This window comes from Oncorhynchus gorbuscha, linkage group LG08 (assembly GCF_021184085.1).
Source record: "Oncorhynchus gorbuscha isolate QuinsamMale2020 ecotype Even-year linkage group LG08, OgorEven_v1.0, whole genome shotgun sequence".
Lineage (NCBI taxonomy): Eukaryota > Metazoa > Chordata > Actinopteri > Salmoniformes > Salmonidae > Oncorhynchus > Oncorhynchus gorbuscha.
In genome coordinates, this window is record NC_060180.1 from 37,619,495 (window position 1) to 37,680,442 (window position 60,948).

A 60,948-nucleotide genomic window follows, 5' to 3' on the forward strand; every position below is an offset into this window, starting at 1 on the left:
GTGTATGTACTGGCATGTGCAGTATGCGTAACTGATAGATTCTCAAAACACACACTAACTACATGTTTATGTTTTAAATGTATGTAGATTGTAAAGTATTTTTTCTGTAATATACTTTTCATTAATTGTGAGCAGCACATTTACTACTGCACTCAATCTGAACCCCAGAATAAGGACAGCATTACACAGGTGCACCCATCATCTCACACCTGTCTGAGTTATTTTTACAGTAACCCTCATTTTAAATTGCCACACGTAGCAAGCGAAGTGTGTGTGTTGTCCAAACTACATGGTAGTAGGTGAGTCAGACAGACAATATAATTGTCATCAGTGGTGTCGCCTCATTCAGGACAGGTGGGGCAGAGTTACCCTGTTTTTTGTTGTTTTTTTGCATGTTATTTTGGCATGTGAATTTGGCCAAATTCAGGTGTTTCAGCCGAGTTCAGTGCTTTCTGCGATTGTGGAGCAGCCAGCAGAGAATACGGAGCGCAGGGGCTGGTCATTTTCTCTAGTTGCGCCGTGATTGGCTCAGTGTTCTGTCACTCATGGGGACACTATGTCACTGCAAAATCTACGGGTAGAGCTCGTAAATTCAAACCCCTTAGGTGCTGCCACAGACTTAAATAAGGAGTGCCCATCCAAGAAGGCTCAAGGTTACTGGTCACCATAGCATCTCCCACCTGTAGCACACGCTCCAGCAGGTATATCTCTCTAGTCACCCCCAAAACCAATTCTTTCTTTGGCTGCCTCTCCTTCCAGTTCTCTACTGCCAATGACTGGAACGAACTAGAAAAAATCTCTGAAACTGGAAACACTTATCTCCCTCACTAGCTTTAAGCACCAACTGTCAGAGCATCTTACAGATTACTGCACCTGTACATAGCCCACCTATAATTTAGCCCAAACAACTACCTCTTTCCCAACTGTATTTAATTAATTAATTAATTTTGCTCCTTTGCACCCCATTATTTTTATTTCTACTTTGCACATTCTTCCGTTGCAAAACTACCATTCCAGTGTTTTACTTGCTATATTGTATTTACTTTGCCACCATGGCCTTTTTTGCCTTTACCTCCCTTCTCACCTCATTTGCTCACATTGTATATAGACTTGTTTATACTGTATTATTGACTGTATGTTTGTTTTACTCCATGTGTAACTCTGTGTCGTTGTATGTGTCGAACTGCTTTGCTTTATCTTGGAGAACTTGTTCTCAACCTGCCTACCTGGTTAAATAAAGGTGAAATAAAAAATAAATAAATACAAATTGACCACAAATAATGTTATATCTACCGTAGCTTTGATTGGACTGATCATGTCAACATCATACTTTCGAAATCTTAGCTAGCAGTCATCATCATGCGTCAAATTTGCAATCTACTGGCAAATCCTTTTCAATCCTTGTCATATGAAGAGAAATTATCGGTGCTCATCGGCCATTGGATATGTTGGAAATCGCAAATTCAACAATGAGTGCTAAGGCGCAACTGTCTTACCCAACCCCTCTACCATTCCCTGTAAGAAGTTTAATTTAATTTGAAACAAAACTAAATTCTCCAACACTATTTAGTGATCCAGTTTTTGCTCAGCTGTTCCTTTACTGCAAACTACCTCCCATCTAAGAAGGTAGAACTACTTCCTTATTGTCACATCCTGATGGGTTTCAACTGTCTTTGTGCTTGTCTCCACCCCCCTCCAAGTGTCGCCCATCTTCTTCATTATCCCCTGAGCATTTAAACCTGTGTTCTCTGTTTGGCTTTTGCCAGTTTGTCTTGTCTTGTAAGGTCTTACCAGCATGTGGTCCCATTTTCCTGTTTCTCAAGTGTTTGTCTCCTAGTTATCCCGGTTTTGACCACTCTGCCTGTCCTGACCCCGAGCCTGCCTGACTCTGACCTGATTTCGAACCTCTGCCTGTCCTCGACCTGTCCTTTGTTATAGTAAATGATTGAGTATTGTACAATCTGCCTCTTGTGTCTGCATCTGGGTCATATACTGAGTCGTGATACCTACATAACCCCTTGAAGTTTCACTCTGACTTACATAGTTATGTGCTTACCTTACCTCCCTGGGTCTATCAATACTAGTCGCGCAATCTCCTCTCTCTTTAGACAACATTTAGTTCTGAAGATTTGTATCCACATCCTGGCCAGAACTGCTGCATTCATGCAAGGTTCAGTGTTAGGGAAATACACTATATATACACCAAAGTATGTGGACACCCTTTCAAATGAGTGGATTCGGCTATTTCAGACAAAAACCGTTGCTGACAGGTGTATAAAATCGAGCACACAGCCATGCAATCTCTATAGACAAACATTGGCAGTAGAATGGCCTTACTGAAGAGCTCAGTGACTTTCAACATGGCACCGTCATAGGATGCCACCTTTACAACAAGTCAGTTCGTCAAATTTGTGCCCTGCTCGAGCTGCCCCGGTCAACTGTAAGTGCGGTTATTGTGTGGAAACATCTAGGAGCAATAGCGGTTCAGCTGCCCGAAGTGGTAGGCCACACAAGCTCAAAGAATGGGACCACTGAGTGCTGAAACGCTTAGAGAGTAAAAATCGTCTGCCCTCGGTTGCAACACTCATTACCGAGTTCCAAACTGCCTCTGGAAGCAACATCAGCACAATAGCTGTTTGTCAGGAAGTTTAAGATCAAAGATCTAAGATCAACATGTGCAATGCCAAGTGTCGGCTGGAGTGGTGTAAACTCGCCGCCATTGGATTCTGGAGCAGTGGAAACACGTTCTCTGGAGTAATGAATCACGCTTCACCATCCAGCAGTCCGATGGATTAATCTGGATTTGGCAGATGCCTGGAGAACGCTACCTGCCCGAATGCATAGTGTACTGTAAAGTTTAGTAGAGGAGGAATTATGGTCTGGGGCTGTTTTTCCTGGTTTGGACTAGGCCCCTTAGTTCCAGTGAAGGGAAATCTTAACGCTACAGCATAAAATGGCATTCTAGAAAATTATGTGCTTCCAACTTTGTGGCAACAGTTTGGTGAAGGCCCTTTCCTGTTTCAGCATGACAATGTCCCTGTGCACAAAGCGAGGTTCATACAGACATCGTTTGTCAGGTTCAGTATGGAAGAACTTGACTGGCTTGTCCAGAGCCCTGACGTCAAACACCTTTGGGATGAATTGGAACTGTGAGCCAGGCCTAATCACCCAACATCAGTGCCCGACCTTACTAATGTTCTTGTGGCTGAATGTAAGCAAGTTCCTGCAGCAAATGTTCCAAGATCTAGTGGAAAGCCTTCCCAGAGGAGTGGAGGCTGTTATAGCAGCAAGGGGGGGGGGGCAACTCCATATTTTTGCCCATGATTTTGGAATGAGATTTTCGACAAGCAGGTGTCCACTTACTTTTGGTCATGTAGTGTATGCCTGGGAGTCTGACATCACTCTGTCTGCTGCACTTCCTTCCTATTCATCTCTCTCAGCCAATAGGCTACCAGGTTAGATTTAGTTTTTCATATTCAATTTGTGTGTACTGTAAAACATTGACAACAATTCACTTCTGTCAGCTGAACAAAATGATAACGTGTATAATGATGCCATAAAGCAGGAGCCATAAAAGGGATGATGAGCATATGGAAATGAAAAAAACAAAAACAAAGCCTATATAATGACCGCATGCTCACCCCTACGGTTAAACATGTCACACCATGGCCACAAGGCAGAGCTAAGCTGAATGGTGAGCTTTGAAAAACAGCAGGGAGTCTCAGGCTGCAGTTGTAAAGCGCCACAAATGCCGTGATTTAGGGCAGCCGTCACGGACACACCCTCTCAATTTCAATTTCTATACAATTTAAGGGCTTTATTGGCATGGGAAACAAGCAAGTGAAATAGACAATAAACACTTAGTGAAATAAAGAAAAAAAAAATGTACAGTCAACATTACACTTACAAAAGTTCCAAAATAATAAAGACATTTCAAATGTCATATTATGTTTATATACAGTGTTGTAATGATGTGCAAATAGTTCAAGTACAAAAGGGAAAATAAAATCAACATAAATACAGGTTGTATTTACCATGGTGTTGTTATTCACTGGTTGCCATCTTCTCGTGGCAACAGGTCACACATCTTGCTGCTGTGATGGCACACTGTGGTATTTCACCCAATAGATATGGGAGTTTATCTAAATTTGGTCATAATATGGTCATACATTTCGCAGAAGGTTCGGAAGTGCAGCTCAGTTTCCACCTCATTTTGTGGGCAGTGTGCACATAGCCTGTCTTCTCTTGAGAGCCAGGTGGTCTGCTGTCGGCAGCCTTTCTCAATAGCAAGGCTATGCTCACTGAGTCTGTACATAGTCAAAGATTTCCTTCATTTTTGGTCAGTCCCAGTGGTCAGGTATTCTGCCACTGTGTACTCTTTGTTTAGGGCCAAATAGCATTCTAAGTTTGCTCCGTTCTTTTTGTAAATGATTTCCAATTTGTCAAGTACCCAGGACCAGCTTGCTTAGGGGGCTCTTCTCCAGGTTTATTTCTCTGTAGGTGATGGCTTTGTCATGGAAGGTTTGGGAATTGCTTTTAGGTGGTTGTAGAATATAATCTTTCTCTCTCTCTCTCTGAGTGTGTGTGTTTCAGCTCTCACCCGAAAACCCAAGATAGGTAATATGGTAGTTGCCTACTGGAGAGTTGCTTTCACTCGTACACTTCCTTCATAGCAGTGCAGGTGAAGGAAAGGAGATAAGGAGAGGAAGCCTCCTTAGAGTCTTGAGATGCACCCTTGCTCTCTGAGTAGGTCATGTGACTATGTGCTATGAGAGGTCAGTCCCTCTGCTTAAAGCAGACATTTTTATGGGATTAGCCGGTTTCTACACACACTGACAGCACTACACCCAACGATGGCCACACTGTGACAGACCTGGGACACAATCAGGTAAGGGGAACTATACTGTATTGTGGACCTTTGAACAATTTGAAAAAAAAACACACAAGAATGACATATCAGAATGTATATTGGAGAATTGTAAACAAGATTGGAAGAGCACATGTAGACAGGCAGGCGGGGAGGATGATGTCTTGATGCCGCCATAGCAACAGGCAGGGATTGGGATGCGCTATAGGTACAAGGTTCAGGTCAAGCAGTGTTGTAACTCCTCCGTAGCATGAGAATAAACTCAGTGATGCAGGTTATGCCAGTTAACTAGAGAAGAAGTAGTCATGTCTGACACTTAAGACAATGGGAAGATCTTGAGGTGTTCTAATAATATTGAACAATGGCCAAAAACCTTATAAACAGGCTTAATGGTTGATAAGTAGGAAGATAAATAGAGGAGTTGGCACCGGTGAAGTGGACTGACTTAGCCCTGTTCCTAAAACCTAATTCCTAGTGTTAGTTTTTACACAAGTGACTTTGACGTGAACTATGAGTAAACAGTGTCACTATCCAGTGTTGGGGAGTAGTGAACTACATGTAGTTCAACTAATAATTTAACTACATTTTGCAGTAGCTTGGTGGTAGTTGAACTAAATTCAGATTCAGGGAGTGTTTTCATTAGTTGTTTACCTTATTTTGCCATCTAGTGATGTATCTAGCTGCTGGAACAACAAGCTATGTTGGCAAAAAATAAAATATGGTTAACTAGGCAATAATTACACATGAAGTGGCTAGAAAATAAGACGTTGGGCATTAAGACTGGGAATTAAGATGATTTCAACTGCTCATTATTTGGACAAATTGACAATGATTTTGACATTATTTAGATTTTTTTGTGTGCAAAGGTGCCTTTTCCCTTTTCGTGTTCGAGGTGACAAAATCGGTTGACATGGCGTCCCTGGAGGAAGAGTTGACCTGTTCGTTGTGCCGTGACGTCTTCAGCCAGGCCCAGTCCCTCCCGTGTGGCCACAGCTTCTGCCCGGCCTGCGTACGGGACACCTGGGGGCACAGGAAGGCTGGGGTCAGGGGTCGCTTCACCTGCGCACAGTGCCAGGAGGAACAAGGGGTAGTGGCGTGTGACTGCTGCCCACCTGTGGGGGACAAGGACGAGGCGGGGACCACCGTGGCGGTGAAGACCTGCCTGCGCTGTGAGGTGTCTCTGTGTGCAGAGCACCTGCGGCCCCACCTGGAGCGGCCCGCCTTTAAGACACACCTGCTGGTGGAACCCCTGGGAGATCTGTCTCACCGCAGGTGTCCCGCCCACAAGGAGATGTTCCTCTACTACTGTGCAGACGAGCGGGTGTACATGTGTTCAGAGTGCCTATTGGAAGGTGGCCATGCACAGCACCGCATTAAAGGACTGAGGAAGGTGGAGGAGGACTTCAAGGTCAGTAAACAACCTGTTGTTCCCTACAGCTGGTGTTATAGTGTGACTATAACAGTTCTAAATCCGTGTTTCCACAGGTCCTCCTCAAGGACCTTCTCCAGAAAGCAGATGAAAAGCTGAATGACGGTGAACGGATCCTCCAAGAGTACCAGAACACTGACCTCACTATAACAGTGAGTGACCACACACACATTCTTATAGCAGGTCCATCAATTTCCTGTTCATGCTTATATTAATCGGTCCAAGCTTCTATTCGGCCTGAAAGCTGAGTCCTGTCCTAACCTTAAAAATATACAGTGATGGTTGTTGTCCCCCTGCAGGACATGTCTGTGGCAAATGACTCCCAGGTGGAACGTATGGGTGTAGATCTGCAGCTGCAGGTGGAGAGGCTAGTGCTGGCCCTGAGGGAGAGCACCTTGAGGGAGAGGCAGAAGGTCAGGGAGCGCCTGCAGAACGACTGCAGCAGGGTGAGGGTGGACCTGAGTAAGACCCAGGACATTCACCACTACCTGGCATCCTTGCTGGAGGAGACAGACCCCTTCCTGCTCATCTGGGTGAGATGTTTATTATGAACCCTTTTACCGGGTACCAAGATGACTAGAGAGAGGAGAGGGTTTGAAGGAGCCAATTGGAATCTGGGGATGATTTGGATACCATGGAAGAGAAAACAGGTTGGATATTCCGCCAGGGTAGTGGAGTTTACAGCCTACTTTTGGGGCAAGTGCCATTGTGTCATTAGTGACCACGCAAGAGTTAGGACCTCAGTTTTGCAATAAAACAATACATATCCAACTTCACAGTAACCATTTCAGGCAGTTAATGTCTGTGCGTTAGACACAACCTTTGAGTATCCTCAAACAAACGGAATTCATCAAAGCCATCCTCTCAAATAATTTGATGGCATAGGTCACTATTCTGGTAATCATTCTGAATCTGAACATTCACTTCTGTACTGTACTGCAACGTTTTAACCACCTATTTACTTACAAGACAGCATATGTTGTACACTGCATAGCGGAGGATTTCAACTAATCTGTTTACCTCCCTGTCCATCTGGGGGTGATTCACAGTGCCATTCATGCAGGATTTGTACTGTGGCAATGAAGGCTTTCTGCTTTTATTGATTAGCTGTCAATGAATGCCTCTTTTTTTAAAGATAGTACATTTAAATAACTTTATTAACAGTTTTGTGTTATTGTCTTACAACCATGAATAACGGTGAATTACTGTGCATCGGAAAGTATTCAGACCCCTTGACTTTTTCCACATTTTGTTACGTTACAGCCTTATTTTAAAATGGATTAAATTGTTTTTCCCCTTCATCAATCTACACACAATACCCCATAATGACAAGCAAAAACAGGTTTTTAGAATTTTTAGCAAATATACAAATCAGGGAAATTTTTTAAACAGAAATATAACATTTACTATTCAGACCGTTTCGTCAGAACTATGTTGAAGCACCTTTAGCAGCGATTACAGCCTTGAGTATTCTTGGGTATGAAGCTACACGTTTGGCACAACAGTATTTGGGGAGTTTCTCCCATTCTTCTCTACAGATCCTCTCAAGTTCTGTCAGGTTGGATGGGGAGCGTCACTGCACAGCTATTTTCAGGTCTCTCCAGAGATGTTCGATCAGGTTCAAGTCCGGGCTCTGGCTGGGCCACTCAAGGACATTCTGAGACTTGACCCAAAGCCACCCCTGCGTTGTCTTGGCTGTGTGCTTAGGGTCGTTGTAAACCTTCACCCCAGTCAAAAGTCCTGAGTGCTCTGGAGCAGGTTTTCATCGTGGATCTCTCCGTACTTTTCTCCATTCATATTTCCCTCGATCCTAACTAGTCTCCCAGTACCTGCCACTGAAAAACATCCCCACAGCATGATGCTGCCACCACCATGCTTCACCGTAGGGATTTTACCAGGTTTTCTCCAGACGTGACGCTTGGGATTCAGTCCAAAGAGTTCAATCTTGGTTTCATCAGACCAGAGTATCTTGTTTCTCATGGTCTGAGAGTACTTTAGATGCCTTTTGACAAACTCCAAGCGGGCTGTCATGTGCCTTTTACTGAGAAGTGGCTTCCGTCTGGCCACTACCATAAGGCCTGATAAGGCCTGATTGGTTCCTCTCTCCAGAGAGGAACCATCATGACCATTGGGTTCTTGGCCGGGTGACCTGATCTAAGAAGAGTCTTGGTGGTTCCAAACTTCTACCATTTAAGAATGAGTTCACTGTATTCTTGGGGACCTTCAAAGCTGCAGAAATGTTTTGGTACCCTTCCCCAGATCTGTGCCTTGACACAATCCTGTCTCGGAGCTCTACGGACAACTCCTTCAACCTCATGGCTTGGTTTTTTACTCTGACATGCACTGTCAACTGTGAGACCTTATATGGATAGGTGTGTGCCTTTCCAAATCATGTCCAATCAATTGAATTTACCACAGGTGGACTCCAATCAAGTTGTTGAAACATCTCGAGGATGATCAATGGAAACAGGGTGAACCTGAGCTCAATTTCAAGTCTCATAGCAAAGGGTCTGAATATTTATGTAAATAAGGTATTTCAGTTTTTAATTTTTTATAAATTGGCAGAAATGTCTAACAACCTGTTTTTGCTTTGTCATTATGGGGTATTGTCTGTAGATTCGATTTAAAAAAATATATATTTTAGAATAAGGCTGTAACGTAACAAAATGTGGAAAAAGTCAAGGGGTCTGAATACTTTCCGAATGCACTGTATAATTATTATTAGTCTTATAACAGTCCTTGGCTCCTTTTCTTTGTTCTGTCCACAGGCATTTCATTCTGATGACTCAAGGTAAATAAGGAATAGGTATTCAATAGTATGATATTGTTTGTTTCTGTTTGTGTGTGCGCGCAATTGTGTATGTACGTATGTTTGAGTATAACATGATTTGTGTCTAACCTGCTGTGCTCTATAACAGGCTGCTTGTGGACCTGAACTGCCCCTTGTTCACCCCTGACCCTGTCAACCTGGACAGGAAGTACATTGTGGAGGACATTGAGAGCAAGCACCGACAGTTCATCACCGAGACGCTGCACTGTCTCACCGAACTCAAGAGAGAGCTCTGTGAGTGCACAAGCTGAATCTTCAACGCGGAAATCTGAGATGGGATGAATTCAGGTTTATTCATTCATATTCATTCTCTGTGCTTTCTGTCTCTTTCTCTATTTCTATAGTGACAAGTCCGTTGACTCTGGACACTAACTCCGCCCATCCTCTCCTGAGCATTTCTGATGGCCTGCGTTCAGCTATGCGGGTCAAACACCGCCTTCCGTGTGCCACTCACCCCGACCGCTTCGATCACTGGGCTCAAGTCCTGACTGTCCAGACATTCTCCTCTGGAAGCCATTACTGGGAGCTGGAAGCAGAAGGCTTCTGGGACATTGCGGTGTCCTACCGGAGCATCGGGCGGAAGGGGAAGGTGGGCAATGCCTTTGGAAATAACAAGGTACATTGTCATCACTCTTCTCCCCTTGCTCTTCTTCATGTGGTATTTAATAATAGCAAGGACTGTGGTAATAAGACTAGCATGACATGTTAGTTGTTATATTTGTAATCTGATCTGGAAGTTAATCAATAACTAGCTTTCCATCCAATTGGCAACTGATTTTCATGGAAATTGTCCCATGCTGATCTGTTTCACTTGTCTTTGTGCTTGTCTCAAACCCCTCCAGGTGTCGCTCATCTTCCCCATAATCCTCAGTGTATTTATACCTGTGTTCTCTGTTTGTCTGTTGCCAGTTCGTCTTGTCAAGCTTACCAGTGTGTTTTTCTGTGCTCCTGTTTTCTTAGTCTCTGTTTTCTAGCCCTCCCGGTTCCGATCTGTTCTACCTTCCCTGACACTGAGCCCGCCTGCCTGACCATTCAGCCTGCCCTGACCTCGAGCCTGCCTGCCCCCCTGTACCCTTCAGACTCTGTCCTGGTTAATGAACGTCTGCCTGTCCTCGACCAGCCTATTTCCTCCCCCTTGTATTTTAATAACTATCAGAGACTCGAACCATCTGCCTCCTGTGTCTGCATCTGGGTCTCGCCCTTTGTCGTTATAGTACGAACTGGCCATGACTGACCCAGCAGACTCGGAGCGGCTCTGTAACGCTGTCTCCCTGCAGGGAGGCACAATTGAAAAACATGAGGAGCTACTTCAGAGCCTTATGGAAGGTCTCCATACTCTGTCGTCCATCAATCCTTAACAAGAAGGATTGATGGACATCTATGGGAGCGCAGGAAGGAGAGGTCTGTTTTCAGCCCCACTCGTTCGTCCACGGCTGCCTGCTCGCCCCCGAAGAACCCGACACCTGCATTTTCGAGAGGATCTGAAGTCACCCGAGTCCCCTCGGGATCATCGAGAATGAGCGACTCGTTTTCTACAGTGCTTAGGCAGATCTAGATTGTCGCCTCAGAAATGACTATAGAGGCTTAACTCCAACAGTTGCCTGTATTGTGGTGCTACAGGGCATTACAGTACCAATAAAAGACCAGACTCATCAGCTAGGTAAGAGTACCATGGTAGGTCATACGGGGAGGTTTCTAACTCACAGTACTCGTACTCTCTTCTGTGAGAGTACTCTCTTCTGTCCTGCTGTGGGGTGACTGGTCTAAATCTCTCCGGGTGCTCATTGACTCTGGAGCTCTGAACGCTACTCTGGTATCGGAGCTGGGTATCTCCACTCAACCCCTCTCGGTTCCCATGGACGCCAGAGCACTGGACGGAAACACCATAGGCAGGGTCACTCATAGTACGGTGCCCGTTAACCTGCGTGTGTCCATACAACTTCTTCTCATTGACTCTCTCAATGTTCCTGTTGTTTCGGGATTTTCATGGCTCCAGAGGCAGACTCTCTGGCTGCTGGGAGCATTTGTCCTTCTGTGTCCCCTGCTGGCGCAGGGTTCTTCTTTGTGGAAAAAAACCCTGCGTCCATGTATCAACTACCGGGGCCTCAATGACAGCAAGGGGAAGATTCGTTACCCTCTACCACTCCTCTCCCTGGCTTTCAAACCTCTCCAGGGGGAAACCATCTTTTCCAAGTTGGACCTTCGGAATGCCTACCACCTAGTTTGACTACGCGAAGGAGACAAGTGGAAGACGGCCCTCAACAAAGCTAGTGGACACTATGAGTACCTGGTCATGCCGTTTGGACTCACCAATGCTCCCACAGTGCTCCAGGCCCTGGTCAATGATGTGCTCCGTGACATGTTGAATAGATGTGTTTGTCTACCTCGACGACAGACTTGTTTTCCCCCGTTCTGCTCAAGAACATGTCCTCGATGTCACATAAGTCCTTCATCGCCTTCATCAAACCTCTGGCAGTCAAGATGGCGTTAGAGGAGTGGAGGCACTGGCTGGAAGGGGTAGAACACCCATTTTTGGTGTTGACCGATCATAAGAATTTAGAACCGCCAAGCGCGGTGCGGAGGGGGGGCGGCTAACCAAATGTTTGTCTCTCATTCGGCCCAAGCTCAGGTCCTGGAATGGGCTCATTCCTCCAAGCCCACCTGCCATCCCAGCTCCCATCGAACCTTGGCCTTCCTCCACCAACACTTCTGGTGGCCCACTATGGTTCCTGACGTCTCAACATTCGTAGCCGCATGCAAGGTGTGTGCTCAGAATAAGACTGAGCGGGTAGCTCTAGCTGGCCTCCTTCAGCCACTCCCTGTTCCTCATCGCCCCTGGTCCCATATATCCTTGGATTTTGTCACTGGGATTCCTCTGTCTGATGGCAAGACCAGTATCATGATAGTCGTGGATAGGTTCTCTAAAGCCGCAAATTTCATCCCTCTCCCCAAGTTATCTCCAGCCAAGTAAAAGGCCCAGCTCGTGGTGCAGCACATCTTCCGAATCCATGGACTCCCTGTTGACATTGTCTCTGATCGTGATCCTCAATTCTCATCCCGATTCTGGAAGGCGTTCTGCACCTTTATTGGGTCGTCGGCCAGCCTGTCCTGCGGGTTTCATCCCCAGTCCAATAGTCAATCGGAGCGTACCAATCAAGACCTGGAGACTGCGCTTAGGTGCCTCGTCTCAACCAACCCCACCACCTGGAGCCGGCAACTTTTATGGGTGGAGTATGCCCGGAACACTCTTCCCTACTCGGCCACTAGGCTTTCGCCCTTTGGGATATCAGGCCCCGCTCTTCCCAGAGCAAGAAGAAGAGGTCAACATACCCTCAGCCCAGATGTTCGTCCGCCGCTGTTGGCATACCTGGAAGAGAGCTCGGTCTGCTCTTCACAAGGCCACCTCCAGGTATCATCGACATGCCGACCACCACTGGACTCCGGCTCCCCGCTCTCGTCTTGGGCAGAGGGTATGGTTGTCTATGTGGGACCTGCCCCTCCAGGTGGAGTCACGTAAACTTTCCTGATGTGTTATTGGTCCTTTCCCCATCTCTAAAGTCCTTAGTCCCACTGCTGTTCGTCTTTGGTTGCCCCATACCCTCCGTATACTTCCCACTTTCATGTGTCCAGGATTAAGCTCTTGTTTCACTGTCCTTTGTCTACTGTTTCCAGGTCCACCCCTCCTCCCTGTCTCATCGACGGCCATCCGGCCTCCTTTGTCTGCATGTGGGTCTCGCCATGTGTCGTTATAGCAAATATATAAAGAAATGCATAAATAAAATATGCATTTTCCCACCAGTGGTGTGTTTCTACCAAACAGACTTGTCGGGGATAAAAATCAGTGCGTGATGATGTAGTGCACAGAAAATGTACTTTTACGTTTATGGTTTCATGTACAGATTAAAAATCTTAAATCAATCGTACTTTAAACTTGTCACAAAAACTGTTGCTTTAAATGTGCCTACTCTGGCACGTCGGCTCCCGAGTGGCGCAAAGCATTGCATCTCAGTGCTAGAGACGTCACTACAGACACCATGGTTCGAATCCAGGCTGCATCACAACTGGACGTGATTGGGAGTCCCATAGGGCGGCGCACAATTGGCCCAGCGTCGTCCGTGTTTGGCCGGTGTAGGCTGTCATTGGAAAATAAGAATTTGTTCTTGACCGACTTGCCTAGTTAAAAAACAAAACAAAAAAACTGCTTGCAGTGGTGTGCGAGTATGCTAGTTTACATCATGAGATCATTATGGATAAGAGTGAGAATATTTTTTTTGTCAAACGGCAGTCATGTATCGATCATCATGTTGCCAGAATAAGACCCTCAATATATATTGGAAAAGAGCATCAACCTCATCCCCATGCACTTTCACCACCCTGTGAAGTTCATCATAATGTATTTAATGTGTAGCCTAATAAACTGCATGGTTTCCCAAGTCATAGTGGGAGGACCACCACATGATCATAGTGTGACTCTATGTTTACTTCCAGCTGATGGTTAGGGGGAGAACCGGGATGAACTAGAAAGACCATATTTTACAACAAACAATTTATACATGTCCTCTACCATTAGCAGCTGTCATTTTATTTCTATGGTAAAAGAGTTTAAATTAAATAGACCAAGAACAGAACTACCGCAACGTTACTTTTGTACCTGCCGACTGGGCTGGAGTAACACAGCTGGTGAGAAATGCACAATAACTGTCTTCTCTTATCTGTTTCTGGTTTGTAAAGCTCGTTACTTTCAACAAATTGACTATCAGCCATCATTTCATGTTTGTGCCAATTTGAATAATTAATGCTTATAGGTTCGAAATTTATTAAAATGATTCTGCCAACATCGCAATGTTGATCAAACCACTACATTTTGCCTTACAATATTATTCGGACAAAAAAGGGATTACATAAAAGGTATATTAAATAATAATTCATCATGCTTATCACATTTCCATGGCTTGACACCTGTCTCTCCTCTAACTTTCTCCCAGGATAACACCCACGGCTAGCCAGCATGAAACTTGAAACCTATGCTGTCATTTATTAATGCTTGAATTTGATGCTTCATTAAATAGTACTCGCAAAACACCAGTCTCAACGTCAACAGTGAAGAGGCGACTCCGAGATGCTGGCCTTTTGGGCAGAGTTGCAAAGAAAAAAACATATCTCAGACTGGCCTATAAAAAGAAAAGATTCATATGGGCAAAAGAACACAGACACTGGACAGAGGAACTCTGCCTAGAAGGCCAGCATCCCGGGGTGACCTCTTCGCTGTTGACGTTGAGACTGGTGTTTTGCGGGTACTATTTAATGAAGCTGCCAGTTGAGGACTTGTGAAGCATCTGTTTCTCAAACTAGACACTCTTATGTTCTTGTCCTCTTGCTCAGTTGTGCACCGGGACCTTCCACTCCTCTTTCTATTCTGGTTAGAGCCAGTTTGCGCTGTTCTGTGAAAGGAGTAGTACACAGCGCTGTACGAGCTCTTCAGTTTCTTGCCAATTTCCAGCATGGAATAGCCTTCATTTCTCAGAACAAGAATAGACTGATCAATTTCGGAAGAAAGTCCTTTGTTTCTGGTCATTTTGAGCCTGTAATCGAACCCACAAATGCTGATGCTTCAGATATTCAACTAGTCTAAAGGGGGACAGATTTATTGCTTCTTTAATCAGAACAACAGTTTTCATCTGTGCTAACATAATTGCAAAAGGGTTTTCTAATGATCAATTAGCCTTTTAAAATTATAAATTTGGATTAGCTAACACAATTGGAACACGCCTGTGTAGATATTCCATTAAAAACTTAACCGTTTCCAGCTACAATTTCTTTTCTCTCCAAAACTCTTGAACGTGCCGTCCTTGGCCAGCTCTCCCGCTATCTCTCTCAGAATGACCTTCTTGATCCAAATCAGTCAGGTTTCAAGACTAGTCATTCAACTGAGACTGCTCTTCTCTGTATCACGGAAGCGCTCCGCACTGCTAAAGCTAACTCTCTCTCCTCTGCTCTCATCCTTCTAGACCTATCGGCTGCCTTCGATACTGTGAACCATCAGATCCTCCTCTCCACCCTCTCCGAGTTGGGCATCTCCGGCGCGGCCCACGCTTGGATTGCGTCCTACCTGACAGGTCGCTCCTACCAGGTGGCGTGGCGAGAATCTGTCTCCTCACCACGCGCTCTCACCACTGGTGTCCCCCAGGGCTCTGTTCTAGGCCCTCTCCTATTCTCACTATACACCAAGTCACTTGGCTCTGTCATAACCTCACATGGTCTCTCCTATCATTGCTATGCAGATGACACACAATTAATCTTCTCCTTTCCCCCTTCTGATGACCAGGTGACGAATCGCATCTCTGCATGTCTGGCAGACATATCAGTGTGGATGACGGAAAACCACCTCAAGCTGAACCTCGGCAAGACGGAGCTGCTCTTCCTCCCGGGGAAGGACTGCCCGTTCCATGATCTCGCCATCACGGTTGACAACTCCATTGTGTCCTCCTCCCAGAGCGCTAAGAACCTTGGCGTGATCCTGGACAACACCCTGTCATTCTCAACTAACATCAAGGCGGTGGCCCGTTCCTGTAGGTTCATGCTCTACAACATCCGCAGAGTACGACCCTGCCTCACACAGGAAGCGGCGCAGGTCCTAATCCAGGCACTTGTCATCTCCCGTCTGGATTACTGCAACTCGCTGTTGGCTGGGCTCCCTGCCTGTGCCATTAAACCCCTACAACTCATCCAGAACGGCGCAGCCCGTCTGGTGTTCAACCTTCCCAAGTTCTCTCACGTCGCCCCGCTCCTCCGCTCTCTCCACTGGCTTCCAGTTGAAGCTCGCATCCGCTACAAGACCATGGTGCTTGCCTACGGAGCTGTGAGGGGAACGGCACCTCAGTACCTCCAGGCTCTGATCAGGCCCTACACCCAAACAAGGGCACTGCGTTCATCCATCTCTGGCCTGCTCGCCTCCCTACCACTGAGGAAGTACAGTTCCCGCTCAGCCCAGTCAAAACTGTTCGCTGCTCTGGCCCCCCAATGGTGGAACAAACTCCCTCACGACGCCAGGACAGCGGAGTCAATCACCACCTTCCGGAGACACCTGAAACCCCACCTCTTTAAGGAATACCTAGGATAGGATAAAGTAATCCTTCTCACCCCCCTTAAAAGATTTAGATGCACTATTGTAAAGTGGCTGTTCCACTGGACGTCATAAGGTGAATGCACCAATTTGTAAGTCACTCTGGATAAGAGCGTCTGCTAAATGACTTAAATGTAATGTAAATGTACAATGGTAATTTACAACATTAACAATGCCTACACTGTATTTCTGATCAATTTGATGTTATTTGAATGGACAACATTTTTTTTGCTTTTCTTTCAAAAACAAGAACATTTCTAAGTGACTCCAAACTTATGAACGGTAGTGTAAATATATATATATATATTTTTGTATGGTATGACTTTACTCCAGGGGCGTAGGCACCCCCTTGGGAGCCAGGTCCACCCAATCAGATTGAGCAATATCTGCTCTTTTACTTGTGTTCCAAACGGGACATTATTTGTCATTTACCTAAACACCGTCAGATAGATTTCATAGGAAGCAGTGCACTGGTTTAGCCAGATTTGATTAAATATAACAGAACAGATTACCTGGAATGACATTCACTCTCACGGGATGGGTTGCCAAAAATATCTAACTGAAAGCCACACCACACAATAAGTCAGGAATATGACTGTATTGAGGCATATGTCATTGTGCTTCTATGGCTATATGCACCATGCAAATTCCTATTTAATTTGTTCATTTAGCAAACAACACAGCTCATAATCCAGTGCCTTCATCACAATCATCATACCCATATTTTAGTTTTAATTAGCTTTAAAATAAAAAAAATAAAAAGAATTCTCTCCACCCCATGGTAAAATGTGTAGAATGAGATTAGCTATAAAACTGCACATTTTTCTCCTTGCCCCATGGCAAAACAATTCACCCACATTTCTGCAGGCCCTCCCACCAACAAATTTCTGGCGATGCCACTTCTTTAGTCGCATAAAAACTGTGGATAGAGACATCGTTAATTACTTTAATTGGTCTCTTTGAATTGAACTTTTATCACGAGAAACAAATGGTGATAAAAAAATGAAATGGTTGGTTTTCTATATTGACTGTTAGATGATATTTTGACTTGCAGATGTCTTGGAGCTTGACACAGCAGCATGATAGAAAGCTAGCCGCCTGGCACAACCGCAGGAAGACACGCATCTCCAGTCGAATGTCGGGCAACCGTGTTGGCGTGGCCCTGGACTATGGCGCAGGCACCATCACCTTCTCCGAGGTGGGGCCATCCAACACCCTGACCCACCTGCACAACTTCACCACCTCCTTCAGCCAGCCCGTGTGCCTGGGCTTTGGGCTCTACAAAGCTGATCTCCATAGCAGAATCTCCATAGTGAGGGTGTGAGAGATCATCAGGAACCAGAGAATTAGAATGGGGTGGGAGTTCAATGATAGAGACTTGGTGGGAGGTTTCCTTCTGGAACATCTCCCGGGACCTCATGAGGGATTGGACGATGAACAATAGAGCTTGTGTGAGCATGACAAATGGTAAGACTACATTCTTACAGAGCTCAGGACTCAAAGTACTATGAACTATGACTTTGAATCAGTAATGAATGAATGTGTATGTCCTACTTTTATCATAGTTTGGAGGAATTTGAAAGACCCAAGCAACTTGGACCCAAACTACAGGACAATATTCTAAAGAAAATGTAACATTCAGTGGATAGTTCTAGATTCTTGTGATGTAACATAGCTATGGGGTCCCATTTCCTTTTCTGAGTTTGTTTAGACTATTTTTTTATGCATATAATAATCCAAATGGGTTCTTTGGGGCACTCGTGTACCAAGCTAAATAACCCAAATAGTGTTGAGAAAAAAAGAGATGGAAGGTGTGTGGACTGAACCATATTGTAGTATAGATAACAGAATCATCAGGCATTAGAATCTTTCACAAAAGTGAAATTATGTAGGCCATTATATTGAAAGGGATTCGCTTGAAGATGCTCAAGGTAGATTCACATGCTTTAAATCAATGTCATAGTTCGTGTCAGACTAAACAATGTCACAAAATTACCTTCAACATTAAAACGTCTCAGATGCAATACTTTCACTGCCACTTTCATTGTTAGAGAGAAAATGAGTAGGTGGGTGAGTGACAGAGAATTAAAAAGTGAGAGAGAGAGAGAGAGAGAGAGAGGGGAGGGGGGAGAGAGAGAGAGAGATTATAACACAGTGGGTCCTCTGGCATGGCCATTTAGATGCCTGTTTCAAAGGGAGGTCTCTGTGATCCTGTAGAATGTGAGAGAACAGAGTAGAAAGTGGTTATGAGGAATATGTGACTATCACTCCATCTCCAAGGAGCAAAATTGTACTTCACCCGATATGGAAAATAAGGACGACACCTTTCAAACTGAAACAGGTGATACCCTCAACTATTTCTTTATGAACTTAAACTTAGACTCCAGGATTGCCTGACAGTACTCAGTGAATAAATGCATAGTCCTGCAATTTCCTTGTGTTAACATCTTGAATTGTTCAGGAAAACTGCTAATCTTCTGACTGTTGAATATTGGGAACCAACTCTCTAAAAAATATATATTTAGGGTTGGTGTGTGTGTTCGAAGAAAGAGTGTGTGGTTGATTAAACAGTGTTAATCACTAGTGTCATAGAGAATGTGATCATCAGAGAGGTGTGTCAGAGTGTCTTTTTTGCACTTGAATTGACGACATGTCGAGATTATTTTAGAAGGAAAGTCAGAAAATCCCATAATAAAGAGGGGGTACAGTCTAAAATGTTGTTCTATCTATAATATCAATTGAGGACGAAGTGCTTTCTTGTCCGTGTGATATACAGTAACCATTTATGTAATTGTGAAACGATAAACACCTAAGGAATTTGTATGAAAATACAAGAGGATTATGGAGAAACTATGTGTGAACATGGTGGGTACGAGGAAGGGGGGGGGCATGTTATGGAACGTCAGGAGGTAGAGAGTGCGTGCGAAAGACAGATGGTCTCTCAGCGGAGTTGTTCCCCCACTCCCTCTTTCTTTCTCACTCCCTCCTGGATTCTACATCCTCCCCTGACACCGGTCCAGAACGTTACCTCATTCCCTCTCCCTCCCCCTAACAATATCCTCCTCTTCATCATCCTCTTCACCCTCTTCTATGGTAGCTGAGATTCCTCACTCTGCCTTTCTTCATCTATCCCTCCCACTGTTTATCCTTCCTTCTCTCAGGTCCTGTGTGATGATGCGGTAGATTGGAACGCACACAAACGTCTATTTGCCCATGCTATCCTGCCACCTACTGCCACTGTTGCAAACCAGCACAGAATCACAGGAGAGATATCCATGAGAACAGAGTGAGAGAGATAGAGGGAGGGAAGGACAGATAGATAGTGTGGGGTAAATAGGGGGAGAGACTGTATGTTGACTTCGTCGACTTCTACTGAACACCGATAACTCCAAACCCTCCTGGTTGTCAGTCTATGAGTCCTACCTGTTGACAAACCTCTATATTTATTACTGGGAGACTTCCTACATAGCGTCTCCACTAGGTGGGATAGGAGACTGCTGTCATAGAACAGGGTGGTGGACCAAGTCCAACCAATTGAGGACACTAATGATCCTGCTGAATATCAGCTACAACATCAATTGTGAGACATTTTAGGACCTGAGTGACCCGAGAGAATATTTAGCGTTTTAAATCTATTTAGCCTGGGCATATTTATCTATGTCTGTAATCTTTCAAAGTGACTCTCCTCCATACTAGAATTAATAACAGGTATACAATCAAAACAAAGACAGTTAAAAGCATGTATCCCAGGGTGGTTTGTTCATCCACCTTAGAGCCCACAGTGTTGCTGGGGCTGCTGCTCCTATGGGGGCCTCTAGGGGCCCAGGCCCAGAATGACACTGAGCCTATAGTCCTGGAAGGAAAGTGTTTGGTGATCTGTGACTCCACTCCCAACTCTGAGCCAGCGGGAAATGCCCTGGGCATGTCAGTGCGCTCAGGCACCGGCCGGGTGGCCTTCTCTGCCACCCGCCAGACAAACCACGAGCCCACAGACATGAGCAACCGCACCATGATCATCTATTTCGACCAGGTGAGCAAATTCTAAATGAATATTGACCATATAAAGTAGTACATCAACAGGTGAAGTTGACCAATGATTTCTTATTCATTAATTATCTTTGACTGATGTGTTTCTCTTTGATTGATTTCTATACCCCATCACTCCCTATCTCTCTTATCCTCCTGTGTTCATTCTCTCACTTTCTCTTCTTACCTTAGATCCTGGTGAATGTGGGCAATCACTTTGACCAGGAGAGCAGTGTCTTCCTAGCCCCCAGGAGGGGAGTCTACAGCTTTAACTTCCATGTGGTGAAGGCCTACAACAGACAAACTATCCAGGTGAGAGAGACATACTGTACATGCCGTACACATAGAGCATGTAGCATAGCACTATGCATGTCCCCACAAATAGTTAGTTGTTTGACATTGAGACTAACCGTGTGGTTGTTTCTAGGTTAGTCTGATGCTGAATGGGTGGCCAATGATCTCAGCCTTCGCTGGGGACATGGATGTGACGCGGGAAGCAGCCACCAACGCAGGCCTAGTGATCATGGAGAGGGGAGACAAGGCCTACCTCAAACTAGAGAGGGGAAACCTGATGGGTGGCTGGAAGTATTCCACCTTCTCCGGGTTCTTGGTTTTCCCCCTATAGGGAGACTGCCTGCATGATGGAGAGAGGAGGACAGAGGGAAAAGATGGAGAGAAAGAGGAACGGGGAGGAAAAAGGGTGAGACTGAAAAATGTATGTAATTTAATGTCTGAGAGAAACAATAAAAGATGAGGGGTGGAGGGAAACACAAAGACAGAATTTGCATGGTAGATATGTGAATTGTCTCATGTGTTCAGCTTGTGTGTAACTTGTCCTTTAGGGTAGAGGAGAGACTATTTTTTGTTCAGACACCAGAGTTGATGCGCACTATGGCACAAAAATGGCAATGTGCAATCAATTTGTAGTATCTTTTTCATTTACACTGTTAAACATAACAAGAAAAGTAAATCCTGTAGCCCCTTAAAATATGGCAAGACCTGATTACAACATTTCATTGACTTTTGAATCTCTGGCATTTTTGCCTACCATCCTGGCTAGCCACCCTGGCTTACTGCATTGTTCAACCTGCTTGTCCCATAACTAATTATATTCCCTATTTGCCAGTATGTTTTGCAGTGTGCACACCTCTTAGGAAGATTTCATATAAACAGGTCATATTAAAATGAATATATACATTAACGCTTTGTCTCTTTTTGGTGAGCAGTTTCGAAGTCTATAGTGGTACAATGTGAATTAGATTTGTTTTCTCATTGTTGGTAGTTTCATATTTCGACAATTACATTAGGCTACAAAGGTATCAATATTTTACTCTTGCTTTTCATTGAACCAGTATCATGACAACTGATAGTAAATATAGCTCTCACCACCATAGTTGGCATGGTGGCAGGGCATTGGCAAGGGGGGAGAGCACAAGGATAGTGAATAACGGACACTCCTCACCAGTCGCGCACAAACAGATGGAAGCTTTGGCGAGCACACAGGCATGTCTCTGCCGGACTCCTGTGGATCAAGTGTGGTGTGCTGTCACAACCAGTCAGTCACACTTCCTTAATTCATGACAGACAGTAAGACACAGCATTAGAAAAGCTAGAGGGCGCACGTGAAAAATAAAACAACAACTGATTAGCGTGCATATAAAGTCAATTGGGTGGGACTGACCTTTTTCAAGACAATGTGGAAGAGTCTTGCGAAGTAGGCCTATCACCTCCCCTGTAGGTAGTGACACATTGTCATTATATCACCGCCTCTATAGGTAGCAAACATTTGCATTACAGCTTATGCTTTGCCATTCCCGACGAGAAATTGTTTGTAGAGCAGTGGCGCTTTCGGATGAAAATAATCAATGACATTGTACTGATACTAGGCCTACATTATATTTCCCTAAAATCAAATATCATCTTTAAATGGTGACATTTGGCTACAGAGGGTAGTGTGTACGGCCCAGTACATCCCTCGGGCTGAGCTTCTTGCCATCCAGGACCTCTTTACCAGGCGGTGTCAGAGGAAAGCCCTAAAAATTGTTAGAGTCCAAACAACTAAGTCATAGACGGTTCTCTCTGCTACTGCACGGTAAGCGATGCCGGAGCACCAAGTCTGGGACCAAAAGGCTTCTTAACAGCTTCCACCCCCAAGCCATAAGACTGCTGAAAAGTTAATCAAATGGCTACCAGGACTATTTGTATTGACCCCCTTCATTTGTTTCACTGACTCTCTTGCTTGCACAAGCCCGATGTACACTTACTGGACTCTAAACCACACACACTCACGCATACTACACTGACACTCCAAACACACAGACAGACGGACACACACACACACACGCATATTGGCGACACACACACAGTACATTCGGAAAGTATTCAGACCCCTTGACTTTTTCCACATTCTGTTACGTTACAGCCTAATCCTAAAATTGATTAAATTGTTTTTCCCCTCATCAATCTACACAAAAAACCTGATAATGACAAAGCAAAAACAGGTTTTTAGACATTTTAGCAAATGTATTAAAAATAAAAACCTGAAATATCACATTTACATTTAAGTATTCAGACTGTTTCCTCAAAACTTTGTTGAAGCACCTTTGGCAGTGATAACAGCCTCAAATCTTCTTGGGTATGACACGACAAGCTTGGACAGCTGCATTTCGGGAGTTTCTTCCATTCTCTGCAGATCCTCAAAAGCTCTGTCAGGTTGCAAGGGGAGAGTCGCTGCACAGCTATTTTCAGGTCTCTCCAGAGAAGTTCAGGGCTCTGGCTGGGCTACTCAAGACTTTTCCATAAGCCACTCATGCATTGTCTTGGCTGCGTGCTTAGGGTCGTTGTCCTGTTGGAAGGTGAACCTTCGTCCCAGTCTGAGGTCCTGAGTGCTCTGGAGCAGCTTGTCATCAAGGATCTCTCTGTACTTTGCTCCATTCATTTCCCCTCGATCCTGACTAGTCTCCCAGTCCCTGCCGCTGAAAAACATCCCCACAGCATGATTCATGTGCCTTTTACTGAGGAGTGGCTTCCGTCTGGCCACTCTACCATAAAGGCCTGATTGGTGAATTGCAGCAGAGATGGTTGTCCTTCTGGAAGGTTCTCCCATCTCCACAGAGGAGCTCTGTCAGAGTGACCATTGGGTTCTTGGTCACCTCCTAGACCAAGGCCCTTCTCTCCCGATTGCTCAGTTTGGCCGGGTGACCAGCTCCAGGAAGAGTCTTGGTGGTTCCAAACTTCTTCCATTTAAGAATGATGGAGGCCTCTGTCTTCTTGGGGACCTTCAATGCTGCAGAACATTTTTGGTACCCTTCTCCAGGTCCGTATGGAACACCGTTTGGGTCATTGCATGTCAAAAAAGATACACATCAAATAACACAATTTAACGGTTAAATAAGCTTTTAATTTGACATGTCAAATAACACAATTCTATTATAGAATGCTTTGTGTGCTGAATTTGCACGTGCAAGCCAAGCGCCAACACTACTATCAGCAGCACTGTCAAAGCTGTACAAAAAAATCTGCAAACAAGCACACACTGGCCACGAACGATGTGTTTACAATACCGCGTTGGTAATAAGGCATTATTTGTTGGACCGCTACTTCTGGGATAGCTAGCTAGCTTTACTTTGGTACCTAGCTAGCACAAATACAACCTGCCTGAAAACAGTGACCAGTAGAAACTGCAGTCATTTTTATTATTCTTAGCAATGATTTATGAATCCTTGTAAGTATTAGCTAGGTAGCCACTTGTTGTTCGCCTGTTGAAATGTAACTTTAGTTCAAGAAAAAAAATTGCTAGCCAACTACTTTTAATCCTGTTGGCCAAAGCTAACGTTATAAGCAGCCAGTTAGCTTCATCTAGCTAGTTTGAGGCTCAACCGGACAGGATTATGTGTTGTGAAGCAAGCCATAATAAGGATTAGGCACACTAGTGGAATTTGTAGTTTGCCTTCAAAATAAACAAACCTCTGAAAGTGATGCAGGTTAAAATTGGTGGAATCATGCCATATTTAGGCTAGATAATGTTAAACAAGGTTGGAATGTGAAGCAATGAAATGGGGTATCAGTCTAGTCGGTGACACCCACAGAACACAACTGTGAAGAGTTTACGCAAATATTAGCGTTGTAGCTCTTATCGCGGGACTGTGACTGTGAAATCACCTCCCCAGTCAGCCTATTGTGTATATTGACATTCATATTGCACTGTAGAGCTTTACCTAAGGACTGGGGATCAATTAAATGATCGGTCGACAAGCTTATTTGACGTGTCTTTTTTTTGACACGTGAAGACCCAAACAGCGTTCCATAGGTCTGTGCCTCGACACAATCCTGTCACGGAGCTCTACAGACAATTCCTTCGGCTTCATGGCTTGTTTTTTTTGTTGCTCTGAGATGCACTGTCAACTGTAGGACTTTATATAGACAGGTGTGTGCCTTTCCAAATCATGTCCAATCAATTAAATTTACCACAGGTGGACAGATCTCAAGGATGATCAATGGAAACAGGATGCACCTGAGCTCAATTTCGAGTCTCATAGCAAAGGGTCTGAATACATATATAAATAAGGCATTTTTTATACATTGGCAAAAATATCTAAAAACCTGTTTTCGCTGTCTTAGTATGGGGTATTGTGTGTAGATTGATTAGGTTGTTTTAAAAAAATGCATTTTTAGATTAAGGCTGTAACATAAAATGTGGAAAAGGTGAAGGGGCCTGCATACTTTCTGAATGCACTGTACATTCACATTCCTTCACACTAGACATATGCTGCTTTTTTGTTGTTGCTATTTTACTATTTTTCCTTTACTTTATTTAGCACATTTTATTACTTGTTATAAACTCTGCATTGTTGGTTAAGGGCTCATAAGTAAGCAGTTCACGGTAAGGTCTACAGTCGTGGCCAAAAGTTTTGAGAATGACACAAATATTAATTTCCACAAATGTTGCTGCTTCAGTGTCTTTAGATATTTTTGTCAGATGTTACTATGGAATACTGAAGTATAATTACAAGCATTTCATATGTGTCAAACTCTTTTAATGACAACTACATGAAGTTGATGCAAAGAGTCAATATTTGCAGTGTTGACCCTTCTTTTTCAAGATCTCTGCAATCCGCCCTGGCATGCTGTCAATTAACTTCTGAGCCACACCCTGACTTATGGCAGCCCATTCTTGCATAATCAATGCTTGGAGTTTGTCAGAATTTGTGGCTTTTTGTTTGTCCTCCCACCTCTTGAGGATTGACCACAAGTTCTCAATGGGATTAAGGTCTGGGGAGTTTCCTGGCCATGGACCCAAAATATCGATGTTTTGTTCCCTGAGCCACTTAGTTATCACTTTTGCCTTATATCAAGGTACTCCATCATGCTGGAAAAGGCATTGTTCGTCACCAAACTATTCCTGGATGATTGGGAGAAGTTGCTCTCGGAGGATGTGTTGGTACCATTGTTTATTCATGGCTGTGTTCTTAGGCAAAATTGTGAGTAAGCCCACTCCCTTGGCTGAGAAGCAACCCCACACATGAATGGTCTCAGGATGCTTTACTGTTTGCATGACACAAGACTGATGGTAGTGCTCACCTTGTCTTCTCCGGACAAGCTTTTTTCTGAATGCCCCAAACAATCGGAAAGGGGATTGATCAGAGAAAATGACTTTACCCCGGTCCTCAGCAATCCAAATCCTGTACCTTTTGCAGAATATCAGTCTGTCCCTGATGTTTTTACTGGAGAGAAGTGGCTTCTTTGCTACCCTTCTTGGCACCAGGCCATCCTCTAAAAGTCTTTGCCTCACTGTGCGTGCAGATGCACTCACACCTGCCTGCTGCCATTCCTGAGCAAGCTCTGTACTGGTGGTGCCCCGATCCCACAGCTGAATCAACTTGAGGAGACTGTCCTGGCGCTTGCTGGACTTTTTTTGGGTGCCCTGAAACCTTCTTCACAACAATTGAACCGCTTTCCTTGAAGTTCTTGATGATCTGATAAATGGTTGATTTAGGTGCAATCTTACTGGCAGCAATATCCTTGCCCATGAAGCCCTTTTTTGCGCAAAGCAATGAGGATGGCACATGCTTCCTTGCAGGTAACCATGGTTGACAGAGGAAGAACAACGATTCCAAGCACCACCCTCCTTTTGAAGCTTCCAGTCTGTTATTCGAACTCAATTAGCATGACAGAATGATCTCCAGCCTTGTCCCCATCAACACACACACACCTGTGTTAACTAGAGAATCACTGACATGGTGTCAGCTGGTCCTTTTGTGGCAGGGCTGAAATTCAGTGGAAATGTTTTTGGGGGATTCAGTTCATTTGCATGGCAAAGAGGGACTTTGCAATTAATTGCAATTCATCTGACCACTCTTCATAACATTCTGAAGTATATGCAAATTGACATCATACAAACTGAGGCAGCAGACTTTGTGAAAATGAATATTTGTGTCATTTTCAAAACTTTTGTCCACAACTGTACACAAGTTGTATTTGGCGCATGTGACAAATAAAAAAAATAATGCTCTTCAGTTACTTAAAAAAAACGTTTCAATAAAACAAAAACAAATCTCTATGATATATGCCTCAAAATCAAAATATCATCTTTATATGATGACATTTGGTCAAATGATTGCCATTCAGTTCTTTTAAAAATATAATTAGGGACACACTCTATTGGGGGAATAATAAAGGAGCCACATCAATATCTCCTGAGATGTGATCATACCGACTGCAATAAAGACAACCTGGAACATGTCCACAAACACACAGGGGGCTGGGTTACTTGGTTAAAAAACAACCAATCGTAGTAACGCATTACAAGTAATCCAGATTACGTCGTTACGTAATCAGGCCATTGCAGTGCGCTTTGTCTGGTGTGTATTCATTACGTTTTGCAACGGAAACTGTTTACAGTTTAAAATAATTTAACAGCACCAGACTAGACTACATCGGGTGCAAACAGAGCAAGCGGAACAAACGGGGAAGGACCTACCTGAATCTGTCCAATAGAAAGTCTCGTTTTCGTTAAAAAAAATACTTTTCAGTTTGGAGTAAACTGTTTCTGTAAACTGTTCAGACGAAAAGTTTTGCAACAGAATTGCCGAAATGAATACACCCCTGTTTAAACGCTTGCAGTCTCGCACTAAATACGACACATTGCGCGAATAATTTATTAAAAATGGATACCGGTGCTCATGCCACATCTTTCCATGTCTGGCAATATAGACAACATTTCATTTTCAAGGAATTAAGAGAAAAAAATATGACCGTCCAGTGTGTTCTATGCAAACCCAAAATCCGCATGTTGTCTAGCTCCAAGAACTCGACATCAAATCTGAAGAAACATTTAGAGGTGAGTTGAATGCTTTCAATGAACATGTTCTATGGTGGGTTAAAAAAACAGGTCGGATGTAAAACATGTGTCCCGTACCAACTTTATAAACCACCTCCGGCCTAGCTACTAACGTTCTTTCACAATAAAATAATGACGGCTTTACTGTGTTTTGATTGGGTGCCGGTACATTTCATCGAGCCTATACGGACATTTCATTGGTTCCCTCATGCGTCGCCATATTCTTACCACACTAGACCTTGCCATAACCATTTTACAGTTCAACATCAATTGAGTCCCAAGGATAATGTATAGCATGGACCAATCACACAATCAGGCAAAAAAAGTCACTTGGAAATTGAAATTCTAACATTTTAATAGACATTATATTCAAACATTGCGATGCATCGTAATTTTCACCTACTCGAAAAGGGGGGGTGTACCCTTAATGAAATGTAAATCATGGACATATGGGGTACTACTACTGGTGGTCAGTGTAACTGCTCTCTCAGCCTTGTAGGTTTTTTGAATGGGCTTCATGTGCCAACAAATTACGAAAATGTTCTTCATAAAAATGATCTCCATAAAAGGTACAAGTAAATTAATCCACAAATATATCTTAAACGAGCAGTTGCCACATTTTTTAGATTTGTTAAATTAATGATATTGATTCTTGGTTCTTGAAGAATATAACTTATAAATACCTCATGAGCTTAGTTCAAATGTCATACTCCTTCAGAAGCTGAAATATAAGCTTGTTTTACACCAATGTTTGTAATCAAATTAAATGTAAACAAACACTACATAGCCTTAACTACAATGGATGACCAGTCCTCACATTCATAGCTCTGTCTATGAATTTGAGAGTGGTTACATTTCTCCAGCCCTGTCTCTCAGCTTTTTACCGAAACGGGTGGGGAGTTTGCTTTGTTGTAGTTTCAACTGCTGATTGCCGCTTTAAATGAAATTTGATGATATAATCTTGAAGCACATTCAAAAGATTTATGCGACAGTATCTGGCTCTGCTACATATGATAATAAATAGGTTGGGTAAATGCTTTGGGGATTTACCTGTCTGTTAAAAAATACAACAGGGATGTTCTGATATACGGTAAATGAAGGTGTATTAATACATTTTACTTTTTTATTTTATTTCAGAGAAAGCATGCAATCATGTATCTGAAGTCGCCTAAAGGTGAGATGGATGGACCTAAGTCTCCTAAGGAGCCACGCTACAAGAAATCCAAGCTGGAAAACCTTGTCAATCAAATGACGTCACAGCCTAAAGTGAACACCCTGGTCTTCAACTTTATGGTGGAAAATGTCCAGTCGCTGTCTGTCTTGGAACAGCCTGCTTTCAGGAAGTTGATTGAGGGCTTAAGTGGAGGGAAGATGTCCATGACCCGAAATACTTTTATCAATGGAATTATGATGGCATACTCCAAAATGAAGGAGGAACTAAAGGAAAAGCTGGACAGTGTACAATCTGTGTGCACTACAGCTGATATCTGGTCAGCTCACAACAGAAGCTACATTGGGATGACATGTCATTGGATTGAGAAGAATGAGCTGGTGAGGAAGTCTGCTGCACTTGCCTGTGCCAGAATACGGGGCTCGCATACATTTGAAACCATTTGCAGCCAAAATACACAAGATTCATTTGGCTTACAATATTGAAAACAAACTTCAGGCTACAGTCACTGATAATGGCAGCAACTTCGTCAAAGTCTTCAAAGAGTTTTCAAAGGGGGACAATGAAAACTATGAAGATGACATTGTTGAATTTCAGGACGTGGGCACCATACTTGACGGAGCAGATGAGGCCATGCACCTCTTTCTGCTGCCGCACCAGAGATGTGCATCGCACGCATTGAATCTGATTGCCTCCCACGATCTAGTGCAAGTTCTATCACAGGGAGAAACTGATCAAGTGTACTGCAGCGCAATGGCCAAATGTTTTGCCATATGGAACAGCGTCCACCAATCCCCATTGACTATAGCAGCAGTGGAGGACATAGAGAAAAGGAAATTGACTGCTCCTTGTGTGAGTCGCTGGATTTCTGAATACTCTGCAGTGGAAAAGATGGTCTCTCCCTGAAACAAAACTAATGGATGTTTGCGACCGCTTTGGGGTCCCAAGACTGCTATCTTATGAGATAGCATTTTTAAAAGAATACATACATGTCTTCAAGCCACTTGCTTTTGCACTGGAACTCTTCCAAGGAGAGCAAAAATGTTTTCTTGGACTGGTCATACCTACGGTACTCACATTGAAGAAAAAGCTATGTGAGAAGAAAACTCTTGCGCTCTATCTCTTGGACGTCATCAACCCTGTTCTAAACACAATAGATTCCCATTTCAAACAGCTCTTTGCCAGTCTGGATGCAAAAATGGCAACAGCAACTACACCACAATTCCGTTTGTGGTGGCTACCAGAAGCTGAGAGAGAAGACATGCATTTGATGCTGGTGGCTGAGGCAATCCGATTGGAGCCGACTGGTGGTGAGCCAATCAGCAGCGACAACGTGCAGTCAGAAGACGAATTCTTTAGTTTCGGGCCTGGGACTGGCAACAGTGACACAGAAGAGGAAGTCCGGAGGTACCCCGAGGGAACCAGCAAAAGTCTCAGTTGCCTGAAATACTTCCAGAGAGTGAGAAAGCTGTTCCTCAAATTCAATGCCATCCTACCCTCAAGTGTTCTTGTGGAGCGCCTCTTCAGTCATAATGGGAACATTCTCACCCCTAAAAGGAATGGTTTGACTGATGATCAGTTTGAGCAAGTTCTCCTTTTGCGGTACAACAGCTAAATATGCACTCTGGACAAAATATTCCCTGAGTAAAAATGTAAAGGGATTTTTTTCACAGATCATGTATCAGGCAAAGGAGGATTGGTGTGGGGGGGGGGGCTAAAGGAGGACTGGCTCATTGTAATGGCTTGAATGGATTTAATGGAACCATATCAAACGCATCAAACATGCGCAAACGACGTTTGACTCCGGCTCCATCTATTTAATTCCAGCCATTACAATGAGCCCGTCCTCCTATAGCTCCTCCCACCAGCCTCCACTGATATCAGGGGTGTATTCTTTGTTGTGTTTGTTAAGTTCACATTGAACATGTTGTTTAAAAGTCATCAAAGTCTGTGTGTGCAGAGGTTAAAACAGATATTTATGTTAGTCGGTGTGACTAAATTTAAGCAATAAGGCCTGAGAGGGTGCGGTTTATGGCCAATATACCACAGCTAAGGGCTGTTCTTAGTGCACGACGCAACACAGAGTGCTGCGGTAGAACAGGCAGACCTTACATTGCTTACTTACAAGCCCTTAACCAACAATGCCATTTGATTAGATGTTCAGGAGTCTTATGGTTTGGAGGTAGAAGCTGTTGAGAAGCCTTTTGGACCTAGACTTGGCGCTCCAGTACCGCTTGCCGTGCGGTAGCAGAGAGTCGCTGGATTTCTGGGTGGCTAGAGTCTTTTTTTTTTAGGGCTTTCCTCTGACACCGCCTGGTATAGAGGTCCTGGATGGCAGAAAGCTTGGCCCGGTGATGTAATGGTCAGAGGCCATATACCACAAACCCTGAGGTGCCTTATTGCTATTATAAACTGGTTACCAATGTAGTAAGAACAGTAAACATACCTGTGCTATACATTCTGATATACCATGTCAATCACCACTTTTTTTTAAAGCTTTATTTATGACAGCCTATGAACAAGTCAGTTAAGAACAAGTCAGTTAAGAACAAATTCTGATTTTCAATGACAGCCTAGGAACAGTGGGTTAACTGCCTGTTCAGGGGCAGAACGACAGATTTGAATCTTGTCAGCTCAGGGATTTGAACTTGCAACCTTCCGGTTACTAGTCCAATGCTCTAACCACTAGGCTACCCTGCCGCCCCAGGGACTCAAATCACCCAGTTTATAAATATATTATACCACAGGTACGACAAAAGATTACTTTTTACTCTTCTAGTTACGTTGGTAACCCGTTTATAATAGCAATAAGGTGCCTCGGGGGTTTGTCGTATATGGCTGTATTCAGGCACTCTGCGTTGCATCTTGCATAAAAACAGCCCTTAGCTGTGGTATATTGGCCATATACTACACCCCCTCGGGCATTGTTTAAATATATACTTATTCAAAATATTGAGTTATGTACTAGTTAAATGCAAATGTCTACTTTTCGTTTTCTTTTTTTACATAATGCTGCTAGCCTACCTTTTACACGTGATTACATAGAAAATGAGTCTAACGTAAATCAAATGGAACAGATTAAAATAATTCTAAATATGCTTCTTTGTGCTTTTATTAAACATGAGGTTCAAGTTTTTATTTTAAAAGAAGTCAAGTAATGTGTATCCAGTAACGGATTTTGTGTGTTCCTACTGTACAGCACAAGACATTGGAGACCTCCAAAACAGAGGGACAGGCTCACACTCACAGTTCACCCACACAATCACCTCTAGGCGGCAATGTTGAGTTGTTAAATCTAGTTTGTGTGTGTGTGTGATTATATTTACTCTGTTGTCCAACTATCTTTAAAGTAGGAGGCCTCTTTTAGTAGGTAGTGTGCCAGTTCAGTTTGTGTGTACCCTAAAAATAAACACACACGGCAATACCCAGTGTAAAGTTAAAAAGAGAGTGCCATACACAAACTCTTCTAATTGGGCTAAAGTGAGGCGAAGGTCTGAGTCTTTCTGGTATGGACATCATCTCCTCGGGAGGCAGTTACTGGACAACATGGCATTTGAAAGGTAATTGTGAGGTGTCATTTACTCCTATGCTGCCAGTGATTTTGTTAGTGAATCCAGTGCTAATCAAAGATATGATAGGATGAAGGTACCTTATAGAGATGAAAACGATACAATGTTATTAAAACACACTGTATCCATGATAAACATATATATTTTATCTTTATTTAACTAGGCAAGTTAAGAACAAATTCTTATTTTACAATGACGGCCTACCTCGAACAAATCCTAGCCTGGACGACGCTGGGCCAATTACGCACCGCCCTATGGGACTCCCAATCACGGCCGGTTGTGATACAGCCCGGGATCAAACCAGGGTCTGTAGTGTCACCTCTAGCACTGAGATGCAGTACCTTAGACTGCTGCGCCACTCGTGAGCCCCATAAGCCATGGTGCATTTCAGTTTTGATTTAGCCTGTAAAAATGCCTATGAAAATAAAATGATTAAATAAAATAAAAATAAGTATAGCATCTCTGGTCTGGGCATAGCTACACTTTTAAATATGGGTTCAACAATGTGTGAGTGAGCAAAAGAGTCTGAAAATGTAAGACTATGAGGGCACATTGTTTGATGGTTTGCAAAAAAACACCATAGATAGAGAAATGATTTATGGAATATACGACATATCTTAAAATCGTACTCAAGTTTAACATGCAGTAAACTCAGCTGCTGGTTTGACAGCAAAATCCAACGTGTAGGACTGCTGAGCCAAATTGTCCCAACTAGGCCGCATTTATTGTTTTCTCAACCTAACTACGTCCATTACTGTCTTCCGCCCAGGATTTCGTTCATTGGGTGATGGACAATCCATTTTAGCCAATGCCTTGTAGGAAGGCTGCCGAATAGTGTACATTCAGACCAATGATAGTCAAGCGGGTGGTATTCGATGGGTACACTTTCAACGTTTTCGCTGGCAAGAACGTTAGTTCCTGCTCTTTCCTGGCCGTTTCCTGTAATCGTACAGTGTTGTGAGACGGAGAAAGCCATGTGTGTCGATGCAAAGGTAAATGTAGCACCCCGAAATGATAACTGAGAGAGTCGAGGCAGTGGATGGTTATTAGGCGGTATTTTTTTTAAATGAATAACAGACGAAGTCTATCCCAAATGCCATTGCGGCCTTACCCGTGTCTGATCGTAGACAGGCTAGTATGGTTATTGTGGCACGTTGCTTTGGTTTGGTCCGGTTTGTTGACGAGATTGAAAGAGTGGATGGTATGCAGTACATTATGAAGATGTTAGTTATTGACTGACATATCGCAGTAGTTATTTATATACCTTATGAAATATATTTTAATCCCAAAACCGCCTTATGTGGGTTATGCAATGCCAATAGCCATTCAATGCTATTCAATGCTAACGTTATCTCTGTAACCGTTTTGCCGAGAACAACACTGTCAGAAACGCCTGACCATGTATAGACAGATTTCTCCCACTTGCCATTTAAACTATTAATGTCCATACAAATACTGCTTTTAAAATGGTCTATGATAATAATGAAGGCATGTTTGATTCAAGAAAAAACAGAAGCCACAAGTGTTTGTTGTTATAGGTAGCTAGATGGCTAACTAGTTAACCAACTAACTAGCTAGCTAACGTTACTAGCTAGCTACCACATGACAATTCAGACCATTTCACCTCACCGAGAGAGCAGTTTTAGCTTAACCACTTTTTCCTGGTTAAGCTAAGTGTTTATCTTATCCTTTTCTGCTTTAGCAAAGAGACATCAGCAAATGATCTCGCAGATGGGCATCCATCCCATCATTACACACAGCGCAGAGGAGAGAAATAGGCACTGAAAACAAGGAAGAGGAAAGGGGTGAGGAAGAAGTGGAGAAACAGGGGGACTCCTCTTCCCTGAGTGTCTTTCTCTTGTATCTAGCTCGTTTTCCCCACCATCTACACCACCACTCCAATATTTGTCATTGGAGGATACACAGACGAAGGCCAAGTCAATTCTCTGCACTGGACTGAAACCAATTTTAGTAAGTTAATTATGTTATTGATATGTGTACTCAGAATAATATTGATGATCTTGGATTAATTTAAAATTATTTGTTGTTTTTCCAATAGTTTTTTAAAGTGCACATTCTGGGCAGTTTTCTGGATTCCCTGTCTTTTCTGACTGAGAGCAAGGCTGTTTTGTTCTCTATATCTTCTGTGGACTGGGCAACATGGCAGACCCCATCATGGACCTCTTTGATGATACGCCGCTGTTCAACCTGGATGCTCTGCCAGGCGATGCCTTCACCCAGGGTTCCTCAGACCCTGTGGAGGAGGCTCTGAAACTGGCTCTGGGGCAGATTGACCCCCCCTATGAACCCACCCCAGCTCTCTGCACACCAGTTGCAGCTCCAATAATCCCAGACCCAGTCCCTGTGCAGCAGCAGGCCTCCGTCCCATTTGCCCTCCCTCAGACTGTTTCAATCGCTTCAACAGTACCTCAGACGACACTCTCTGTAGCCAGTAACACTAGTCGGGCTGCCACAGTCCTGCTGGGCTCACCTCTGACTGTCAATAGCTCTGCTGGCACCACACAACAGATCACAACACAACAATTTACCACACAGCAGCTCACACAGATTGCACAGCAGCTTACTCCTCAGCAGCTAGCTGCCATCACCCAGCAGGCCGGGGGGCAGGGAGGCTCCAAGATCGTCATCCTGAAAGGACCTGGGGGGCATGCACAGGTGCTGCAGACTGTTCCTGGGACAGGCTCTCAAGCGGGGAAGGTCACCTTTGCCAGGGTACTGTCTGGAACCCAACTTAGGCCTGGCATGCAGATACTGTCTGGGGGAACGGTCCTGAACCAAGCGTCTCCTGGGCAGGGACCGGTGAAGGTGGGGACTGGGATACAGAGGCTAGTTCAGTCGCCCAATGGACCCCTGAAACAGGTGCAGTTGATCTCCATGCCCCAGGGCCAGACGCAAACTGTCCAGATGCAAATACCGCAGGCCCAGCTTGCCCAATCGCAGCAAATCCAGCTACAACCCCAGACACAGGTGCAGCTGCAGTCTACCATGCAAACACAGGTTACCGCCACTGCTACAGGCACCACTTCAGTACGACCACAAGGGGTTACCCTCACTACAGTACCACAGCAGGTAAGACTGCCCTTTGACTTTACCATCAGAATGTTCAAATGCTATGTTTTGAGTAGTCAGGAATAGAGTTCGGCCGATTGATTTTTCAACGCCGATACCGATTATCGTAGGACCAAAAAAAGCCGATACCGATTTAATCTGTTGCTTTTTGTTTACATTTTTTATTTGTAATAATGACAATTACAACAATACTGAATAAACACTTATTTTAACTTAATATAATACATCAATAAAATCAATTTAGCCTCAAATAAATAATGAAACGTTCAATTTGGTTTAAATAATGCAAAAACAAAGTGTGGGAGAAGAAAGTAAAAGTGCAATATGTGCCATGTAAGAAAGCTAACATTTAAGTTCCTTGCTCAGTACATGAGAACATATGAAAGCTGGTGGTTCCTTTTAACATGAGTCTTCAATATTCCCAGGTAAGAAGTTTTAGGTTGTAGGAATTATAGGACTATTTCTCTCTATACCATTTGTATTTCATTAACCTTTGACTATTGGGTGTTCTTACAGGCACTTTAGTATTGCCAGTGTAACAGTATAGCTCCCGTCCCTCTCCTCGCTCCTACCTGGGCTCGAACCAGGAACACAACGACAACAGCCACCCTTGAAGCAGCGTTACCCATGCAGAGCAAGGGAAACAACTACTCCAAGTCTCAGAGCGACTGACGATTGAAACGCTATTAGCGTGCATCCTGCTAACTAGCTAGCCATTTCACATCGGTTACACCAGCCTAATATCAGGAGTTGATAGGCATGAAGTCATAAACAGCTGCTGGCAGAACCACAAAAGTGCTGTTTGAATGAGCAGTCAGTCTGCTCTATCAAATCATAGACTTATCATAGACATGATAACACACAGAAATACGAGCCGTAGGTCATTATTATGGCAGAATCTGGAAACTATCACCTCGAAAACAAGACGGAACCGTTCCGGATTTTATCTAACGGGTGGCATCCATAAGTCTAAATATTCCTGTTACGTTGCACAACCTTCAATGTTATGTCATAATTACGTAAAATTCTGACAAATTAGGCAGCCCAAACTGTTGCATATACACTGACTCTGCATGCAATGAATGCAAGAGAAGTGACACAATTTCACCTGGTTAATATTGCCTGCTAACCTGGATTTCTTTTAGCTAAATATGCAGGTTTAAAAATATATACTTCTGTGTATTGATTTTAAGAAAGGCATTGATGTTTATGGTTAGGTACACATTGGAGCAATGATATGCACCACATCGATTATATGCAATGCAGGACACGCTAGATAAACTAGTAATATCATCAACCATGTGTAGTTAACTAGTGATTATGATTGATTGTTTTTTTATTAGATAAGTTTAATGCTAGCTAGCAACTTACCTTGGCTTCTACTGCATTTGTGTAACAGGCAGGCTCCTCGTGGAGTGCAATGAGAGGCAGGTTGGTTAGAGCGTTGGACTAGTTAACCGTAAGGTTGCAAGATTGACTCCCTCGAGCTCCCCCAAGGTAAAAAATCTGTCGTTCTGCCCCTGAACGAGGCAGTTAACCCACCGTTTCTAGGCCGCCATTGAAAGTAAGAATGTGTTCTTAACGGACTTGCCTAGTTAAATAAAGGTGTTTAAATATATATATATTTTTTTAAATCGGCCAAATCTGTGTCCAAAAATACCGATATCCGATTCTTATGAAAACTTGAAATCGGCCCTAATTAATCGGCCATTCCAATTAATCGGTCGACCTCTCGTCAGGAATACAGTGACCTGGTCTCCACCTCAGGTCTCAAGATTGTACATTTGTAATTTAATCAACATCTTCTCATTTCTAATTGATAATTGCTCTCACCTCAGGGTGAAGCTAAGAGGATTACCCTGGTGCTGCAGCAGCCGCATGGTGGCACGACCCAGGGGGGTGCTGTGACGGTGGGTGGGTCGGGTCAGCTGCAGCAGGGCCAGCAGCAGAGGCTGGTGTTGGGTAACCTCCCAGGGAAGCTGGTCCTCCAAGGGGGTCAGCTGGCTGCTCTCACCCAGGCCAGGGCAGGGCAGACGGGGGCGCAGCCTAAAGTACTTACCATCCAGCTGCAAGTGCAGCAGCAACCCAACCAACAGGGGGGACCTAAGGTAAGGAGGAGTGGCCTGAATTAGTCATTACAAAATGATCCTCATTTAACTAATCAGAAATACTGACCTGTTCTATGAAGATTTTGATCTGTAACTTGAACTGTCTCTGTCCTGCAGTTTCAGCTGGTGTCTGGAGGGCAAGGTAGCAGCCCACAGGTGGTTCAAATCTCCCAGGGGCAAGGTGGACAGAGACTGGCCATGCCCCTCAAACTGCTGCTGCAACCACAGGTACACGCATACATGCCTCATGTCTCAATATATGTAGTCCTGAATTGCACATCTCACTAGTCAGTGTTTTTTTTTTCATTTTTTCCCCTTACTCTTAACTCGTCCATCTCTTTCCCCAGATGAGCTCCACCTCCACAGCAGGCGGTACCGTCTCCGTAGTGAAGGTCATCAACACCTCTGCTGCTGGTTCTGCCCCTTCCACCACCACCACCATGGCATCCACAGGGATACGGCTAGCCAAGGCCCAGGAGCCTGTACGGCGTGTGGAGACCCTGGGCAAGCAGGAGAAGGCCAACCGCATAGTGGCCGAGGCCATTGCCAGAGCAAAGGCCCGGGGGAGAGAGGAACATTCCACGAGTCCTCAACCAGGACGAACTGCCTCCTGGACAGAAGGCTGCTGACAAAGGGGCTGCTGCAACGACCACTGGCACACCTGGAGCCAAGAAGAAGGGGGGGGGAGGCGGGAGTAAGAAGAAAAGCCCACCAGGGGCGGGGGGGAAGGGCATGGCTTGTGCTGAGAAGAAAGGCAAGGCCAAGGCAGCAGGTGGAGCTGCTGTAGGGACACCTGTAGGGGTGGCTGGAACCAGCGGCAGCAAAAGCAAAAGCAAGGCAAAGATCAAGTAAGTTTGTTAAGAGCAGTTTTGTCATTTAACTGAGTGTTAGATCTATTTTTCGAAACTGATCATCTTTCTCATCCTCTCTCTCTCGCCCCAGTACGATCACTCTAGTGGGGGGGTAAGAAGAGGAAGAGGAATGCATCCTCAGACCACTCTGATGGGGACTTGAGCCCTGCCTCTCCCTCTAAGGCCCTGGAGGAGGACATGTTAGCAGTGAGACACATCCCTCCTACTGACACACACCTACACACAACAACCACTTTTCCCCCCACACACATGCATGACGCTACACTAAACTACAGTATAGTATGATCTCTAAATCTATCACCACTTCGTAAATGCCACTTCAATAAACGCACATCCCTGATTTGACATTTTAGTAACATAATACGTTCAGTGTTGTACTGGCTGTTTGTCTTAGACTTCCTGACTGATGTCTTACTTGTTTGCATGTCACCCCCCTCCCCCACCCACCAGAAGAGGCGCTCTAACCGTCAGGTGAAGAGGAAGAAGTACACGGAGGACTTGGACATCAAAATCACTGACGACGAGGATGAGCCGGAGGAGGACGTGGACGTAACCACGACGGCAGCGGTGGCGTCCATTACCGGCGGGGCCGCGGGGCAGCTGATGGGAGAGCAGCTCAAACAGGAGCTGCAGTTGGACGGAGATGGCCTTTCCAGCATGCAGTTCTTTGTGGTGAGTGGGAGATCTAATCAAGTTTGGGCTGTTCTGTTTTGTTTATCACATGCAAATGACAGCTGTATAACACACATGTATATGTGTCACAGGAAAACCCCAACGAGGAAGATGCAGCAATTGTCGACAAAGTCTTGTCCATGAGGTTAACTAAGAAGGAGGTGAGTGTGCTTACTGTGCTATTTATTTCTTATTTTAATTGTTAGTATTTATCAACTTTGCTGATTTTAAGAAGTTGCAAATCATTATGCATCTTTGTTCCTCTCTCCCTATTTTAAAGGTGTCTCCAGGACATTATATAAATGCTGAGGAATTCTTTGTCAAATATAAGAACTAGTAAGTGTCACTCTCTTTCCTTATGTTCATTACACTTTGGTGTGCTAATCCCTTATTACGGTCTATTGACCAAAATACTGGTGTGGGATCCATTAAATTGTTTGGAGTATCCATAGCTAACCCCTCAACCCTCCTGTTCCCACTCTCAGCTCCTATATGCACTGTGAGTGGGCCACTCTGGAGCAGCTGGAGAGAGACAAGAGGATCCACCAGAAGCTGAAGAGATTCAAGATCAAACACGCACAGATGAGACTCCTCTTACAGGAGGTAAGGAAATGCTGTGGCCTCTTTCACAGAAAAGTGGTAGCCCTCCGATTTGACAAGTAAATGGGAATGTGTATAGAGATGAACTTCAGGGATCATAGTCTGTGTTTCTTTTGTTTCTTCTCCTTTCTGTGCCCCTGTCCCCAGGAGGAGGAGCCCTTCAACCCAGACTATGTGGAGGTGGACCGGATCCTGGATGAATCCAACAGTGTGGACAAGGACAATGGAGAGGTGAGAGAAGTCCCGCACCATGCCTCTGAAATCTGTGAGGATGCAGCACTCCTGCCGGACTCAATTCTGATTTCTCAAGGACAAATCTTGAAATCTGTCACCATGAATTTAAACCACAAATTGATCTCGTGAAAATTCAGAGTCAGGATTATTTCTGGGTTGGGGCGGCAGGGTAGCCTAGTGGTTAGAGCGTTGGACTAGTAACCGGAAGGTTGCAAGTTCAAACCCCCGAGCTGACAAGGTACAAATCTGTCGTTCTGCCCCTGAACAAGCAGTTAACCCACTGTTCCTAGGCCGTCATTGAAAATAAGAATTTGTTCTTAACTGACTTGCCTGGTTAAATAAAGGTAAAATAAAATCAAAATGTCTCTAAAAGTGTATTGTCTCCTTAGCCGGTGGTGTATTACTTGGTGAAGTGGTGCTCTCTGCCCTATGAAGACGCCACCTGGGAGCTGAGGGAGGACGTGGATGAGGACAAGGTGGTGGAGTTTAGGAAGATCCAGGACCGCCAACCTCAGCTCAAGAGAACGGTGAGTGTCAGATGCTGTGTGTGGATATTCACTGGTTGTGTGTGTTTGCCACGTTCCATGTGAGTGCCACTGCTCTAGTCTCCTATGTCATCATTCCTCAGTCTAAACCATTCACTCATCTCATTAGCCCCGACCCCAAGCGGCTGCATGGAAGAAGCTGGAGGAATTCAGAGAATACAAGAGTGGGAACGTACTTCGAGAATACCAGCTAGAGGGAGTCAACTGGCTACTCTTCAACTGGTACAACAGGTACTGACTGACATTTCTTTATGTGCTTTTGAATGCATTTCATATCCCATTATTTACATGCATGCATGCATACACACATACCAGTCAAAAGTTCGGACACACCTACTTATTCCAGAGTTTTTCTTTATTTTTACTATTTTCTACATTGTAGAATACTAGTAAAAGACAACTATAAAATAACACGTGGAATCATGTAGTAACCAAAAAAGTGTCAGGCAAATCGAAAAAATATATTTGAGATTCTTCAAAATAGCCACCCTTTGCCTCTGACCGCTTTGTACACTCTTGGCATTCTTTCAACCAGCTTCATGAGGTAGTCACCTGGAATGCATTTCAATTAACAGGTGTGCCTTGTTAAAAGTTAATTTGTGGAATTTCTTTCTTTAATGTGTTAGAGCCCTAACCCTATACAGAAGATAGCCCTATTTGGTATAAGACCAAGTCCATATTATGGCAAGAACAGCTCAAATAACAAAGAGAAATGACAGTCCGTCATTACGTTAAGACACAAAGGTCAGTCAATGCGGAAAATTTCAAGTGCAGTTGCAAAAACCATCGGGCGCTATGATGAAACTGGCTCTCATGGGGACTGCCACAGGAATAGAAGACCCAGAGTTACCTCTGCTGCAGAGGATATGTTCATTAGTTACAAGCCTCAGAAATTGCAGCCCAAATAAGTGCAAGTAACAGACACCTCATCATCAACTGTTCAGAGAAGACTGCGTGAATCAAGCCTTCATGGTCGAATTGCTGCAAAGAAACCACTACTAAAGGACACCAATAAGAAGAAGAGACTTGCTTGGGCCAAGAAACACGAGCAATGGACATTAAACCAGTGGAAATTTGTCCTTTTTGTCCGAGTCCAAAGAGATATATATATATATATATATATATATATATATTTTTTTTTTTTTTTGTGGTTCCAACTCATGCTACTCATGAGATGCAGAGTAGGTGAACGGATGATCTCTGCATGTGTGGTTTCTACCGTATTTAAAATTCAAGGCACATTTAACCAGCATGGCTACCACAGCATTCTGCAGCTATATGCCATCCCATCTGGTTTGCGCTATCATTTGTTTTTCAACAGGACAATGACCCAACACACTTCCTGGCTGTGTAAGGGCTATTTGACCAAGAAGGAGAGTGATGGAGTGCTGCATCAGATGACCTGGCCTCCACAATCAACCAACCTCAACCCAATTTGGGATGAGTTGGACCGCAGGGAAGGAAAAGCAGCCAACAAGCGCTCAGTATATGTGGGAACTCCTTCAGGACCTGTTGAGAGAATGCCAAGAGTGTGTAAAGCTGTCCAGGCAAAGGGTTACTACTTTGAAGATCATCAAATCTCAAATATATTTTGATGTAACACTTGGTTATTACATGATTCCATATGTGTTATTTCATAGTTTTCATGTCTTCACTAATATTCTACAATGTAAAAATTAAGAAAAACCCTTGAATGAGTAGGTGTCCAAACTTTTGACTGGTCTGTCTACTCAGCAAAAAAATTAATGTCCCTTTCTCAGGACCCTGTCTTTCAAAGATGTCCCATGCTTGTTAAATGAACCATAAACAATTAATGAACATGCACCAGTGGAACAGTCGTTTTAATAAATAGGGCTAGGCCCCTTTTTTTCCTAATTTTCCACCTGAATGATGAGCCCAAAGTAAACTGCCTGTTTGTTGCTCAGGCCCTGAAGCCAGGATATGCATGTAATTGGTACAATTGGAAAGAAAACAGTTTTTGAAGTTTGTAGAAATGTCAAAATAACATAGGAGAATATAACAATACATATGGTAGGAGAAAATTCAAAGAAAAACAAACCAGATTTTTTTTTTTTTTTTGATGGACCAACCTCTTAAAATGGCAAGTATGAGGTCATACTGAAAATTAGCTCCCTGGATGCAATTCCTATGGCTTCAATAGGGTGTCAGTGGACTAGGTTCCCGGTTTCAGGCTTGCAACGTAAAAAACGAAAAATAAATAACAATTTAAGTAGAAGGACAGTCTTGGAAATTCGTGTTTGCGTGCACCATGAAGACAAGACACACCTGCTAAAATCGGTTTCATACTTTCCATAAGTAATATGATTGTTTGATTACATTTAGGGTATCTGAAGAGTAAATAGAAAGGTATTTTCTCTTGTTGAAACAGTTTAGGGGTACATTTTCAGAATCCTTTCTCTGCATGTTGAACGAGTGGATTACTCATGGCGCCAACTAAACTGACTTTTGGGATATAAAGACGGATTTTCTCTAACAAAACGACTCTGCGTGTTATAGCTGGGACCCTTTGGATGACAAATCAGAGGAAGATTTTCAAAAAGTGAATATTTAAATAGCTATTTATGAAACCTGTGTCAGTGGAAAAATATTTTGTGGGGTACCGTCCTCAAACAATCGCATGGCATGTTTTCGCTGTATTAGCTACTGTAAATCGGACAGTGCGGTTAGATGAACAAGAATTTAAGCTTTCAACCGATATGACACTTGTATGTACCTAAATGTTTCATATCCATAATTTTTATGATTATTTATTTGAATTGTTCGCCCTCCAGTATAACCGGAAGTTGCCTAGCCCTAAAAGTTTTGGTAGGCAATTAAGGTCACAGTTATAAAAACGTAGGACACTAAAGAGGCCTTTCTACTGACTCTAAAAAACAACAAAAGAAAGATGCCCAGGGACCCTGCTCGTCTGTGTGAACTTGCCTTAGGCATGCTGCAAGGAGGCATGAGGACTGCAGATGTGGCCAGGGCAATAAATTGCAATGTCCGTACTGTGAGACGCCTAAGATAGCGCTACAGGGAGACAGGATGGACAGCTGATCATCCTCGCAGTGGCAGACCACGTGTAACAACACCTGCACATGATCGGTAGATCTGAACATCACACTGGGACAGCTACAGGCTGGCAACATTAACTGCTCGAGGTACACCAGGAACGCACAATCCCTCCATCAGTTCTCAGACTGTCCGCAATAGGCTGAGAGAGGCTGGACTGAGGGCTTGTAAAGGCAGGTCCTCACCAGACATCACCGGCAACAACGTCGCCTATGGGCACAAACCGAACGTCGTTGGACCAGACGGGACTGGCAAAAAGTGCTCTTTAACGTCGAGTAGCGGTTTTGTCTCACCGGGGGTGATGGTCGGATTCGCGATTATCGTCAAAGGAATGAGCATTACACCGAGTCCTGTAATCTGGAGTGGGATCAATTTGGAGGTGGAGGGTCTGTCATGGTCTGAGGCGGTGTTTCACAGCATCATCGGACCGCGCTTGTTGCCATTGCAGTCAATCTCAATGCTGTGCGTTACAGGGAAGACATCCTCCTCCCTCACGTGGTACCCTTCCTGCAGGCTCATCTTGACATGACACTCCAGCATGACAATGCCACCAGCCATACTGCTCGTTCTGTGTGTGATTTCCTGCAAGACAGAAATGTCAGTGTTCTGCCATGGCCAGCGAAGAGCCCGGATCTCAATCCCATTAAGCATGTCTGGGACCTGTTGGATCGGCGGGTGAGGGCTAGGGCCACCCCCCCCCCCCAGAAATGTCTGGGAACTTGCAGGTGCCTTGGTGGAAGAGAGAACATCTCACAGCAAGAACTGGTGCAGTCCATGAGGAGGAGATGCACTGCAGTACTTAATGCAGCTGGTGGCCACACCAGATACTGACGGTTAATTTTGATTTTTGACCCCCACCCCCCCTTTGTTTAGGGACACATTATTCCATTACTGCTCGTCACATGTCTGTGTTACCTGTTCAGTTTGTCTCAGTTGTTGAATCTTATGTTCATACAAATATTTACACATGTTAAGTTTGCTGAGAATGAACGCAGTTGACAGAGGACGTGTCTTTTTTTTGCTTTGTGTGCGTGCGCGCACACTTGTATTGACACATCTTCTCGCCCTACAGGCAGAACTGTATCCTGGCCGATGAGATGGGTCTAGGGAAGACCATCCAGTCCATATCTCTGCTGTCTGAGGTGCTTGGTGCCGGGGTCCAAGGACCCTTCCTGGTCATCGCCCCCCTCTCCACCATCACCAACTGGGAGAGGGAGTTCGCCACCTGGACTGACATGAATGCCATCGTCTATCACGGCAGCCTGGCCAGCAGGCAGATGATCCAGCAGTACGAGATGTACTGCAAGGACGACAAGGTGTGTGTCTGTCTTGCATTCTGTTTGTGGAACAGAAGAATGGATTACAGTGGTTGAGTACTAGTGTTATTCTGCAGTAGGACCTGTTGGAAGACATTGATTCTCTCGTGTTCAGATTATACGATTCTTGGTACATCATCATCTAGCTCCTCTAACTAGTGTTGTATTACATTTTCTCTGTAGGACCATCTGATCCCAGGGGCATATAAATTTGAAGCCCTGATCACAACGTTTGAGATGATTCTGTCCGACTGCCCTGAGCTGAGGGAGATCTCCTGGCGCTGTGTGATCATTGACGAAGCCCACCGCCTCAAGAACCGCAACTGCAAGCTGCTGGACAGCCTCAAGATGCTGGACCTGGTGAGTGTTCATGAGATAGACTAAGGGCTAGATTCTGTCAGATCCATGCTAGCCGACATCTCCGTAGCGGTTGTTTTGGCGTGTCGGAGGTGGAACTGCGATAGATCTGTCAAATCCACAAGCAGCTCCTTACGTTACCTTATTGCGAACACTGCTATTGGATGCAACCAAACCACCCCCGACTTCATATCTGACAAATCCTGTGCAAAAGTTAATACAGCCGTGTTACAAGTTCAAACACCCAAATGTGTGATGTTCTATTGCCTACTACACCTCGATTAGACTGATAGGCTTTAACCCGCCCATCATCCAAATTAACTTGACAACATGCGTGAACTTGTGGTCATTTCCGCCAACGATAGAAAGTGTCAACTATCGGCGTATTAAACTTTTAGCACAGTAGGGATAATAAGGGAGTGGTTGGTGACACTCGAGCAGCCGCTTACCGATTTGTCAGCTCTTACCGCAGTTGCACCACCAAAACGGACGCTATGCAGATTTCCTCCAATGCGGGTTAACGCTCGATCTGATTTTGAATTGAGGCCTAAGGGACAGGGGGACAAATGTATTTGTGTTGTGTTGTGACAACGTTGGTCTTTTGTGGAAGCGACAGAATGACTCCCTCTCCTGTTTTGCCACTCACCCCTTCTTCATTCTCTCTCCTCCGCTCCATTCTGTTCCTGTCCTCCCTGGTTCTCAGGAGCATAAGGTGCTTCTGACAGGCACTCCCCTCCAGAACACAGTGGAGGAGCTCTTCAGTCTGCTGCACTTTCTTGAGCCAGCTCAGTTCTCCTCGGAGTCCGAGTTCTTACGTGACTTTGGAGACCTCAAAACAGAGGAGCAGGTCCAGAAGCTCCAAGCTATTCTGAAGCCTATGATGCTGCGCAGACTCAAAGAGGATGTGGAGAAGAACTTGGCGCCAAAACAGGAGACCATCATTGAGGTAAGAGTTTATGCATAATGTTGCACCATATAACCAAGGTGACCTTGTATATGAGCATTATATTATTTTTTCGGAATGGACCATAACCATCAAGCTTAATACAACCGATCTACACAGGTGGAGCTGACAGATGTGCAGAAGAAATATTACCGGGCCATCCTAGAGAGGAACTTTAGTTTCCTCAGCATGGGGGCAACCAGCAACAGCAACGTCCCCAATCTGCTCAACACCATGATGGAGCTGCGCAAGTGCTGCAACCACCCCTACCTCATCACAGGTACCTCACACCCAACACTACAATACAAGTCAATACCCTTCCTCCTTCAAAAACACAACCCCAATAGCATATCCTCTTAATGCAGCTAGCCTGCTATCACCTGCGACTTACCACCGGTTCTATTGAGCTAACATCAGTACAACCCATCATGGAAAACTCCTGTCTTCATACCATTCCCAGGATGTTAATATAATAACCCCCGTCCTCTCTTTTTTGTCCAGGGGCGGAGGAGTCTATTGTGGCTGAGCTGAGGGAGGTGTACGACCCCATGGTGCCAGACTTCCACCTGCAGGCCCTGGTGAGATCTGCAGGCAAGCTGGTCCTGCTGGACAAACTGCTGCCTCGCCTGAAGGCCGGGGGACACAAGGTGCTCATCTTCTCCCAGATGGTGCGCTGCCTGGACATCCTGGAGGACTACCTCATCAACAAGAGGTATGAAGGTCTAGATTGACTGCCTCATCAACAAGAGGTATAGTCGGGTTAGCTGACAACGTCAAGAAAACGATGCCCGCAATTCAATGGGGCAGATATGTTTGTGTTGTGATTCTGGCTAGCCAGATAGCTAGCAACAATGACGAGGAGCTGCCATGTTGTGAATCATAAGTGGCTCGTTTCAGCTAGTTTTTTAGGTTGTTCTTGATACCTTGTCTTGTTTTGCCTGATGTTTATGCTAATAGGGCTAGAATTCACTAGCTAGCTAACCAACTGTAATGATGTGTTTGAGAGGAATATGCAAATGTATTTCATATCAAATTGTATTCATCACATGCGTTGAATACAACAGGTGTAGACATTAACATTTTAGTAATTTAGCAGAAGCTCTCTTATCCAGATGGTTAGGTGGGACAACTGGGAAATGCTTACTTATGAGGCCTTAAACAACAATGCAGTTTAAAAAATGTATATAATTAAGTAAAATGTGCTATATAAACGAAAGGAAAAATGGTAACACAAATAACGAAGCTATATTACAAGGGGTACTGGTACAGAGTCAATATGCAGGGAACGGGGTATACGATGTAATATGTACACGTAGGTAGGGGTAAAGTGATAATAAACAGAGTAGCAGCAGTGTGTGTGAAGGATTGTGTGTGTGGTGTCAATGTAGTGTGTGTGTGAGTGTACATCGAGTCAGTGCAAAACAAATAATAAATATAATACAAGTAGTGTGGGTAGTCATTTGGTTAACTGTTCAGCAGTCATGGCTTGGGGGTGGAAGCTGTTTAGGAGCCTTTTGGTCCCAGACTTGGCGCTCCGGTACTACTTGCCATGCAGTAGCAGCGAGAACAGTATGACTTGGGTGGCTGGAGTCTTTGACCATATTTATGGCCTTCCTCTGACACCGCCTGGTATAGAGGTCCTGAATGGAAGGAGACTTGGCCCCAGTCAAGTACTGGGCCGTACGCACTACCCTCTAGCGCCTTGCGGTCAGATGCTGAGCAGTTGCCATACCAAGCTGTGACACATGCTCTCGATTATGCAGCTGTTTAACTTTTTGAGGAAATGAGGTCCCATGCTAAATCTTTTCAGCCGCCTGAGGAGGAAGAAGCATTGTCGTGCCCTCTTCACAACTGTGTTGGTGTATTTGGACCCTGAAATGTTATTAGTGATGTGGATTCCAATGAACTTGACGCTCTCGACCCTCTCCACTACAGCCCTGTTTATATGAATGGGGTGTGTGCTCAGCCCTCATTTTCCTCTACTCTATGATCCGTTCCTTTGTCTTGTTGAGGGAGAGGTTATTGTCCTGGCACCACACGGCCAGGTCTCTGACCTCCTCCCTATAGGCTGTCTCATCATCGTTGGTGATCAGGCCTACCACGGACCCCGTGTTGAGGGTCAGCGTGACTGATGTGGTGTTATCTATCCTCCACCTGGGGGCTGCCTGTCAGGAAGTCCAGAATCCAGTTGCAGAGGGAGGTGTTCAGTCCCAGGGTCCTTAGCTTAGTGATGACCTTGGAGGGCCGCTATGGTGTTGAACGCTGAGCTGTCGTCAATGAACAGCATTCTCACGTAGGTGTTCCTTTTCTCTAGGTGGGAAAGGGCTGTGTGGAGTGCAATAGAGTGTGTCATCTGTAGATTGAGTGGGTCCAGGGTATCTGGGATGATGTTGATGTGAGCCATGACTAGCCTTTTCAAAGCATTTCATGGCTGCAGATGTGTATGTACTACTAATGTACTACGTCATTTAGCCAGGTTACCTTGACGTTCTTGGGAACAGGGACTATGGTCGTCTGTAGGGTTGAGCGATGTCTGGAATGACACAGTCCCATCGACCTGTCCAAACATTGTTGATATACTATTGTATTGTCTTTATTTATCCGGGGCAGGGGGAAACGCTCGTTCTGTTGCCTAGCAACACATTAAGCAAGCTGTAATGCAGCCTGTCATACAAACCACCCCCAAAAATGTAGATTAAATAAAAAAACTACGACGTGGAAATCATCATACCAATAGTGTATTTTCTTGTGTGCAAATTAATAAATATAATGAACAAAAATATAAAATCAACATGTAAAGTGTTTCCTGAGCTGAAATAAAGGACCTAAAATGTTTTCCATATGCACAAAAAGCTTATTTCTCCTATACCAAGATAATCCATCCACCTGCCAGGTGTGACATATCAAGAATCTGATTAAACGGCATAATCATTACACAGATGCATCTTGTGCTGGGGACAATGAAAGGTCACAACACAATGCCACAGATGCCTCAAGTTTTGAGAGAGCATGCAATTGGCCTGCTGACTGCAGGTATGTCCACCAGAGCCGTTTCCAGATAATTTAATGTTAATTTCTATACCATCTGCCGCCTCCAACATTGTTAGAATTTGGCAGCACCTCCAACCAGCCTCACAACCGCAGACCACGTGCAACCACGCCAGCCCAGGACCTCCCCATCCAGCTTCTAAACCTGAGAGATCATCTGAGACTAGCCACCCGGACAGCTGATGAAACTGAAGAGTATTTATGTCTGTAATTAAGCCCTTTTGTGGGGAAAAAAAATGTATTCTGATAGGCCCAGCCAAACTCCCAAGTGGGTGGGCTTATGGCTACGCCCCTGCCTAGTCATGTGAAATCCATAGATTAGGGCCTAATGAATTTTTTTGTTCAGTATAAATAAATATAAGCCAATTTATATGGTGATATGTGGCATCGATAACTTTGAATGGTGATTTGGAACCAAACGTTGTAGGCCTACAGTGTGATACGAGACACTTTCAATGGTGATTTTCAGCCAATTTCACTGGGCAGTCTTCTTGGGAGAGTTAAGCAAACGGTCATTCTTAGTGCACAACACTAGGCCAGCGCAGAGCTCACATCCAACCTACCTTAAGATGTAATCGGAGGAGATGATGACCCATTGGCATTGTGGAGAGGGAATGAGGGTCACTTTCCGCTCTTGGCCAACGTCGCCCTCAGATGCAGCTGTGCAAAAGGCGTTCAGTCTACATGTTTTCAGTAGGCCTCTATAGCAGGCAATATTGTTACCTTAGGTAGGTTCATATAATGAAAAATAAAAATAGTCCAAATTTGTTTTTTCATCGCACTTTTTATTTGTTTAATTTTCAAAGCCTGTATTCACAGATGCATCTTAATTTGAAATGAATGTAGGTTAGAATATTCAGTGGTGTTCCTTAGATTTATTTGCACTGTAATTTATTTGGTTAATTTCTTGTTTATTTTTTGTCTTTTTTTAGCCTATCCAAATGTGGTTTATTTTATGTAGGAAACATTTAAAAAAATATATCCCGCTTATCGAAACTGCTGCTGTGGGAGCTTATGTTATGCCCGTTGTGCAATTCAAGGATATGAATATATACTTCCACGATAATATAAATGTCTGTTTAGAAGTTAATCTTGTACAAGTAATGTTTACTGCAAATTTGATTGACTGTAGCCTAGTGTAGGACTATATTATGGTCTCTGGTTTACAGGGGTTTTCTGGCAGCACACTTTGTTTTTCCTGAAACTTTGGTTAGGTGGAGGCCAGAAACTTAAGGTTTGTTTAAACTTCCCATTTAAATGATTATATCTTGCATTTGTTGGTTCTCTTTATTATTATAATATCATGATTTTATTTAGGCTATTCACAAGTTTCTGAGAGGGAACTCTGTAACTGGCCTCCTGGATTCATTTGAAAGTTGATCATGAAAGATCTGCTTAGGCAAATGGGAATAGGTAGGTCATTTGGCTTGACACCTGGCCGTGAGCTGCACTGTTGTGAGCTTCCCGGCTCTGGCGGTGCAAGTCATGTTGAAATAGGTTATATCGTCTATAAAAAAATAAATGTATACCAACTATATCGTCGGTCACGTCACCACATTGTTGCCATCAACGATGTCTGTCCAACATAGTTGATTTACTACTATATTGTCCAACCCTTGTGGTCTGCTTGAAACATGTAGGTATCACAGAATGGGTCAGGGAGAGGTTGAAAATGTTGGTGAAGACACTTGCCAGCTGGTCAGCACATGCTCTGAGTAGGCATCCTGTTTATCCATCTGGCCCTGCAGACTTGAATGTTAACCGGTTTTAAAGGTCTTACTCATATCGGCTACGGAGAGCGGGATCACAGTCGTCCGCAACAGCTGGTGCTCTTATGCTTGGTTCAGTGTTGCTTCCCTTGAAGTGACTATAAAAGGCATTTAGCTCATCTGGTAGGCTCACGTGACTGGGCAGCTTGTGGCTGGGCTTCCCTTTGTAATCCGTGACAGTTTGCAAGCCCTGGCACATCCGACGAGCCTCCGAGTCGGTGTAGTAGGATTCGATCTTAGTCCTGTTTTTATGTTTTCAATAAATATTGGAGATGTAAACTATTTTTCATGTTGTCAACAATCTAAGCCAACACTGTCTGTTTTTCCCCATAGTTGTGCATGTCAGTTTTGTTGCTTAACAACCAACCCGTCTATGGAGCTGTAGATAGACTACCTCATCAACAAGCGAGATGGGCATGTTGATTTAAAAACTAGATTTTGTTGTGAAGAGTAATCTAGATGAGTAAGAAGTTGCCTTTATCATTGTTCTGCCCAGATACCTGTACGAGCGTATTGATGGCAGAGTGAGAGGGAACCTGCGTCAGGCAGCCATTGATCGCTTCAGCAAACCAGACTCGGACCGTTTCGTCTTCCTGTTGTGTACCCGGGCTGGAGGCCTGGGCATCAACCTGACTGCTGCTGACACCTGCGTCATCTTTGACTCAGACTGGAACCCTCAGAATGATCTGCAGGTGATGTTTGACCTCAGGCTCCCTCTTTTTTTGTCTGGGTTCTTCTGTTTCATCCTAATTCCCTTACAACGCTGTACAAATAGCATCTGATTGTACTAACCCTGCCTTCTCTCAACAGGCTCAGGCGCGGTGTCACCGTATCGGCCAGTCCAAGGCGGTGAAGGTGTACCGTCTGATCACCAGGAACTCCTATGAGAGGGAGATGTTGGACAAGGCTAGCCTCAAACTGGGTCTGGACCGGGCTGTACTGCAGAGCATGAGTGGCAACAAGGAGAGCAACGTCAACGGAGTAAGGAGGCCCAAAATATTATTTACTTACGTACTATATTATTTTTAAGCCTGCGGTTTGTTTGGATGCCAACCATCTGGTTAATATCTCTTCTTCCAACCGCTTCTCAGCAAATCCAGCAGTTCTCTAAGAAGGAGATCGAGGACCTCCTGAGGAAGGGGGCGTACGCTGCCATCATGGACGAGGAGGACGAGGGCTCCAAGTTCTGCGAGGAGGACATTGACCAGATTCTCCAGAGGAGAGCAACCACCATCACCATCGAGAGCGAGGGCAAGGGCTCCACCTTCTCAAAGGCCAGCTTCGTGGCTACCGAAAACAGGACCGACATCGCCCTGGACGACCCCGAGTTCTGGCAGAAGTGGGCCAAGAGGGCAGACATAGACTTTGATTCCATGAATAGGAAGGTAATGTGAAGGGCTCCATTCTGTGTGTGTGCACTACCTTTCTCAATGTGTTTTGTGAAAAGCTAATTTTTCTCCCATTCTCCCTGTAGAACACTCTGGTGATTGACACACCCAGAGTAAGGAAGCAGACCCGTCAGTTCGCTACCCTGAGGGGCGAGGGCGGGGAGATCTCTGACCCCGACAGCGACGACGAGTACCCGCCCGCCAATTCCCGGCAGTCCCGGTCCTCAAGGCGCTCCGAGCGCCACACCGGAAATGGCTATGGCCGCACCGATTGCTTCCGTGTGGAGAAACACCTTCTTGTTTACGGGTAGGTGGCCCTGACTAAGGCCTAGAGGTTTTTTTTCTGGACAGGTGTAGTTACAATACACATGTGAGAGTAAAGTTATGACCGGATTTTCTACCAAAGCAAGCTCCGCGCTGTTGTGCCGAGGTCTCCTTTCTCAGTCTGCCACCTCCTGTGCTTGTCCAGGTGGGGGCGCTGGCGGGACATCCTGTCTCATGCACGCTGTAAGCGGCGCCTCGGGGAGCATGACGTGGAGACCATCTGCAGGGTCATCCTGGTCTTCTGCCTGCTGCATTACCGTGGCGACGAGAACATCAAGAGTTTCATCTGGGAGCTCATCACCCCCCCAGAGAACGGCCGGGAACCACACACACTCCTCAACCACTCTGGTATGTATGACCGTTATAGAACCACACACTCTTCAACCACTCTGAATGTGTCTTACAACCTCCATCCACCCACTGTCTAAATGTTTCTTGCTCTGTTTTGGGTAACTGTTTACATGTTTGTGTTGATGTATTTTCTCTGTCTTTAGCGTTGCATTCCAGGGTTGTGAGTTAAATGTGCCAATGTGTTTCTAGGTCTGTCCATCCCTGTTCCTCGGGGTAGGAAGGGGAAGAGGGTGAAGGCCCAGAGCTCATTTGACATTCAGAAGGTGGAGTGGATCCGCAAGTACAACCCCGACTCCCTGCTTCTGGACGACAGCTACCGCAAACATCTCAAGCACCAGTGCAACAAGTCCGTGTGTTTTCACCCTAGAGAGGACTGAAGTGTTTGTGCACAGTATCAGAGCATTTACCCTTTCCTTGTCTTCAGGGTGTTGCTGAGAGTGCGTATGCTGTACTACCTGAGACAGGAAGTCATTGGAGAACACGCCGATTCTGTGCTGAGAGGAGCCGATGCCAGGTATCACCCTATTAAAATGACTCATTACTTGCTACATGCATATCTACACACACATACTGAATCTGTCTGTGTCCTCGTAGGGATATTGACATCTGGATGCCTGAGATGGAGCAGCAGGAGGTGCCATCAGGCTGGTGGGATACAGAGGCAGACCGCTCCCTCCTCGTCGGTGTCTTCAAACACGGTCTGCGTTTTCAATGTCAAAGTCTTTAGGCGTTTTGCTTACTTGTCAGAATACCTTTGTTTATCAGTAGGAACGTGGTGCTAGGTGTTTTAGTGAGAGTGTTTGTAGTAACTTCTGTTTTGTTGCTCCAGGGTATGAGATGTACACCACCATGCGCGCCGACGACTGTCTCTGTTTCCTGGAGAGAGCTGGTCGCCCTGACGACCAGGCCATTGATGCGGAGCAGCACTCTGCAGACGCAGAGCTGGGAGACGGGTGAGCTACGCAAGCGAACCTTATTAGCACTTCGTTGAACAACCCGCTAACTTTATATCACTGAACTCTTTAGAGCTGGCCTCACCCCCATTAACTTGACAAATTGGTGGCTGAGACTTTGTTTTGCCCCCCCCAGAGGAGACGATGACAAGTATTCTGAAGACCCAGAGTTCAAGCCTGCGTCAAGGCACACCAAAGACCTGTACGAGGAGGTGTGAATCCGTACTTAATATTCTCGTAGATTGATTTTGGTTAGAAAATATTGCTTTTATATTCATGACAATCCCTCTCCCCCAGGCTGACTCCATGAATATGGGTGACGATATCTGTGTCGATGACAAGCCGGGGCCTGTTAAAACCAAGGAACCGCCTTCTGGCCTGTCAGGAACCTGTGAGTGGCCGACCAGCTCGTCACTTACTGCGCGGCTCCGGCGTCTGATCACCGCATACCAGCGCAGCTACAAGAGAGAGCAGCTGAAGGTGGAGGCAGCAGAGAAGGGCGACCGCAAGCGCAGGAGGTGTGAGCAGGCCAGTAAGCTGAAGGAGATTGCACGCCAGGAACGCCAACAGAGGTACCAACTACTACCCTCAACTATTAACTCTGCAAGCATATGTGTCCTGAATCTGAGGTACAGTTGTTGTGTTTGTTTAATGTGTCCGTATGCTGTAACCTTACACAATTATCTGGTATAAGACTCGGAGTGGGTTTTAAGTGTTCCACTATTTTAACCATCTGTCTTGTGTGTCTTGACTTTCTCTCCTAGGTGGACCCGTAGAGAGGAGTGTGATTTCTACCGTGTGGTGTCCACGTTCGGTGTCGAGAGGATAAAAGAGCCAAACGCCCAAGAGGGGGTGAATGCTAAACTGGAATGGGCCCGCTTCCGGACCTTCGCCCGTCTGGACAAGAAGACGGACGAGAGTCTGAGTCGCTACTTCCGCTGTTTCATGGCTATGTGCCGGAGGGTGTGCAACCTGCGGCCCGCCCGCGGAGAAGGTCAGAACCACATCACAGCATTATTAAATCCCTTGACATGGTCAAATGTAATGGAGCATGGTGTTGGATATGTGGGTTGATTTGGAGAGACACCGATCCCTAACCCTCTCTCCCTCCCCAGACCCGTCAGATTTGGGGCAGTCTATGGCCCCCATCACAGAGGAGCGGGCCTCTCGCACCCTGTACCGCATCAGTCTGCTGCGCCGTCTTCGTGAGCGTGTCCTGCCCCACCCCTCCATGGAGGAGAGCCTGCTGCTGGCCCCACTCAGCTCCGAGCTTCCTGTCTGGTGGAGCACTCCGGCCCATGACCGGGAACTCATGCTGGGCGCCGCCCTCCACGGCGTCAGCCGCACCGAGCTTTCACTCTTCTCTGACCCGCAGTTCTCCTTTAGTCAAGCCCACCACGACTACCTCGAGATCCAGAAGAACCAGCCCGCCCCTGCCAGTCCCCTCCGCCAACCACAGGCAGAGGAGGGCTCCGCCATCAAGGAGGAGGAGGGACTGAACAGGGAGTCCGGCGTCCTTGGAGCTTCTGAGGCTCTCGGCCACTCTGATACACAGACCACACCCCTCTCTCGCCCTGATGGGAAGGGACGTGATCGCACCGGCTTGGGCTGGAAGAAGAGCAGGGGCAGGGGCCCGAGAAGCGAAGGAAGGAAAGGCGGAGGAAGTGGAGAAGGAGGGATGTCTGATTTGGATTCAGACTCTGATTCAGGCTCGTCTACCTCTTCCCGGCGATCAGAAAGCTCTGACGACAGTGTGGACAGCGACGCAGAAAGGGAGAGAGGTGAGTAATGGCTAAGAGGAATCTAGAAGAGTGTGAGGATTGAGTTAAGACGACACGGGTAGAACAAACTTTTTGTATATATGTTTATTTCCTGTTTTCAGCTGCTCTGAAGATGGAGGAAGATGGAGAGAACAGCTTGCTCTCAATGACTCCATCTCAAGATGGCGCGCCACCGGAGTCCCTCACTGACCCCTTCAGGGTTGACTGGCCCAAGGTATGTAGGGGAGGCGTACTGTCTGCAATTATAGAGCGGTGGTTCCCAACCAGGGGTACTAGGACCCCTGGGAATACTTGGCCTTTCCACAGGGGTTACGTGAGAAGATTCATAAGACCATAGGCTTACTGGTAAAATGCACATGAATGGGTACTTTAACATTTAACATTTCAGGGGTACTTCAGGGGTACTCCGGGCAGAGCAGAATTCAGTTGGAGGTACAGTAACCGAAACAGGTTGGAAACCACTGCTATAGAGTATGGATGGGTCCAGATTCAGTATGTGGATGTGTAAAAGCTTACACATTAGTACTTCAAATACAGTAATAACGGGACGTTGAATAATAAACTGAACAGTAAAAGGTTTGGTTTGTTGTGTCGATGGAATGATTGACTGGTTGCTCCCTCAGGACCGTGTGTTGATAAACCGGCTGGACAGCCTCTGTACACTGGTGCTGTCTGGGCAGTGGCCGACAGGGCGGCGCTACGCCTCTGACGCCCAGCTCAACCCAGGCTCTGACGACCTAGGGGCAGGGGATGAGCTCAGCTTTGCACGGCTCATGCGGAAAGGCAACAGCACACCCGGTGGAGAAGGAGCAGATGGAGAGGAATCGGAGTTCACGGTCAAACTTCTCAAGGTGAAATGAGAGGAACATGGAAAAGAGGGGTTGAATCAATTCTGGTCCTGGGCTTTTGTTCTAGCCCAGTAATAACAGCTGATTCAGCTTTTTAAGTCATTTAAGTAAATTGGGATAAAGCATGGGTGACTCGGGTACAGATGGGGATGACTAAATTGTTGTCTGTCCTCTTTCTCCATCCCCCTTTTATTTTACTGTCCAACTCTCTTAGGAGGAGGGGCTGAAGCTGACCTTCTCTAAGCATGCCTTGATGTCCAACGGGTCAGGGGGAGAGGGAAGCGGGCGCAGGAAGCGTAGGGACCAAGAAGTAAGCATAGACTGAGTATACAAAACATGTGGAACACCTTCCTAATATTGAGCTGCACACATGCACATTCCATGTCTCAAGGCTTTAAAAATCCTTCTTTAACCTGTCTCCTCCGGTTCATCTACACTGATTTTGAAATGTATTTAACAAGTGACCTCAATAAGGGATCATAGCTTTCACCTGGTCAGTCTGTCAAGAAAGAGCAGGTGTTTTGTATTCTCAGTGTATACAATACTTGTCCACATTCTCATGCAGTCGGTGGTTAAGACGGCTCATAATACACATACTTGTCTGAGAACAGTAGACCATAATAAGTAACAAGCTACATACTCAAATGTTCATTCAATGTCTGCATTCATCAAGCCTCGCTCACTCTCACTTCCCCCTAGTTGTCAGATCCAGACAGAGCGGTCCCGGTGGTCAATGCCATGACAGGCACAGTGCTGAGTGGGGAGCGAGCCCCTCGACGCAGGGACATGCCCAACTGGCTGAAGGAGAACCCAGAATATGAGGTGGAGGGAGACATGCTGGAGGTACATTATATCTAGAAGACTATGGCTGGGGCTCAAACGAGACTCTGGATAAAAGTAGTGCACTGTGAGAAATGCAGAATAATTAGAGATTTCCACTGCGGCTGTAGTGACTCTGTCTTTGCGAACCCCTAGCTCCTTGTGAACAGAAGCAAGAGGAAGAAGAAGAGGACCGAGAAGGCAGTAGCGCTGTCGGGCAGTGAGAAGATTAACATAATTGATATGAGGACAGGAAAGAAGGTGAGAAATGGCAAAGGATGAGTGCAGGGGGTTCCTCTCTCAAATAAATATTGATTTGTGGATGCTGGTTGCCTGAGGGTTCATTTTTATTTCTTTTCTTTTCTTGCTCAGGTTGGGGCTGCGCATGGACCTATGCTGCAGGATCTGAGGGAGTTTCTGGAGGAGAATCCTGACACTGCAGTTGCACCAGAATGGGCTGAGACTGCCCGGTGCTCTGTGAGTACCCTTTATTAACAGGGGGATAGGTTCAATTTCAGATAGTAAAATATTTTTATTCAATTGAAGTTGGACGTTTACATATACTTAGGTTGGAGTCATTAACTCGTCTTACAACCACTCCACAATTGTCTTGTTGACAATCTATAGTTTTGGTAAGTCTGTTAGAACATCTACTTTGTGCATGACACAAGTAATTTTTCCAACAATTGTTTACAGACAGATTATTTCACAATTATAGTGGGTTAGAAGTTGACATAAAGTAAGTTGACTGTGCCTTTAAACAGCATAATTCCAGAAAATTATGTCATGGCTTTAGAAGCTTCTGATAGGCTAATAGACATGATTTGAGTCAATTGGAGGTATACCTGTGGATGTATTTCAAGGCCTACCTTAAAACTCAGTGTGTCTTTGCTTGACATCATGGGAAAATCAAAAGAAATCAGCCAAGACTTCAGAAAATAAATTGTAGGCCTCCACATGACTGGTTCATCCTTGGGAACAATTTCCAAATGCCTGAAGGTACCACGTCCATCTGTACAAACAATAGTACGCAAGTATAAACACCATGGGACCACGCAGCCGTCATAATGCTCAGGAAGGAGACACGTTCTGTCTCCTAGAGATAAATGTACTTGTGTGAAAAGTGCAAATCAATCCCAGAACAGCAGCAAAGGACCTTGTGAAGATGCTGGAGGAAACGGGTACAAAAGTATCAATATCCACACAAAAAACAAGTCCTATATCGACATAACCTGAAAGGCTGCACAGCAAGGAAGAAGTCACTGCTTCAAAAACCCCATAAAAAAGCCAGACTGCGGTTTGCAACTGCACATGGGGACAAAGATTGTACTTTTTGGAGAAATGTCCCCTGGTCTGATGAAACAAATAGAACTGTTTGGCCATAATGACCATCGTTATGTTTGGAGGGAAAAGGGGGAGGCTTGCAAGCTGAAGAACACCATCCTAACCGTGAAGCACGGGGGTGGCAGCATCATGTTGTGGGGGTGCTTTGCTGCAGGAGGGACTGGTGCACTTCACAAAATAGATGGCATCATGAGGTAGGAAAACTGGATATATTGAAGCAACATCAAGACATCAGTTACAAGTTAAAGCTTGGTGGCAAATGGGTCTTCCAAATGGACAATGACCCCAAGTATACTTCCAAAGTTGTGGCAAAATGGCTTAAGGACAACAAAGTCAAGGTACTGTAGTGACCATCACAAAGCCCTGCATCCTGGGTAGAACTGAAAAAGCGTGTGCGAACAAGGACGCCTACAAACCCGACTCGGTTACACCAACTCTGTCAGGAGGAATGGGCCAAAATTCACCCAACTAGGCTACCCAAAACGTTGGGTGGAATGCTACCCAAGTTAAACAATTTAAAGGCTATGCTACCAAATATTAATTGAGTATGTAAACTTCTGATGCACTGGGTATGTGATGAAATAAATAAAAGCTGAATAAATTCTCTACTACTATTCTGACATTTCACATTTTTAAAATAAAGTGGTGATCCTTACCGACCTAAGACAGGGACTTTTTGTAAGGATTAAATGTCAGGAATTGTGAAACTGAGTTTTTAAATGTATGTAAACTTCCGACTTCAACTGTAGATCTTCTTCTTCCAGGGCTTTCTGCCAGACAGCCTCTTCCACCGGCTTCTCTCCGCACACTCTGTCATTCCCAAGAGAGACCGTCACCACAGCCACCACCACGCTCCCCAGCCTGACCCGCTGGAGGACCCACTCCTGGGCGGAGGTGAAGAAGAGACCCTGGTCTCAGACGGGGCCTACATGATGGAGGACGAAGACTTGGAGGATTCTTCTTTCCTGACTCAAGCCTTTGATGTTAAGATGGAAGGCGGTGACAGCTTGTCACAAGGCGGATACGAGAGTTCTGACAGGGAGGCCCTTTTGGACGACGTCATTATGCCGCAGAAGGACTCGGACTCTTCCTCCAGCTCAGAGGATTGACCAAGCCCTTCTTGTCTAATATAGTCCCCGAAAAATCATGTTATTTTTCCTTTTCATGCTATTCCTCATTTTATTTTTTTATCATGATCTATATTGAATTATGGATTCATTTTTTTTGTTCTTTTTACTCATTTATTTTATGTAGATTTTTGGAAAGGAACAGGTTTGCACCCAACTCTTTCCATTCATGATATTCCTCCTCCCTCCATGACCATCCACTTGGCAGCCTGAACCCCAACAAAGTGACTCCATGCCCAACTCTGTTTCTCCATGCCCAATCACTGCTCTCCTTCTCGCACAACCACCCGCTCAACCACCCCCTCAAACCCATCCCATTCCCAGCCTCATCTTTAAGGGGAGCCCTGCTGTATTAGGAGCCTTTTTATCCAAGAACCTCCAAGCTGGTCCTCCAGTTTAACTGGACGAGAGGACACATGTACTGAGCAGACCAGAACTTTTGCTCCCATGATGCCTGAGTCTGATGTCATAGGACCTTTCTGCGCCCTGTTGAGTCAGTGAACTAGAAGGGGTCCAATATGTGGATGTACATTTTTCTGAAAGAATGTGGTAACTGTAAGGGGGTGGGGGGATACTGGTATATTAATTACTCATCCAGTGCTAGAAAGATGGGTGTATTGTACAATGTAGAGCAGGTCAGTTGTGTGCTATGGTGCAAAGATGACTGCAATGAGTTATTATTATTGTTTTATGACCTGACTGTATCTGTGATATGAATTACAGCAATCTACAGTGAAAGCAGCTGAGTACTTTGGTCCTTGTGTAATATTCTTGACCGCATGTGTTTGAGTTGTTTTTCTTCTTCTGCCGTTTTACACTTCCAGTACCAGTCAAACGTTTGGACACACCTACTCATTACAGGGTTTCTTTTATATTTACTATTTTCTACATTGTAGAATAATAGTGAAGACATCTAAACTATGAAACAACATGGAACCGTGTAGTAACCAAAAGTGTTAAATAAATCCAAATATATTTGCGATTCTTCAAAGTAGCCGCCCTTTTGCCTTGACAGCTTTGCACACGCTTG

General features: G+C 44.8%; 3 protein-coding genes and 1 long non-coding RNA gene across 5 annotated transcripts; all 4 read left to right on the forward strand.

The window, feature by feature from the left end:
• The first annotated feature begins 4,826 nt into the window (after positions 1 to 4,826).
• Positions 4,827 to 18,325, forward strand: LOC124041591 (E3 ubiquitin/ISG15 ligase TRIM25-like). The gene is made up of 8 exons (XM_046359336.1): positions 4,827 to 4,888; positions 5,734 to 6,275; positions 6,353 to 6,448; positions 6,596 to 6,829; positions 9,065 to 9,087; positions 9,215 to 9,360; positions 9,471 to 9,742; positions 17,304 to 18,325. Exons 2-8 carry the CDS (start codon positions 5,778 to 5,780, stop codon positions 17,571 to 17,573), a joined length of 1,539 nt encoding a protein of 512 aa, XP_046215292.1. The 5' UTR covers positions 4,827 to 4,888; positions 5,734 to 5,777; the 3' UTR covers positions 17,574 to 18,325.
• A 92-nt stretch (positions 18,326 to 18,417) lies between these two features.
• On the forward strand, positions 18,418 to 21,472 carry cbln12 (cerebellin 12). 2 transcript variants are annotated; one of them, XM_046359338.1, is made up of 4 exons: positions 18,418 to 18,590; positions 20,155 to 20,279; positions 20,468 to 20,587; positions 20,703 to 21,472. In XM_046359338.1, the coding sequence occupies exons 1-4, from the start codon at positions 18,554 to 18,556 to the stop codon at positions 20,898 to 20,900; spliced, it is 480 nt and encodes a 159-aa protein (XP_046215294.1). In that variant the 5' UTR covers positions 18,418 to 18,553; the 3' UTR covers positions 20,901 to 21,472. The 2 variants fall into 2 exon arrangements, with proteins under 2 accessions (XP_046215294.1, XP_046215293.1); XM_046359337.1 differs by lacking the exon at positions 18,418 to 18,590 and having other exon boundaries at positions 19,414 to 20,279.
• Positions 21,473 to 27,227: 5,755 nt separating this feature from the next.
• On the forward strand, positions 27,228 to 31,883 carry LOC124040857. The gene is made up of 2 exons (XR_006839810.1): positions 27,228 to 27,614; positions 28,752 to 31,883. It is a non-coding gene; the product is annotated as an uncharacterized LOC124040857 (long non-coding RNA).
• A 1,315-nt stretch (positions 31,884 to 33,198) lies between these two features.
• LOC124041593 (chromodomain-helicase-DNA-binding protein 8-like) lies at positions 33,199 to 60,664 on the forward strand. Its single transcript, XM_046359339.1, is given in 41 exon segments — positions 33,199 to 33,346; positions 34,057 to 34,325; positions 34,414 to 35,444; positions 37,283 to 37,552; positions 37,670 to 37,780; positions 37,900 to 38,115; positions 38,117 to 38,400; positions 38,495 to 38,510; positions 38,512 to 38,610; positions 38,875 to 39,096; positions 39,189 to 39,257; positions 39,377 to 39,432; positions 39,582 to 39,699; positions 39,844 to 39,927; positions 40,320 to 40,457; positions 40,585 to 40,706; positions 44,623 to 44,866; positions 45,050 to 45,226; positions 45,927 to 46,169; positions 46,287 to 46,446; positions 46,668 to 46,878; positions 51,480 to 51,675; positions 51,794 to 51,964; positions 52,075 to 52,368; positions 52,458 to 52,678; positions 52,841 to 53,043; positions 53,236 to 53,392; positions 53,471 to 53,560; positions 53,641 to 53,744; positions 53,876 to 53,999; positions 54,136 to 54,211; positions 54,297 to 54,571; positions 54,764 to 54,993; positions 55,115 to 55,780; positions 55,882 to 55,994; positions 56,404 to 56,631; positions 56,843 to 56,938; positions 57,328 to 57,471; positions 57,604 to 57,708; positions 57,820 to 57,924; positions 59,556 to 60,664. Coding segments are annotated over 39 exon segments (7,713 nt in total). The 5' UTR covers positions 33,199 to 33,346; positions 34,057 to 34,325; positions 34,414 to 34,514; the 3' UTR covers positions 59,901 to 60,664.
• Positions 60,665 to 60,948: the final 284 nt, after the last annotated feature.

Bases quoted from the DNA above. Each gene is read 5' to 3' on its own strand.
- LOC124041591 (XM_046359336.1), top strand. From the start codon at position 5,778: ATGGCGTCCCTGGAGGAAGAGTTGACCTGTTCGTTGTGCCGTGACGTC. The intron at 6,830-9,064 runs GTGAGATGTTTA...TTCTGTCCACAG, and splicing joins ACCCCTTCCTGCTCATCTGG to GCATTTCATTCTGATGACTC. The intron at 9,361-9,470 runs GTGAGTGCACAA...CTATTTCTATAG, and splicing joins CGAACTCAAGAGAGAGCTCT to TGACAAGTCCGTTGACTCTG.
- cbln12 (XM_046359337.1), top strand. From the start codon at position 19,989: ATGTATCCCAGGGTGGTTTGTTCATCCACCTTAGAGCCCACAGTGTTG. The intron at 20,280-20,467 runs GTGAGCAAATTC...TTCTTACCTTAG, and splicing joins TGATCATCTATTTCGACCAG to ATCCTGGTGAATGTGGGCAA. The intron at 20,588-20,702 runs GTGAGAGAGACA...GGTTGTTTCTAG, and splicing joins ACAACAGACAAACTATCCAG to GTTAGTCTGATGCTGAATGG.